This window comes from Neomonachus schauinslandi, chromosome 14 (genome assembly GCF_002201575.2).
Source record: "Neomonachus schauinslandi chromosome 14, ASM220157v2, whole genome shotgun sequence".
Taxonomy (NCBI): Eukaryota; Metazoa; Chordata; class Mammalia; order Carnivora; family Phocidae; genus Neomonachus; species Neomonachus schauinslandi.
Genome location: NC_058416.1, coordinates 26,696,691 through 26,768,340, shown reverse-complemented (window position 1 = coordinate 26,768,340; position 71,650 = coordinate 26,696,691). Strand labels below are relative to the sequence as shown.

The 71,650-nt window shown below is 42.7% G+C and overlaps 2 protein-coding genes and 1 pseudogene across 2 annotated transcripts in view; 1 reads left to right on the top strand and 2 right to left on the bottom strand.

Moving 5' to 3' along the window:
* Positions 1-1,511: 1,511 nt before the first annotated feature.
* Positions 1,512-3,132, bottom strand: LOC110576975 (annotated as a pseudogene).
* Positions 3,133-15,863: 12,731 nt separating this feature from the next.
* KATNAL2 (katanin catalytic subunit A1 like 2) lies at positions 15,864-51,528 on the top strand. The gene is made up of 14 exons (XM_021686343.1): positions 15,864-16,030; positions 17,362-17,404; positions 20,451-20,568; positions 21,698-21,796; positions 23,846-23,944; positions 24,153-24,230; positions 27,704-27,802; positions 29,873-29,936; positions 30,133-30,251; positions 35,313-35,404; positions 37,576-37,686; positions 49,665-49,827; positions 50,783-50,885; positions 51,389-51,528. Exons 1-14 carry the CDS (start codon positions 15,958-15,960, stop codon positions 51,526-51,528), a joined length of 1,401 nt encoding a protein of 466 aa, XP_021542018.1. The 5' UTR covers positions 15,864-15,957.
* Positions 51,529-57,958: 6,430 nt separating this feature from the next.
* The window catches only part of HDHD2 (haloacid dehalogenase like hydrolase domain containing 2), a 35,090-nt gene continuing 21,398 nt past the window's right edge, over positions 57,959-71,650 (bottom strand). The window contains exons 5-7 of the mRNA XM_044920926.1: positions 65,472-65,688; positions 63,178-63,241; positions 57,959-59,140 (exon numbers count right to left, since the gene is read on the bottom strand). Of these exons, the coding sequence (XP_044776861.1) occupies positions 59,037-59,140; positions 63,178-63,241; positions 65,472-65,688 (385 nt within the window). The 3' untranslated portion in view covers positions 57,959-59,036. The remainder of the gene's footprint in view (positions 59,141-63,177; positions 63,242-65,471; positions 65,689-71,650) is intronic.

Below are 71,650 nucleotides of genomic sequence, written 5' to 3'. Positions count from 1 at the left end.
GAGAACTTGCTGGAGCAAGGGAGTCAGGTATCATCACTTGCGTTTGGCAGAGAAAGGCAGGCAAGGGAATGGGAAAGCTTGACAGTAAAAAAAAGGAAGGCTTCAGGTATTTTCTGACTGGAGGTTGTTGACTCGGGACTGCTGGAGGCAGGCTAACTAGAAGCAGGGTACCTTATGTGACTGATTTGGAGAGCATATTTGGCTTTCTTTGCTTGGGCCTCATTTGGAAGCTGGGGGCAAAAATCGGGAGGCTGGTAGTTGTTGACCAAATCCTGACCATTCTGGGCCAATTACTACAGAGGCTGTGATTTCGATTCCTGGACTGCTCGCTGTAGAGTTTGTGGTTTGGTTTTCTGGGATGGTTGTTGCAGAGGTTGTGGTTTGGCTTCCTGAGCTTATGTGGGTCTGACCACTATCCATTGATATATTCAGTCTCTCATCCTAAAACTGATACGGCTGTTCCAAAGAATATATACTATATTCAACATTTTGCCTAGTAACTTCAGTAAAAGTCGTATCAATTTATACGACTACTAGTAATGCATGGTAATTTGCTCCAACACAGCAGGCTGTTCTTTTGAACTTTATTCATCTAATAGGTAAAAATTTGCATCACATTATGTCTTTGATTTGCATTTTTATAAGATTGAGCATCTTTTTATACATTTAAGACTCATTTGTGTTTCCTTTTTAGTGGACTATCTTTTCCTATGTTTTGCCCATTTTTATAGTAAATTGTTGGTCCTTTTTTCCTGTTGATTTGTGGGTACTTATTATACATAAAGGAATTTGGCCTTTTGAACATTAATAAAATTGTAAATATCTTTCCTGGACTGTTTTCCTTTGACCTTGTTTTTGATTTCTATAATTTTTATGTAGCTAAATTTATCAGTCTTTTTCATTAATGGTTTCTAGGGTTTGTGTCCAAGAAGGCCTTATTTACTCTGAGATTAAAACAAAAACCAGGGGCGCCTGGGTGGCTCAGTCGTTGAGCGTCTGCCTTCGGCTCAGGTCATGATCTCGGGGTCCTGGGATCAAGTCCCACATCGGGCTCCCTGCTTGGTGGGAGGCCTGCTTCTCCCTCTCCCACTCCCCCTGCTTGTGTTCCCTCTCTCGCTGTGTCTCTCTCTGTCAAATAAATAAATAAAATCTTTAAAAAAAAAAAAATAAATAAAACCAAACCATGCCAAGTAGTTTTATTTCTTTAAGTACAATCTGGGGATACTATTTATTATTTAAAAGGTATCTTATTGTTTACTGAGAGGAGACTTGACAAAAGTATAATCAATCTTTTTTTAATTTTATTTATTTTTAAGATTTTTATTTTTTGACAGAGAGACACAGTGAGAGAGGGAGCACAAGCAGGGGGAGTGGAAGAGGGAGAAGCAGGCTTCCCACGGAGAAGGGAGACCAACGCGGGGCTCGATCCCAGGACCCTGGGATCATGACCTGAGCTGAAGGGAGACACTTAACGACTGAGCCACCCAGGCACCCCAAAAGTATAATCAATCTTAAAATGCTCTGTGAAACCGAGGCTTCCCATCTTCAGCATTCTGAAGTATTCTCCAGGCTGGGAAGCCGTGGCACAGAGGCTCACAGGTGCAACATTTGAAAAGTCCAGGAGCCAGAGTCCAAAAGTTTCCACAAAGCAAAAGATTCTGGTCTCCTTCAGAAGTCCCATCCCCTAACCCCCACGGCCTGTGTTTTCCTCCCCCCAAATTCCATGTCCAGGGCAAGTCCTCAGTTAACTGTTGAGAGAATCTCTTCCTGAAATCGTTCATTGTCTTGGCCATCATTGGGGCAGTTTGCTGGGCGGGTGTCCTGCTGCTGACCACCACGCCCCCTGTGGGCCCCGCTGGGGCTCAGGTGGTCAGAGCCTGGCTTCTCCGAGAAGAGGTTCAGACTGTTGCTCTGGCTGCTTCCTGGGGCAGGGTGGGGGCGGTGGGGGGGCATGGTGCTGGCTTGATCCGCTGCTCCTCCTTATTTCAAACTTCTCCTGCTTCCTTTGAATATCAGAAGGGGGCTGGGCCACACAGCTGAAAAGGGTCAGCTTTGCCTGCCAGCCTTTGGGCTTATTGACAGGTGCAGATCCAATATTTGTTGTCAGTACTCCATAGCTGCGGCTCTCGGGCATCCCAAAGCCGCACGTACGGCTCCCACCATACCCCATGCTCTTCTGGACTTTCTTTCTTAACGTTTTGGTGACAATGAATTTTCCATAATTTATGTTTCTTCCACTAGTACATGATTGTATATTTATGCGATATAGCTGATTGCCATAAAATCTCCAAAATGGATGGGATTAAGAACAGAATGCGTGACTCCTCCCACCTCCAAGATTGATGTTGTTTTTAAGTACCTGGATGCACGGTTTTCACAGGGTCATCATTTTGTGCAGATAGGCACCCTTGGAACCAGAAAACATCTGCATCTTCAAATTCATTCTGCACCCAGGAAATCCAGCGGCTTCCTCTTCCTGGGGAACCAGTGCTTCTTGCTTTGGTTGGAAGGAGGACATCAACTCAAAGGCAGAAGTGGTCAGTAATTGGCCTGTCCTCTGGGTAATGGAAGGTCTGGCGACACTGGTAATGCATCAGTGGGGACCTCTTTCAGCTTGGCTAAAGGGGCTCCGGACGGCCGCAGCTTCTCTGACTTGCTTTTGTTCACCTTAGGTAACCTCTCGCCCGAGTCCAAGTTTTCACTAGTGCTTTTAGAATCATTTTTAAGTCGCTTTTCTCCAAGTGCAGTAGCTGAAGTTTTCACGGTCATTTCCTTTTCCCTTTTTCTTCTGGGGCTAGTCATAGTATGCCTCCCAAGGCATGGTGGCTGCTTCCAATTCATCATGCAGATCAGCCTCCTCAATGTCAGGGAGGGAGTCCACTGACTTTCTATCCAAATTAGAAGTTTTTATTTTCCCTTCCTGAGTCCTTGAGTTGTTAGAACTTTCTCTTTCACCTTGGGCAACAGACCTCTTGCCCACTTTCCTACATCTAAGCTGTCTAGACTTGGCTTGTTTTTGCCTGATTTGGTTTTCTGGGAGGCTTGTGCTTTTGCTTTTAAGGCATCTGATGCAACCACCCACGGAGGTGAAAACTTAGGGATGCAGTGGCCCTCTTCCTTCTTCCTTGACATCCTCACTGAGGCCGTATCTTTGTGTTGTCTCAGGACAGAGGCCTTGGGCTTTCCTCTCTGGAGAAGACCTGGTGTGATATCTGGCTGATCAAAGCCTTGGACTTCTCACGTCCCTTGGTACCCACTAGGAGTTTGTCCCTTTAGGAAGATTGGTGCCCCTTGCTTTGACTCACAGCCCTTTCCCCTTGGGGCCACCCAGGTGTCCTTCTTGCCTGAGGCCCCTTCTGTCCTGAGAGGCAGCAGAGTGGCCTTCTCCAGGCCTCTGGCATGCAACGTGGGCCTGTGGGGCATCTGTGCCTGTCCCCAGACAGCTCCTGGGGAGTAACCAGAAGATTCCTGCTCTGAGGACTAAACTGTAGCAAGTCTGTGGTTCTTCCTTGTCTCCTCTCACGACTGTGGGACACTGGGTGGGGCCTGTCAAGCTTGGAGGCTTTCCTGTGTTTTTTTTCTGTCTGTGCTCAGGGCAGTCCCATCGGCTGCTGGATGCTTTGCAGGGGTGTGGGTAGTCTCCCTCCATTGCAGCCTCCTGAAGAGCGGTTCCAGGGCGCTTTGGGGAATCCTCTTCTCCAAGTAGGGCTCAGCGTCTGATCCACAGGAGTCAACTTCTTCCCCTGGGCCACGGCCCCGGCAGGGCTGCGGATGTGCTGGTGTTGGTGCAGGCGAGGGACTGTCCTGACCCTCGGGTCTCCGCGAGCATGGCTAGAGACCGGCCGGGCGGATGGGCTCTTCATATCTTGCCGCAGCTTCTTCGGGGGGAGGCTGGTGGGCAGGCACACCCGCAGCTCCCGCACAGCTGGGTGCCCCGACTTCGCTGCCATCGCCGAGCCAGGCTTGCGTCGCGCCTCTGGCTGCGTGCGGGCCTGGCCCGGACTGGTGCTCCCAGCGGGAGCTAGGTCTGCAGTCTGGGTGCGCCCGACTCCCTGGCTTCTGCTCCTCGGGGTGCGGAGCCACTGCAGCTGCAGCCCACGACGGAAGGAAGCCCCCTCACCAGATCCTGGCCTCAGAAGTAGCCCACCCACCCTCCCCTTGGGGGCTGTGACCCGCGCGCGCCCCAATGAAATGAACTCCTGTGGGTGGTCCCTGGGCTGCCCCGCCCGCTCCGGCCCTGAGAATTAGCAGGAACCAATCAGCAGTGACCACCCTAGCACCCTGCGCCTGCTGTTGACCGTCTTAATTTTAACCTCAACTTAACCCAACAAAACGAGTTCTATTTCCCCCATTTTGTGGATGAGGAAACTGAGGCTTAGGGAGATCAAATTAACTTGCATGTGGTCACATCACAGAAAGAGGTGAAGCTGGAATCCGAATCTAAGTAGCTTAGGTCTAGGGTGAGCGCTCACCTCTGAATAGGTGGAGGAATTGAAGCCTGAAGACAGGAAGGATTAGTCTAAAGTCGAACAGTTTAGTCCCGTGAGGACGGTAATAGTCCCTACATTTGGCTTGCCTCCAAAGCAATGGATGACACAGGCATCAAATAAATTCTTGAAGGAATGAATAGCCATTTGTTGTGACCACCTGAACATCCACAGTAGGGCCTGAGTCAAATCAGCCTAAGCACCCCCTTCCAACCCAATTATCCTTGAAGGCACTTACCCTTCTCTTAGAAGGACTACATTTTATTATTACTATTATTACCACTAAAAGTAATCACTTAATAGTCTTAAGATGGCAGCGTTAATTACAGCTCCTTTGATTAGATCAGAACTGATTAGGTCCTAGTCAGATCTCCAGGAATGCATCTGGCCAGAACTCTTGCTCCAATCAAGAAAGTTCCATGGTCGCTCTTCGTTTATTTTTTTATATTTAAATTTTTTAATCTGTTGAAGAATTCTGGAGGTATACATTGTGAGGTATTATTATCAACTTTTCCCTCAATTCTTCCCAGTTGTCTTAACATTATTTACATAGTTTGTTTATATAGATGCCTGTATTTCCCCTCATTATTCTAGGTTTTAAAGATATCTCAAGTCTTAGAATTTATTAGATTTAAGAATTCTTGGCAGTTATTGTTTTTGCTATTCTCAGTAGCATCAACTGGCAGTTCTAATATCACATGAACGCTTCCATAATCACAAATCAAGTTTAAAGAAATGATAGGTAACAAAGAGAATAAATAAAATAAAAACAGCACATTCCCACAACCCGGATACACTAAGGTGTTAACCAAAGGTGAGTATATGGATAGGCACTCTTCCAAATCCTTTTCTATGTGTGTATATACAGATATGTGCACACACACACATGCTTTATCAAAATGAAATCATATTAAGTAGTGTTCTTTAACCAGCTAGTCCTCTAACCTGCATTATGCATTGTATCTGGTTGTTGGATCCCTCGGGTCTCTTTGAATCAGCACAACTTCCCTCACCCCCTACCTTCTCTATTGTTATTTTATTTTTAACAACACCGACTTGTTCAAGTTCAAGAAACCACGAGAATTGTTCTCTAGAACATCTCCCCTTCCCGATTTGTCTGGTTGCTTCCTTGAGGTCTCATCTGCAGCTCCATCTCTGGTGAATGAGAAGCTGGTTCTAAAGGTTTGATGGATTTCAGTTAAATCCTTTATTTACCTCATAGGCGATACTGAGAACTTCACATTGTATACATCAGGAGACTGATAGTGCCTGTGACGGCAGTCTGATCTCCCTATCGTGCCGCTCTGTGGTAAACAGAAAGTAGCCTGTCAGCATGAGCTTTTGAAAAAAACACAAATACCATAATTTCATAACCTAGTTCAGGGTTGAATAACAATGGGGTGGTATGGAACATCTCCTTTCAGTAGACTTTATACTTCTCTGAAATCCCAAATTCCATAACCAGTTCATACTCAGGATTAACAACAAATGCCTCCTCTCATGGAACACTGTTCTGGAGCATAGCTGATCAGTTCTGACTACATATTAGATACGATAAAGGCCTTTCCTGGATCTGTAGACACCTTTTTGGTAGTTCTAGTGCTTTGTCAAGTTGTACAGCATTTGAAACTTAGGAAGTTTCCTGGTAGAAACAGGAGGTAATCAGGAAACAAATGAAAAACAAATTAGAACCTATGGGTATATATTCAAGCTTTTAAGTGAATATTAGATGCAGGGACTGTAAAATAGAACTATAATAAAAACATCTGAAAGAAGAAGTGTGTCCTTTTTTAACTGTTTGTTTTGAGATGGAAAGCTTAATGCAAAATTTGGATCTTATTACAGAAATTGAAACGAGCTCATGCAAATTAATCTCCATTGCACCCGTAAAAAAGAAATTAAAAGCACTAATGTTGCATGTGGTATATATACAGTAACATTTCCTAAATAACTTCTGGGTCTAAAACTAGGGATGATATTCAATGCTTCCTTTTCCTCAGGCTACAGTATCATAGGATTCAATTTTGAATCTGATAATGGAGGCATTTTTGTTGCACAATTGCTCACAAAGGAAATGAAGGAAGAAGAAAACAGCCAGATCACTGAAGCAGAGACAAATGAGATACCGCAGTTAGATGTTCACTTCTGGACCTCCTTTCTTGGGTAGACAGAAATTAATTGAGCATCTAATTGTGTCCATTTCAGGGGCACACCATCTTTTACAGTTTAAATTGACCATGTGTTGGTGGCCCATTCTTAGTTTTTTAATTCAGAAGACAACTTCCTATGCTAATCTAGATTGACATGAGTATAAAGATGTTACATATCTGGTAAACTTTACACTCTTAATTAACAAATTCATGAGACCACATTCTGTGTTTCAAGTAATAGCACATCTTAAATATTTAGCATTAGATATTTGAATAGTATTTTCTTATATCTTTTTTTCTATTCTTACTAAATTCTGAATTCCCATCAAACTCATTTCAAATAAAAAGTTGAAGTATTATTTCAAGGCCTGGAGCTTCCAAGTACAAGCTGTTTTGCCGTGTGCTTAGTAAGAAAGCCCTTTTTGAAGCATCTTCATTACCAAACAGAATTCTAAGTCACTGAACCAAAGGGTGTCCCTCAATCCCCATTGTCTGCCATACACATTAGGACTATTTGCCAAACTTGGTGATTCCAGCCAAAAACCCCTAGATATACTCTTGACTGGAGTTGGGACAGCTACCATTTTCCAGGAATGTAATCAAACCCCTAGACAAGCTATTCTTTGAAGAATATGGTCAACATTGCCCAGATCAGCCTAGGATCCAGAGGTGCCACCATCCTAAGAATGAGAGCTTTGCCTTCCTATTCATCCTGCTCTACTCTGAGTTCCCCAGGTCAGTGGTTCACTGTTTAGGTGGCACTCCAAGGATTCTAACAGGAGTCTGAGGGAGGTAATTCTGACAGACCCTCCAGCTTAAGTTTAGTTGGGGTGGCTGTGAGACCCAAGCTGCTAGCTATGGATGGCAGACAATAAAACTCCTAGGTTTCTCTGCATCTGTGCATGCGAAGTGAGGTGAGGTGGGGTCTGGGGTCACGGGAGTGGGACGTGTGGTGTGGAGGAGGTGCCTTTGTATGGATCTTTCCCTTCCAGTGAATGAGAACACTGCCCTGTACCCCATACCCCCCCAAGGCTGGAGCAGAGAACCTGGATGTCAGAGGTGGTAGATGTAATCCCTTGGCCTAGAAATTTTCTGATCTGTGAACAGTTGAACCCAAGCTGAAGTTTTGTTTGCTTCTTACTTACCAACATTACATTTAAACAATTCAAAAGTATATGGATTGACCCTTAAATTGCTGTGCCCCCAGCCCCTTCCTCTACCCAGAGGTAATTACATACCTGGGTTTTTATTCCTTACTTTTTCTAAGAGTGAAAGATTGTGGCTGTGTATTTCTGTGACTTTTCACTTTACAACAGGTCTTAGAATTAGGTAGATCTACATATGCTGGAATAGAAATTTTTTTTTTTAAGATTTTATTTATTTGACATAGAGAGACACAGCAAGAGAGGGAACACAAGCAGGGGGAGTGGGAGAGAGAGAAGCAGGATCCCCGCTGAGCAGGGAGCCCGATGTGGGGCTCGATCCCAGGACCCTGGGATCATGACCCGAGCCGAAGGCAGTCGCTTAACGACTGAGCCACCCAGGCGCCCCTGGAATAGAAAGATTTTTTAAGACATATTATTAAGTGAGGGGAAAAAGCAAGATGCCCAACAGTATAAACAAAATTATTCCATTTTTGTAAATTTTTAAAAAGTTGCACATATGTATGTTGATATATTCATAATTCCTTTCTGAACCATTACATGAGAAATTAAAAATAGTGGATACATTAAGAGAGAATCTTGTCTTTTTAAACTGTTTGTACTATTTGAAGTTTTCCTTTGTTAAATTTAATTCAAGCTTGTATTTTAAACTTTCTTTCCCTGAGTAACACAGTTTTTGGGGTGGGCAGTGAGTGGGTGGAGAGAAGATGCGATGTCTTCAGAATCTTTCCTCATCAGGGTATAAAGACCCGCCTCATTCTTCTGTCTCGTGCATTGCATTCCACCATGAGCTCGTGCCGTGACTTATTTAACCACTAATGGACATTAATAGCCTGTTTCTATTTTTTTGCGAATACAAATAATGCTGTATTAAACATCCTTGAACATTAATCATCGTGCATACATGGACTATTTCTATAATATAGTATAACTGATCTTCTATAGTGTAAATTGCTGGGAGTGGAATTGCTGGGTCAACGAGTATGTGCATTTTTCATTTTGATAGATTTTGCCAATTTGCTCTATAAAAGGGTTGTACTAGTTTACATTTCCACAAGTCATGTCTGAGTACATGTTCTTTCATACCTTGCCAAGCCTGGGTATTATCTGGATAACATTATTAAGATTCTGCATTTAAAGAAATTGGAGATTCTTACTGAAAGAAGCTTAGTTTTGTCCAATGAACTGAAGAAATATTAACAACACTTAAGATGGTTTCTTCAACTTTTATGTGCATGGACAATGATGACAAAACCAAAAAAAAAAAAAAAAAAAAAAAAGGGACATGAAAGCCTTCTGGATGGTTTTGCATTTTCTTTTCTTCCCCGTAGTCCCCGGAGTCTCACCTGGACTCCCGCAGACTGAGCTGCTCGTTACAGCCGAGTCATCAAGCACATAAAGGAGTGCCGGAGGCAGCCCAGCCCACAGTGGGACCAGGCTCTGCCATCAGGCTGGTGAGCAGGCTCTCACGGGGGTGTGGGCGATAAGCAGCTCTTTCTCCCCACCATTTACATTTTGAAGCACTCCAAAATGTTGCACGAAATGATTTCCATTTTCAGTCAGACCATTTGTTTTATATATCAGGGTAAAAAATTACTCAAATTATTTACATTCATTTTAGCCTTTTTTTCTCTACCTCTCCCCATTTGTTCTTGGCATTTTAAAACAGCCTTATTTGAGATATAATTAATATACCATGCAACTCACCCGAAGTATATTTACAGAGAGATACAACCATCACCACTGTAACTTCAGAACATTTTCACTACCCCAAAAAGAAATTGTGCCCCTTAACTATTACCTATCCTCATTCCTCCTCTGCCCTCCCATCCCCTTTTCTTTTCTTCTTTTTTCTTTATTTTTTAGTGAGCTCTATGCCTAATGTGAGGCTTGAACTCATGACCCCGAGATTAAGAGTTGCATGCTCCACCCACTGAACCAGCCAGGTGCCCCCCCCCATCCCCTTTTAAAAACCTCTCTCCCGGGGCGCCTGGGAGGCTCAGTCAGTTAAGCATCTGCTTTCAGCTCAGGTCATGATCCCAGGGTCCTTGGATGGAGCCCTGCCTGCCGGTCCCCCTGCTTGTGCTCTCTCTCTCTCTCTCTGACATATAAATAAATAAAAAATCTGTAAAAAACAAACAAACAAACCAAAAACAAAACCCCAAAACAACAAATATCTCTCCCAAGATCTTTTTCTGTTCCCCTAATAAGTTTTCTGGCTCTACCCAGACTCATCTTCAGGAAATTCAGAGCTATCAGCCAAACCCAGTGCAGTGTGTGCGGTCCTGGGGAGCACAAGCAAAACACTCCTTAGCTAATTTTTCTCAGCATCCTACTCATAAGAGAACTTGTGCATCTGTGCCTGTTTAGATTAGGAAGAAGTGCATGCTTCCAGTGTGAAGGATGGAGAGACTCTGAAATACATGAACAAAGCAACTCACAGCTGTTGAGCACCCACCAATCACTGACCCTGCTATGGGCACAGCACCCCACAGTTTGCAAAACACTGTCCGGTTGGGAGTGGCACTAGTCAGTGTCCAGGGAAGTCCCTCTGAGAATGGACATGGCTCTCATGGCTCTTGTAAGGGACACCATTCATGTGTTACTGTGTGAGGTCAGCTAAGAAAGCCTGTCTGGTAGCCATAATTGTTTGATTTTAGCAAATTTGGCACACGGATTTTGGCAAGTTAAAATAGCAGCTTCTCTCTAATCTGTGGTTAATGTGCAGGGGTGGGAGTGGAATTGATGAGGAGGGGGTGAATGCAGGGGAGGAAATGATGAGGGGAAGAGCACTGGATTCTGATCTCAACTCTGCAGGCTTCTGAGCAAATTCCTCATTTATCTGGATCTTGGGTTCCTGAGACTCAATGATCTCCCAGTACCTTCTAGACTCTTAAAATTCTGAATCAAAACCCCAAGCGTGAACTTGAGAATTTGTATATTTAGAAGCATAGCCTATCACTTTTATTACTGCTTATTTAACAGGTGGTTATATTTTTATTTTGCAAACTTGCTTTGGACTGAGTTTTGTGATGACTGTCATCTTTATTATGAGCATAATTTGGAACTAACCTGGATTTCATGAAGCGCTTCTCCTCCTAATACACTAGATGGCACCAGAGGCAAGGCAAATCAAATTCCCCCAAAAAAGGCGGGGGAGGGAGGGTAGGTTTTGACTACCAAAGTCAAAGTTATTAAATATGGTAAATTCAAAAGGTTTCAGTCTTTATAAGAATCGTTGTGTCAACATCTTCAGAAAGATGAGCAAACACTGCCAGTGTTAAACATCTTAATATCAGGATAGTCTTTCATTTTGTATAGCAGCTTTCAAACTGTGACTGTGACCAACTGTAAGATATCTTAGATTGGGACCCAACACATACACACATGCTAAAGCAACCGAAGTTCCACAGAGCAATCCTAAGCTTTCTTCCCTGTCACGAATTCTGAGACAATTCTCTTGCATTGAAGGGAAGCCTTGGGGGCATCGGCGGGGGGGGGGGGAGAGGGGAAATGACACATTATCTGATGTATTTGATGGTGAGGAAAGTGATGAGGGGCCTTTAGAGGTGTGTTGGTGTTTCAAAATGAGCAATAGGTATACAGAAAAGTAACCAAGCTAAAAAAAATGAGGCAATTGTTCATTCCAAGAAAAATAATGTACAGAAATGGAAAAGTACTTTCTGGTTCAGCAGTGAACATTGTTTACATGGTTACAATAATAGAACGACCGAATACTGGTATCACTGTAAGGGGAGGGGAGGGTGAAAAGTTGGATGGCAGCTTAGTTCTCATCTACCTTAACAGGATGTGACTAGTGAATGCCTAATATTCACGTATCATGGAACACTGATATATTTAGAAACGTGGAGGTAAATATCAGAAGAAACAGCTAAAGTACCTAAGGTTGTTGCGTCTAGGGAGTGGGTGGGGGTGGGGTAGAGGAGTGGGGTAGAGACTATTGTTTTTCTTTAAAAATGTATAGTGCTATTATTCAGCCTTAAAAAAGGAAAAAAGATTGGACACATACTACAACATGGATGAACCTTGATGACATTGTGCCGAGTGAAATTAGCTAGACACCGAAGGTCAAATACTGAATGAGTCCACTTCCATGAGGGACCTAGTAGAGGCCAATTCAGAGAGATGGGAAGTAAAATGGGGGTCGCCAGGGCTTGGGGGGTGGGGGGAGGGCATTATTGCTTAATGAATACAGAGTTTTAGTTGGGAGAGAGAAAAAAGCTCTGAGGACGGATGGTGGTGGTGGTGGCACAAGAGTATAAATGTGCTTAATGCCACTCAACTATACATATAAACCGCTGAAATGCTACATTTTATCTCATGTACGTTTCAGCACGCCAAAAAAGCAATGTAAGAAGAAAAATAATTTATGGTGCTGTTTGAATTTTAAATAGCTGTCCGCCCACTTTAATTTCAGTACATTAATTTTTAGAAAGCTTTGGATGAATGAAAAGTTTTCGTATGTGTCATGAGCGTGAGTGTTTGCACATAGATTTTATGATACGATTTGGGCCACTCAGGGGCCTTTTTTGCTTTTATCCAGTTCTTACCTGTATTCTTCTTAAAGATGTTAGGTAAGCTATTCTCAAGTCAGGGAGGTATTACTGAAAGTAGGTAATTTATGAATACATTTCAGGGGCATCTGAGATACCAGGTAACTAAATGTAGCACATGAACACTGAATAAATGTACAGATGCATCCAGTTTGAATAAGGACATTATTACGCAGGAATTTCCCTTTTCTGGCCTCTGTTACTCTCAGTGGATATTCTGGATGTTTGGCTGTGTAGTCACCTGCTGAATGGCTTACTGGAATTCGTCACCACATCTGTTTTGGGACTAGGTGGGACTCTCGAGTGAAGCGAAGATGTCGTAGCAGGTGAATACCTGTGATGTCAGAGCTGATTTCTAGCTCATGAGTTTCTCTTTACCATCGCTTTCCTTAACCTGGCCCAAATAGGAGTGTATATATCCGCTTCTTTGCAGTTAGGAGCAATAAAATGCCAATTAGCTTGGCCGTAAGAAGTTGACTAGCAAAGCGCAATTCTAATTTAAATCACCGTACCTTCAGTTTACAATTGAGAAGACAGCTCTAAGAAGAAGACAATGGAAAATAACTTTATATATCCTTAGAGACGTCAAACTGCCTTCCAGCCTTTAAGTCATGCTTCTTGGTTTTGACAGGTTACATTTCCCTTCAACAGTTTATTGCTATAAAAAGAGTGTTCTATCTCATTGTCATCCCATTTAAATTTTCCTTTTTGTTCACAGTGTGAGATGAGGACAGAAGCACGACGAAAAAATCTTCTTGTTTTGATTTTGCATTACTTAACACAAGAAGGGTATGTTACATTACAAATATTTACAGAGATGATTCCTCTCTTTCTCTGACCCCCACTTTTCCAGATACACACTTACCAAAATAGTTCATAGAATTTATTTTTTAGAGCAGTTTTCTATTTATAGAAAAACTGAGCAGAAAGTATAGAGACCTCCCATCTATTGGGAATCCCCCCGCCCCAGCCAGTCTCCCCTATTATTAACATCTTACATTGGCATGGAACACTTGTCACAACTGGAGAACCAATCTTGATACGTTCTTGTTAGCTGACATCCATAGTTTCCATCAGGGTTTACTCTTGGGCTGTATAATTCCGTGAGCTTTGACAAATGCATAATGTATCCAGCGTTGTAGTATCATATCCAATAGCTTCGCCCTAAAAATCCCTTGTGCTCTGCCTATCCCTGCCCCCATGTTCAGCAACCCAGACACATACTTTTATTGCCTCATTTACATAGATATTATTCCCATTACGCATTTGAAAACTTTAACAAAGCTACCCAGGTCCTGAGATACCTTCCCTTTCCCGTTCGGGTTTCAGGCCTATCAAATGAGATTCCTGGGGTCCCACTGCTGGGTATCTACACAGAAATAATGCTCTTATTCCTCAATTCTCCTTCCCTCAAAATAAAGGTATCGCATTTACCTGATGACCTGTGCTTGACTCTCTTTTCTGGGTAATGCCATCGATAACTGGCAGGGGAGGAAATTGTGAAGCATTTGAATTTGGCCACCTACCTGATTCAGAAGCGTGCAAGCCCTTACAATGAAGGCTGCCAGTGTTCTGGGTTTTGTGAGGAAGAGAGCTCATCCACTATTTACTTTCAAGTTTCTTTTCTTTCCAAGTTTCAGCCAGGAAGAAAATATTCGGGTTTCAGGCTTAGGGCTTGAACTTTCAAGTTAAAGCAGCAGGTCTCAACTGGGGTGATTTTACCCCTTGGAGGACATTTGGCAATGTCAGGAGATGTTTCTGACTGTTACAATGGCACCTAGTGGGGAGAGGGCAGGGATGCTGCTAAACATCCTTCAGTTCACGGGACAGCAACCCACAACAGAGTTATCCAGCCCCAAATATCAACCGTGCCAAGACACTGTATCAGGAGGAACTCTGAAAACAAAAAGACAAACAAAGAAAAGTCAGCATAGTTTATCCCTTCTCCTACAGGGCTTACTGTGTATTTACAAAGCATGCATTTCCCCTTTCTGCCCCAAGATGGCCCCTTGCATCTCGAATTAATGAAAATTCTACTAGAGTTGATCATTTTCCTGAGACCCGCTGGTTAAAGTACTTATGAGTGGATCCTCAAGATGAAAAGTAAACTGTCAGAAAAGTAGACCTACCTTTAACAAAATACTAAGAATTTATCCTCACAAAGAGGATAAATTATAGTGGATTGGAATAAACAAAAAGCTTTGTAGAGAAGGTGATGTGAGCTGGTCTTGAAAGATGTATAGAATACGGATAGACAGACATGATGGACGAGGATATTCTAGGCAGGCGCGGAGAGAAAAAAAGGAAAGAGAAGAAAGAAAGAAAGAAAGAGAAGAAAGAAAGAAAGAAAGAGAAAGAAAGAAAGGGCACGACCTAAGTGGAACAATTAGGTAAACAGAAAGACCAGAGGTTGACTATCAATTGACACTTACAATGTCTTTAAAATTAGCAAGGTCACTGGAAATAATCATGGCAACCTCCTTTAAGAAAGTTCAAGTTTCCAACTGCCCTGAATCTGGGGCAGGGAAGAGAGCATAATAAAGTTTTCTCCTACTTTCCCAGATTAGAATCAAACAGCAAGAACTCTGTCCTGCAGCAGGAATTCTTAATCTGAGGTCCTTGGATGAAATTGTATGCTAACTTGTGCATATTTGCACACTTTTCAGGAGAGAGTCGTTGGTTTCAATAAGAAGTCAAGAGTTAAGATTAAGACCTGCAAAGTCTTTCCACTTTCAGAGGATTGTGAGACAAAGCATTTGTTTTTATTGCTAAGACCACTTAAGTTGGACAGCCCTCCAACTGAACAGGTTAAAAATCTTTCCCTGGGGAAGATGGTGCTTACACCCACAGTCAGCTGCTAGGGTCATGTGTGACTGAAGAAAAAACTACCAGAAGTAATACATCCAAGCCGATGATGTCTTCTTATACCTCATTTCCCTCAGTGATATTGATCAACATAGATTTGGAATTTCCTTCAGAACTCATGACCTACCCTTTTCAGCTGCAGCAAAATCATGGTGAATCTTGCTTGCCTCTTGCGGTTGAATTTGGGTTTATCAATTGCCCGATGTTATCTAAAACGATTGCTGGTGAATAAAGAGGTAATCAAGTTGGGCAAATCTTTAAGCTAAAAATGAGTAAAGGTAAAGCACAAGACATTTTCTTAGTTGATTTACTTATTTGACTTTTAAGCACTTCCAAAAACATTTTGAACCATGATGACATCAGTAGAGTAAGTACGTAGCTTCCCGAGGCAACTGTTTTGAAAAACACTATGTGCATATCCTCACAGTATGTGGGGCTCCTTACTCTATAGGCAAACCTCATGTATTCTAACTGTTATCTAATGTACTACTTAATATGAGCTTACTATTTGTATTGAACATCTTTAGACTTGTCATGCCTCTTTGCCGTTATTCATTTTACCCAGAGTTAATTCTTTTTTTCTTCCGTTTTTTTTTTTTTTTCTTTCCTTCGTGAAATGGCCAGATATATTGATGCAGCCAATGCTTTGGAGCAAGAAACTAAACTGGGGTTACGACGCTTTGAAGTTTGTGACAACATTGATCTTGAAACTATTTTGATGGAATATGAGAGCTATTATTTTGTGAAATTTCAGAAATACCCCAAAATTGTCAAAAAGGCACCAGACACAGGTACATGGCTATTTTCTAGAAATAAGGTTTTCTCTCATCTTTAAGATTAGTGTTTCTTCCTCATTGTATTCCCAGATAGATGCTACCGCCAGCCTCTACTGAAAGAATAGACTGGAAAGACTGTGTAGCCTCTATTAGGTCCTGTACAGACAATGTAAACGTGATTGTCTGGGCAGTGATGTCCCTATAGCCATGTTGGTATTTGTTCAAGGAATGTATGTTTTAGGACAAGGAAAGCAAGACCCCAGTGTATCACAGTTATTTTTTAGAAGACCAACATTACTTTCATTTCTTTAGAGATGGAAAGAGCTGTCGGAAGAGGATAAATGACAGAAGACTTTTTGTTGTTGTTGTTAGGAAGACCTATTATCTATCTTGAAAATAACATGAAAATGAGTATTGGTGAAGCTAATAGCTCATGTATAGATAATGAAATGCTTTTGAAAGCCATCAATCCAGATAATGATCAATATAATGCAAAGACCCAGTATAGGTTAGCAGTCAAGGAGGCTGGCTGGAGGAAAGGTCTAAAGTGAAGGCCCTATGTTTTGTAGTAACACTGACTTAGACGTCTGTAAGTGGGGGAAGTAATTATAAACCAAGGGAGATCATTGTCCTGTTTACAAGGCACTTGTTAAGCCACAGACTTTAACATTTCATGTGGGGACCCGGAAACCAAGAGGAATGTCAATTAAAAATAGCTGGGGCGAATCTCCTAGCTGGAAGGGATATTTTATCTGAGCTCCTTTCCAATGCAACGTTCAGAGCTCCAAGTCCTTGGCTGGTTGTTGGATCTGGGTTTTGGCAGAGAAAGCACTGACGCCTAACCACTGGGCCACCAGGACTATCACTGACACGATCTAATTTCTAGATTGCTGGTTCTGATCTAACTTGGAACCATAGTCTCCTGGGATATTGGACACAATGTGTTTATTTTAAGGTAAACTGGCAGAGTACTGATAAATGTTCATGCAATCGCCCTGGTGTCCCAGAGATCACAAAGCAAAATGGCAAGTTGATGAAAACTTGAAATGGTTCCTGTCACCTGGCCCACACTGACGCCACCACCAGGTTCATGGTTTCCAACACGTTTCATAGCTGAGGGCTTTGGGGTCCTCCTCTGTGTGGAAATGCTCGGGAAACACGGGCTTCTTTCTCTTTGCTGGTAGTTTCACTTCTTTCTACATGAGAATAGCTTAAAGCTCGTGGATTCCACAAGGCTGTAGCACAAATTTTAAGAACAATGTGAAAGGACAAACATACCTGACAAATCACTTTCTCTTAAAAAATTAAATTCTTTCCCTTTCCTCCCAATATTTGTTTTGCCACAGCGGAAAATAATTTACCACCAAGAAGTGGAGGGAAGACCAGAAGGTAAAATGAATGGTAATTCATCTTGACCAACCCAACTCTAGGAGTTTGTGGGATCCCTTTCCTGAAGATTCTCCATCTCAACTCCATGTTTGTCTACCAGGAATTGCAGACTATGATCATGTGACCTTGGTGGGCCCAACCATGGGTTTTCCTCATGTTACAGATGTCCAGGATATGGGTCACTGTCTGTTGGTTCTCCTGGTTTTATCACAAATAACTGCATTCACTGGTGCCCTTTCGAGGCTCTGTGCTATGAAGAGTACAGACCTTAGAGATGAAAAGGTCCAGGTTCAATTCCTGGCTCTGCTACTCACCAGCTTGGAGCAAGTTTCTGACACAAAGTGAGGTCCCCACATGTAGGGAGCACCCACACATGCTTCATGATAATATTCTTAATAATGCTCTACCTGAGGCTAACTTTGCTTTGTGCTATTCTTTGGGAACAGTTTTATTGTTTTGACTAAAGTGTTATCCTTTTATTTATAGTTTCCATACAGCTAGTCAGACTCTGACAATGAATGATAACTACTTTTGAACAGAAACAGTGAGGAGCATTTTAAGAGGCCAGCTTCGGCATGCATTTGGATTCTGATTATTTTTCAGCCGCATGCTCATACCTGGAACTTCCCCAGCATTCTCTACCTGGCAGAATGTTCCATGAGTGAATGTCTTCTGAGCACTTTGCTTCTCTTTAGGGATGGAGCTTGGCAGCTTGGGTGTCTTCAGCTCCTCTCTGAGTAAATGTTTGTACGTGGCAAGCATAGAGGTCAGACAGCAAATGGTTGGAGTTAAGAAGGATAATTAGGAAATTAATGAACAGTGTTTGTTTATAATATTATAATTGAAGATAGCTATTGAAATGAGAGGTTGTGTCATGAGACTTGCTATTAACAAATGAAAGTACCTTCTCCTAATTTGGGCATCTCACACCAGAGAGCAAGCTCCCAGGTTACAGATTTGCAGATGACCCAGTGGAGGAATGGTTATTTAATGTGATGGATAACAGAATTAGGATGCCAAAAAATCTTGACAATTTGGAAGATGGGCTCGAAATAACAAGATGAAATTTAACAAAATAAGGTGTAAGCTTTAACTAAAGATTAAGACAAATAGCTCCCTCATTACAAAATCAGAGACCCAGAAATTTGAGTTAACAACAGATGCAGTGGGAACTCAACAACGTGATGTGATTGCCAATGTGGGTCTCGGGCCACAATGATAGAAATACAGTATCCACAAAATAGGAGGTGACTCTATTGTGGTCAGAAGACAGTGGACAAAGGAAAAATGACGAGGATGAGGATGAATCTGGGAGCCAGGTAACCTTAAAAATGATTGGAGCAGCTGGTGATGTTTAGCTTGAAGAATGGAAGACTTGGGGAGGAGGTGCCCCTAGAACAACATGGTACCAGACTTCACTCTTTAAAGAAGGCTGAGCTTTCTTTGTAGAATTCCATAGGGCATACCTGGGAGTGGCAACTAGAGTTACAGCGGGGTGAATTTGGTTCCATATTGGGAAGAATTTTACAATCATTAGAGCTGATGGGAAATGAATTGTACTGCTTTGCACTTTAAGCACTTGTCTTTGATAGTGTTAAGGCAAATCTGTGAATCACTCTCCTCTAAAGGGAAATCAAAGAGGGGAAGCAGACTCCCAGTTCCCTGCCAGCTCCGCAATGATGTTAGGCAAGTTTAACTATATATATATGACCTCACTTCATTTAAATCAATGCTATTCATAAGAGTTTGCACTTGTAAAATGTTTGGTATTCATTTCATAGATATTTCATTTTTGTGCCAGCAAAAGGCCTGAGGGACAGGCATTTTTATTCCTAATTTACAGGTGAAAAACAAATGCTGTCTACCTCTTATGACACTCACTCCAGTGGGTCAACACTGGGGTCACTGTGTATGGACATTGGTGGTGTTATTGGTGTGGGTGGTCTTGCTGGCCACACACCTATGTGTTTATATTAGACACAAACAACTTTTTCTTTCCCACAAAGAAATGGAGAAATAGCTGCTCTCTGAGACCCAGTAGAACATGGGAGAAATGCTTCCAGTGAAACTCTCGCAAACACATCTCACATGTAAGGACAAAGGAACTGAGAAAACCAAACAGCTTCTGATGTGGGAGTTCATGCTGTGCCCCTCAAGCAGTCCTGCTTCTCTCTAATGTTATCTCCTATCTAACAATATTCCAATCCTGAATTTTTAGGTCTCATGGACAGGACCTTGTGAACAAATTTATTTTACTTTTGCACTGATGTATATAACATATATAACATATATATGCAGTCAAACACATATATACACATATATATGCAGTCAAACACATATATACACATATATATGCAGTCAAACACATATATACTCTTGTAAGTGCCACCACCCCAGCAACCCCCCAGCAGGCTCCCTTCGCAGCCAATACTCCCCATGGCCACCAGAGGTAGCCACTATCTGACTTCCAGCCCATCAATTTCTTTTGCTTTAAGTGAACAATATTTGGTGAACATTTGTTTTGCAAATATGAAGATCTGTGACAAAAGAGATGAGGTAAGGTTTGCTTCCCTTCCACAAGTCCCCTCTAGGTACACCCAGCACACTGGATCAAAACCACTGGCAAATCCCTAGGCTTTCTCCTTCATCCCCACAACCTGTCGCCTGGTCTGCATACTGTTCTTTAAGGAAGATGAGAAGAAACGTTGGAGAAATGCTCGCAAAGCCATGTGTTCTTGAGAATACAAAGCTATGTGCAGAAGGGCTGGAGACAGGTGGCATGAGGGAAAATGAAGAGGAGGTCAGGGGCCTCCGAGGGGAGGTGGATCCTCTAGCCTAGTCTTGGAGGAACCCAAGGGGTAGACTGGATCAAGTCAGAGCCAAGATGGATGGGGTGGGAGGGCAGTGAAGATGGAAGGGCCCAACTGTGGTACGTCTGCCTATCTTTCTAGAACTCTTTCTTTAAAATGTGCGACACAAGTTGTTTAGTTACCTCAAATTAAGTGGTTAGAATAATTCCCTCCAAGGTCTTTGTTCCCTCCCCTAGGGTGATGAGCGACAGTTGTCAAAATCTTCCCAAGATCAGTCAGCAGAGGCCACGGTCCAGAACCACAGTGGGGAAGTCAGGGGATGTCAAATCCCTCCATAAGGAGCATCCTAAACAGGTCTGGACAGCTTTGCTTGGCATTGGTAAAATTGCAGGTGGCTGAGAAATAGCTCCAAGAAAAAAGTCACATTTATTTATTTAAGGACAATGTTTTTAAAATGCTGTGTGATTTTGTTAAATTGTAGATTTTCTTCTGGATTAAAACCACAGGCAAATCTCTAGTCTTCCTAATGTTTTTTAATTTGAGTGGGAGGTCTCCTTCCTCCCCCTAGCCTTTCCTCTGGTCAGAGTGCTGGGTGACAGGCTTTGAGGGGTTAGCCCTGGGCCCAGTCAAAGCAGGGGGCCTGGTTGCTACAATGCTCAGTCATCCCATTTGTGGTAACTGTAGGTGGCAAGCCTTCCTGTCCCAAAGCACATCCCCGGGCTCCTTAGATTAGGCCAGGGATAGTCTCAGGAATGACTGGGTTTCTCCAAAGCACACATGGTTGGTCCCCACTCCGGACCTCCACACTGGACAATCTTGGGGATAGGGTGGACAGCAAGAGGAGAGAGCCCAGCAGGTGGGTGAGATCAATGGCTCCTGACTCAGGGGATCCATACCTAGAACCTCCCTGGGTTGGGACAAACATACCAGGTTTCAGAGGAAAGAGAACCAATTGAGATTGGGAAAAGGAATGGGAAGACTGGATGTCAGAGATGCCCAGTGGGAGAGAAAGGAGTAATCATGAAACTCAATTGTCAGAAGGAATCTCGCACTCTCAAAGAGGTTGTATACCTCTGGCCAGTGTAGTCTGACTCAGGTGGAAGGGAGGTGAAGGTGGGGCAAGAGAATTCCACAGGTGGCTGGTTGACTACTGACTCTGCTCCATCTCCAAACTCAGCCACTCCCAGCATCAAACACCTCTGGTCACAGGAGAAAAGCCAGAGTGGGTTTGGGCTGAGGCACCGTGGTTTCCTCCACTGGAAAAGCTCCTTGGAGCCCATGGCTTCCAGCAACAGCTCTTCCCACATGGCGCAGGCAGCCAGCGAACTCATCTTGTTGGGACTGCACAGAAGTGGCACATGGGGTTCCCATCTACTGAACTGATATCCAGCGTGTGATTTGGGACGATGGAATTGGCAGTTTCTACCGGGCTCTGGAACTTGCTTTCCATGGCTGACTTCCCACTGGCTTCCTCTTTCTTCAGGAGGCTGTCACTAATTCTCACGCGGAGAGTGCTGACTTTGGCTTGAGTGTATCAGGAATCAACAAAGGCAGTGGAGAAGAAAACGTCCGCCCACAAAAAGTAAGTGGAATTCATGAACCTAGCACCAAAAGGAGAAATCCCTTTTCTTTCTAAAAATGAAAATTAAAAAATGTTACTGTTGTCAAATAGAAAAGCTAATATAGAATGGTCAGAGCCTGGCTATGAGGTGGGCTGAGAAGAACACTGGGTGAGGATTAGAGCCCTGCGGTTCTGGTCTGAATCTCCTTTCTGGATGAATGGTCTTGAAGGAACTCCCCATCTCTAAGAAGCTCAGTCTCCCTATTTGTAAACTCAGGGGTTTGGAAGAGATGGCTTTTAACGTCACTGTCGGCTTAAACATCCTGTGATTGAAACGGTAAATGCTGGTGTTCTGCGTTATTGAAGGCGTTACGGCGGTGTACTCATCCTTCTCCTCCTCCCTGCCTGTGGTGGTTGACCAGTGGGGGCACCTTGTCTCCCTGGGGCTGTGGCTCTAGGCTTAACTGTCATTTCACGTGAACCATGAAACCTCAGTTCAAATAGGGTGGATCTTGTCCCTAATAGATATCTCTACCCCTTTCATAATGAACCTCGTGTCTTGATTCATAAATAAGAGCTGCTCAAATAGAAAAGACTGATTGGGTAGATGTAGGCAAAAAGCAGGTTAACACATGTCCTTTGGAGATGCGAAGAAGCAGTATCAACATCAACAGGTTTCTCTTGATTATAACTTCAGGGGCTGTATTTCTTGTAAGAGCCACCTCTCTTTCTTTGGGCAAGTTCTCAGACTACGGGACTTCAGATTTACCTCCGGCCGGCTCTTCTTGGGTAAACGAGACTCTGGCTGTGTGTGCTTGGAGGGGAAGCTGGGAGCCTCTCCCTGGAAATGAAGGGAGCTCTCATTGGCCTTAACTGGCTCCTTGGGAGGGCCTCAATTATACAGGTGATCGCTGGAGATGATGCATTCAGATCAGTGCCTCCCTCGGAGAAATACTTCCCAGTTCACCTCTGCCAATTTCATTGTGTTTTCAGCCACTTTGGCCTAGTAATTTTGTGGCCCTAGTTTCTCCCGTGAACATCTCACGCTGATATGAATAGTTGTCTCTGATCAGGTCACAAGGAAGGGACTATTTAACTCAGCACTTAACCTTTGAAGGAGTCTGGTTATAAGTTCTCTTTCCAGCAGAAGTGTCCTCAGGGTTAAAATGTAGATGGTTTTCTTCCTAGCACTACCAATGTTCGTAAACCGAACAAGGGTATATGGCCAGGGGCCCATCTCCAAAATGGGTCTATCAATGCCATGTTAGGGCCCCTAGCTTCGGGGTTCCTGAGCCCCCCTACAAATTTAGTAGGCATGGTGTTCTTAAAGGCACTAGTCAGATTGCCTAGGTTCAAAACCCTGCTCAGACTTTCCCAGCTGTGTGACCTTGGGAAAGTTGTTCAATCTTGCCAAGCCTCATTTCTCTTATCTAGAAAATGGAAATAATCAGTGTGTGCTTTAAATATCATGGGCGGAGAGTGTTAGCACAGTGCCCGGCATATAACATGCACTCAGTAAGTGCTGGCGACTGCTGACATTATTCGTTTTCTGCACGCACCCTTCCTTTTTCCTTCTGCCTGTGGGGAAGTCAACGGGGAGCTGGGAGGAGTATGGGAGACAGATATCTGGGTTTGAATCCTGGCCTTAAGCCACTTGTTAGATGGGACTCTACTGAGTGGAGAACGTACATGATAGTAAGCGGGAGCTATCGTTACTCTTACGCCAACGAGTTCTTCCTGTGTGGGGGATGTTTCCCAGGACCAGACAACGTAGGGGAGGCAGACCTGTAAGCAAGCAGAGGGCGTGGTGTCAGAAAAATGCTTGTGAATTTTCATTCAAACCAACTTCATTCTGAAGAGTTTATTTGCAACTTAATTTTTTTTTTCTAGAGTGCCCAACTTGAAGAAATCGTCTCGTTTATGATTAGTGCAGGTTCTTTTTAAAGCCTCACATTACGTTTGCCCTACATACCAGGATACATAAATGTGACTTGATTGACTGAAGCTGAGCAATTAGGGATAGTCTTCCCCCATGTTTTAATGGTGGAAATAACCATTACTCCCTTTCAGGGCCAAATCATTGACTTCCGAGGGCTGCTAACAGATGCCATCAAAGGAGCAACCAGCGAACTTGGCCTGAACAGCTTTGACTGTAACCCCGACCCCTCAGTAAGTGGCTAAGATGTGACATTCATCTTGCAAACTACTAACATCTAGACGAACTTCAGAAATATAATTTTGAGTCCAGAGAAACCTTGAGATCAAATCGAAGGTCACAGCAATCTGCCACCACTTATGTCACCGAGATCCACGCCCCGTTTTGCTTTCTAAATTATGAGCAATATTGTAACGTAAAGCTTTCTGTTCCTATCGTCAGGAACGATTGTTGAAACCTCTGAGTGCATTTATTGGCATGAATAGTGAGATGCGAGAATTGGCAGCTGTGGTGAGCCGGGTAAGATCTGATATTCAATTCACAAATTTACGGAGGTGGATTGGGGCTCCTGGAACATTGTGGGCTGCTTCTTTTATTAATAACAATAAATATGATCATTTATTTATAAAGTGCCCCCACTTGCAAAGGCACTCATATTGTTTAGAGGCACAATAATGCATGATAAATAAATTATAGAATCATAAAATTACAATACAAAAAGCCCACCATCTCACTACAGAGGCCAAGAAAACCAAAAGGGAAAAAGACTTAGAAGGGAAGGGACAGGTGAAAGGTTTTAGAGCAGAGCCAAGAGTTAAGGAAAGAAAGCCTCTTAGAGAAGGAAAGAGCATGCCTGTGTCTTGTTTAAACAGTCAAAGTCTAGAAACAGAGATGTTGGGAGTATGATGACTTCATAATTGGAAATTTCCATGAAAAACAAGATTAGCAGGAAAGAGCTTATCATCTGGACTACTGATTTTTAAGCTTACCCTCCAGAATTTATTTAATTTCTTCTTTTTTTAGAAAATTTAAATTCAATTAGCCAACATATAGTACATCATTACTTTTAGATGTAGAGTTCAGCAATTCATCAGTTGCATATAACACCCAGTGCTCATCACATCACGCGCTCTCCTTACTGCCCGTCACCATTATCCCATCCCCCCACCCACCTCCCTACCCTCCAGAATTTAAAAACAGTGAAGTGTCATGGTTAAGACTGGAATCAGCTCTGGGATCAGTTGAGCTGGATTTGATTTCTACATCCTTCTCTTTCTAGCCATGTGACTTTGAGCAAGTTCCTTGGAAACAGAATAGATTCCTGAGTTATAGGGTACTTATCTGATATCCAGCAATCTCATATTTAATGAAAGACTGAAACCCAAGCAGACTCAGAGAGATGTTTAATATGCTCCAAAAAATGCACAGATATTCTGCAGTAATTAAGGGTTCCCTAGCTCTGGCTGTTCAGTTCAGCCGCTGTTACTGCCCCTATTAGGTATCAAGCATGTGCTGGGGGCTAGAAACACAAAGATGAACGAATCAGACACAGTCCTTGCCTATAAAAGTCTTTCATCCCATGGGTAAGGTGCACTTGGAGAACATAAAGGAGGGGTATTTTGTGCCAAAGGGTAGGGAAAGCATTAGGAAAGAAGATACACAAGAAACAGGCACACGAAAATGCACAAGAGGAAGGGTGGAGGGTTCTGGACCAAACAACATACCTGGAAATTATACAGCTTTGAGCTGAATGAGCCACAAGGAGTGGTGGGGAAGGGGGCTGCAGAGAGAGGCCAAGTAAGGAGCACAGTGAGCACTAGCCCAGGGCTGGAAGTGGCCTGTAGGACATGGGAAATCTGAAAGGTGTCCATTGGGAGAATGGGATACTCAAATGTGCTTTTAGTCTGTCCTAATGACAATGTGGTGGCTGGATATCAAAGAAATGGAGATGAGGAGACCAGCTCCCAAGTTATTACTAGTGAGAGAGGATGAGGTCTGAGCCAGGCTGTGGTAATTAGGATGCAAAGGAGAGCAGAGAAAAAAAAATTTTAATGCCCTTAAAAATCAATAGTCTCGTTACTGTTTCTGCAAAAAGACAACATGACTAGTGATGACAGAGTTACAGAGTAGAAGTGGCCTGAAATGATTCCACCCAGCATCTTTTCTACAATACCATGGGAAGTAGTCATCCAGTCTCTGCTTGAATGCTTACAGTGATGGGGAGATCACCACCTCATGACTGATAACTTTTGTTGCTATAAGGAGGAACTTCCTATTGGGAAATTAAACACTGCTCTGTGGAACTCAATGTCAGCTCTAGACGAGGGCAAGAAATACTGCTCTGATCTATGGATGCTTTGAATTCCAGGGTAGATGAATCCCCACTCTGTGCCAAGCTTTTCCTAAGAAAGTGTGGTAATAAGTATGTGAGTGGGTGGTGGGCTATCCTGCAGATCCACAATCTAAATACGGGGCGTTCTCCCAAGATTTTGGAAGACGGAGTCCTTTCTCTGTCGCTGTATCAGTGGATCATGCCTATGACGCACCACCAAAATCACTCGTATGAATATTTTCACTAATAAAAGTGGTCAGTCATGGTGGAGGGGTTGTGGGAGGATGGGGGACAGGGATGGGGATATAACATCTCACCAGCATTGAAAAAACATATTTTTAAAAAAATTTTTTAAATTTTATTTATTCATTTTATTTTTAAAGATTTTATTTATTTATTTGACAGAGAGAGAGACAGCGGGAGAGGGAACACAAACAGGGGGAGTGGGAGAGGGAGAAGCAGGCTTCCTGCTGAGCAGGAAAAGAGAAAGCCACCCGATGTGGGGCTCCATCCCAGGACCCTGGGATCAAGACCTGCGCCGAAGGCAGACGCTTAACGACTGAGCCACCCAGGCGCTCCCAAAAACATATTTTTATATTTTGAACGATGTGTATGTATTATTTAAAAATTAGATAAATATAGGGGAACCTGGGTGGCTTAATCAGCTAAGTGTCCAACTCTCGGTTTTGGCTCAGGTCATGATCTCAGGGTCATGAGATTGAGCCCTGCGGTGAGCTCCGCACTCAGCCGGGAGTCTGCTTGAAGATTCTCTCTCTCTGCCCCTCCTTCCATTCAGGTGCACACACACTCTCTCTCAAATAAACAAATAGATCTTTAAAAAAATTAAATGACTATAAAAATAGTTACCAGATTGTTCTGTAGTCACTCAGAATGACTTTTAAAAGGAAGCTTTTTCTGATGTAACACTAGATACTCAGTATGCTTGGAACTGCCCCTACTGAGAAAGGCCCTGAGCGGCTGTTCTGAGGCGTCCTGTGGAATTGAAGTGTGGAAACTGTGAATTAGTTATCAGTAAAAGCTACCTTAATTGATTGCCCCAGATGGCTGCTACAGGCCTCCACTAGGAGAGGGCAAACCGCGCTTTTGCTTGCTTGTTAGCTTCCTTGAATTCTGTAGAAGCAATTGCTCCTGATGGAAAGTAGGGAGAGATCACTAGGGAAAAAGAGAAATTGGTTTCAGAGGAGCATTATCTCTTTTAGGCCACAAATTAAGAAAGCGTTTGCGAGATCAAGGAGCAAGCGAGGCCAGGCCCTGGCTGGGAACTCTGTTTTGCAGTAAAAGCCAATGTAATTTGAAGGCATATTCTGTAGCTTCTTTGATTACAGTCATAAATCAGCATGGTTTGCTATTGACTGAAGACAGGTATAGTCCATCGTTAGGAGATTTTGTTTCCTCTTAAAAGTACCATATTATCTCATCAATCTCTTCTTCAGGGAAAATCACGGAATATGTTCATGGCATCCATTTGGTGAACTAGCCCATAATTACAATGCGTATATATACATATATCTAATATGGGGAGTTTTTATCACCAGCACTTTATGTCCTATTGTAAGTCAAGTGGTCTGCTGCTCCTGTGTTTATTACAGCTGTGGAGGAAAACATTAGTTTTAACAAAATGATCAAATGTGCATTGCAGGACATTTATCTCCATAATCCAAACATAAAGTGGAATGACATTATTGGACTCGATGCAGCCAAGCAGTTAGTCAAAGAAGCTGTTGTGTACCCTATCAGGGTAAGGATGGGAAGCCTCTTGGGGGTTGTTCCTGTTCATTATCCATTGGACAAACTGTATGTCATGCACCCATCAGGAAGAGAAGGGCAGGCTGTTCTGTCATCGAGTTAACTTTTTGCCTTTGTCACAATATTTGGTTAAACACCGGAGTGCCAAGGCCCTGTCGATTGCAGGCAATTTGAAATCATGTTACATATTGGTTCAAGGCAGGTCTGTTCAAGTGATCATTTAAGATCTAAGACTCTAATGTAGATGATTTGTCAGTTACTATAGATTGGTTCAAATTAGCCTGCCTCCCTAAAAATATACTTATTATAGTAGAAAGGCCTCCTCTAAGAGAGGGCCTCTCACTTTATTTCTATAGATCTTACCCCCCCCCCCAATACCCCCATCATCTGAGGTTCTGCTTTTGACTTTTTGTGAAGACTAGACAGCCCCTTCCAGGGCACTGGCCAGTAAAGCCATCATGTTATGCTTACTGCTTTTTCCTGACAAGTCTCTGTGCAGAGCGTTTCATGAAACAGGAAGGAAAATAGGAAAACCAGACGTTCCATGTCGGGTTTATGACTGTGGTGACGAGAAGGTCTGTGTACCACATAGCTTTGGCTGTGTAACAGACCACCCCAAAACGTTGTGCCTTAAAACAACAATCACTTATTTGTGTGCAGTTGTGGCGGTAGGCAGTCTGGGCTAGGCTCAGTGGGGCCAGCTCATCTCTTTTCCACCTGGTACTGGCTGGGCTTACTCACATGTCTGGGGCACCAGCCAGCCTGGCTGGGAAAGCTGCGATAGACGGGACAACTGAGACTTGTCCACGTGCCTCTCATCCTCCAGCAGGCAGGCCCAGTCTTGTTCCTGTGGCGACACACACTGCCCAGACAGAAGTGAGAAAGGGCAGGTCTCAATCCAACAGCATTTTTCATGTCTCCTCTTATAGTCCTTATATTTTCAAGTCTCTTCTTATATTTGCTAATGTCTCAGTGGCCAAGATCACAAGGCCAAGTCCAGATTCAAGTGGTGGAGAAATATACTCTACTGAGAGGCAGAAATATACTCTGCCCCTCGGTGGAAGGAGCTGCAGATAATTTGTGACCATTTTCTGTGACCTCTCAAAGTCAAGATAACACATTGATTGTACTGAATAGTCTATTGATTCTTACCACTGAGCCCACGCAGCCCCTGATTTTTGGTTGCTTCTATTCTAATGAGACAAAAATCAATAAATTTGGATGGTTTCCCCCACTTTCTTCCTGTGTTCAGACATGGGGGTAAGGAATATACTGGCATTCAGAATTAGTAGAAGTTTATTCACCCTTTCCTCTAAGCAGCTCTACAGTACAAGTCTCCTGGGAAAGGACAGACCATCTCATTGAAACTCTGGATATGTTAACTCCGTGGTGTTATAAGCTTTGTATGTTATGGCATCAGCATCAGCAAGAAACCAGTAGCTGGTTACAATTTTACTATTGTTTTTCCTTCTCCCGTGTTCTCCATCAACTCTCCCTACCCTCCAGACTGTCTGAATTTGAACTAATGAGAGAGAATCACTGAAGTCCACGCATGCCCTGTTTGGAGTCCTTGTCTCATAATGCATCCAGCACTGAATGTTCCCAACTTCTAAATCAGGCTTTGCCATAGCTTTGTGCTTTATTAATATACACCTTTGTTGTTGGTTTTAGTGTTTATCTTAAAGGGTATTCCTGGTTCACAACATTCAAAAGATTGCCCTGTACATAGAACTCCGGGGGAAATGATGTTATGTATGTAGGAAATAACTACCGGAGCGGGAAAGTACCTGGATATGCCTTTCTTTTCCTTAAAAAAAAACAAAAAAACAAAAAACTGCTCTTTTAAAAAGCCACAAAAATTAAGCCAGGCATGGCTATTAAGTGGGAAAGTAAAACTGGGGTAAATAATGATGTAAACAGAAGCAGCCAGCCTTAAGAAAAGGAAGACTTGACTCTCTGAGTTGTGCCGTGTTTCACTCCAGCTTCCTTCATTCGTCTGTGCTAACCGTGTGCAGGCTGATGTAGTGATGCCAAACCTCATCTTTGTTCCTTGTTTCCACAGTACCCACAGCTGTTTACAGGAATCCTTTCTCCCTGGAAAGGACTGCTGCTGTATGGCCCTCCAGGTAAAGGAATCTTTCTGTTTTGGTCTTGATATCAAGTGTGTGCCGAGGATGAGTTGCCCTATCTGTCCTCATCTGGGCCGGAGGCTGATGAGCGCTGGGTAACCACCTCCTTTTTCACTTGTGAGACTGACTTCTATCTGCGAGCAGAGGGATGGAGCTCAGGTGTCACTCATGTTTTATCCCCATGTGTCTCTAGGTACAGGAAAGACTTTACTAGCCAAAGCTGTGGCCACGGAATGCAAAACCACCTTCTTTAACATTTCTGCATCTACCATTGTCAGCAAATGGAGAGGGGATTCCGAAAAACTTGTTCGGGTAGGAATTCTTGATTTTGCCTTTTTTAGAATAAGCTCCAGGAGAATACGATGGTACAAAATGATGTTAGAGCTTATTTGTTTTTAAGTGATTTATATGTTAGAATTTACCCTGGATTTTGATTACCGAAAGCCCAGGAGATGGGTTGACTATTATATGTGGATATTAATCCTGTCCCCATCAGCAAAACATGATCTCCTTTCCTTCAGGAATGTGACCAACAGTCCTTTTTTGATTCCTGTAGCTTAGGAACAGAAGCTGGGACAAAGGTTGTTTATGAAGTGGAATATTTTTTTCTTCATTCAAGAAGCATTTATTATTAAGCATGTGCAGTATATTCAGTTAACATTTATTGAGAAGCTACTACCATATGCTAGTCCCTACACTAGATACTCTCAGAAAGAATCAAGAAATTGAAAACAATTATTTTTTCAGATGCCCTGAGCAACTTTCCTCCACAGTGCCCCATAGCTTTACAGTTTTTTCTGCTCCTTAGGAGAGAAATATAAAATATATTTTATGTAAAATATAATATGAAATTTTACGTTATAAAATTTTACTATACTTTCCAGTCACCTTAAGAGAACATCTGTTTATGATTTACACCTCAGTGTAAGGTGGGCCCTTCTCAGAAGTCCTGTTAAATAGTTGAATTCTGTAGAATGACTGGTAAGAAATCAATACTAAGTCAATGTAAATACCATGTATTTTCTGAAAAGAAATTACTCTAAAACATTAGGCTTAAGTTACATTCCCTTGGATGACTCATTCTCAAAATATTATGGCTTACTTGGAAGTCAATATTTTTATAGGATTGATTTACTTAAAATGACCTATTATTTATTACTTTGATACTTTTCTCAAGTTACTTCGAATGTGTAAGTTTTTATAAATTCTTATCACCCCTTCAAGATTGTAATTTGTGGAAACCCATGTTGACATCTGTTTCTTTGTTTTTTGAGTCTACCTTAGTATCAGGTCTAAAGGTGGGGTTGGATCTTACCTGTTCCTAAATTTGTGGGTTCTTTTTTTTTTCTTGAAGATTGTATTTATTTATTTGAGAGAGAGAGAGTGAGAGAGAGAGCACATAAGAGGGGGGAGGGTCAGAGGGAGAAGCAGACTCCCCGCTGAGCAGGGAGCCCAATGCGGGACTCGATCCCAGGACTCGAGGATCATGACCTGAGCCGAAGGCAGTCGCTTAACCAACTGAGCCACCGAGGTGCCCCAAATTTGTGGGTTCTATGTGATACTAGTTAGTTTGATTTCAGTTAGCTAAAATCCAACTAACTATAAAATCTTCATCAGCCTGAAGACTTTTTTTAACATTCCATTTCTATGTGCTGAGGAACAATAAAACTTTTACGAGATGCCCCCAGAATCCGTTTAGATTCATCTCCTGTCACGAAAAGTGGTGTTTACAACTGTGAGCACAAAACACTGCAAGATGCTCAAAGAAAGACTACATTATATTCCCTGGACAGGACTTCCCTAAACAGAAGAATAAATTCAAATATTTTATGAATATTCTTTTTTCTCAAAGATTTTATTCATTTATTTCAGAGAAAGAGAGCACATGCACATGTGCAAGTATGAGCAGTGGGAAAGGCAGAGTGAGAAGCAGACTCCCCACTGAGCAGGGAGCCTAATGCAGGACTCTGTCCCAGGATCCTGGGATCATGACCTGAGCCGAAGGCAGATGCTCAACCGACTGAGCCACCCAGGTGCCCCTTTTATGAATATTCTCAATGAATATTGAAACTACTAAAAGAATTGTCTTGTTTAATGTTGGATAGCCAGAAAAGTCATTTAACAAGGACTCTCCATTCTGTGTGAACATTTTATTTAACTAAAGTTTTCCTTTGCTTCAGTATTATTTTGTTAGAATTCTAAGGGTGAGGAAATGATTCCTCCCCCAATTTCTCCCCTTCCTTTCCCAAATATTTTAAAAAAATAACTAGCGTTGGGGTGCCTGGGTGGCTCAGTCAGTTAAGTGGCCGACTCTTGATCTCGGCTCAGGTCATAATCTCGGCTCAGGTCATGATCTCAGGGTCCTGGGATCAAGCCCCACATCAGGCTCTACTCTCAGCAGGGAGTCTGCTTGAGGATTCTCTCTCTCCCTCTCCCCTTCCTCCCGCTCACACTCCCTCTCTTTCTCTCTCTAAAATAAATAAACAAATCTTTTTTTTTTTTAAAGATTTTATTTATTTATTTGACAGAGAGAGGCACAGCGAGAGAGGGAACACAAGCAGGGGGAGTGGGAGAGGGAGGAGCAGGCTTCCCGCTGAGCAGGGAGCCCAATGTGGGGCTCGATCCCAGGACCCTGAGATCATGACCTGAGCCGAAGGCAGACGCTTAACGACTGAGCCACCCAGGCACCCCGATAAACAAATCTTAAAAAAAAAACAAAACCTAGTACTTTTGGAAAAAAAAAAAAAGATACAAAAGGGAATATAGACCCTTGAGCCCTCTCCCTACTACAGTTTGCTAGAGCAGCCTTTCAGGACATTTATCTATATCTATACTAATATCAGCAACTTCCATCTATATCTCCCTTCCTTATTAAATACAAGTCGGAACATATGACACATAACCTTGTATACCTTTTGGTTTTTTTCCACACTCAACAATAAAACTTGGCTGTTGTTCCACACTATTATAGACAGAACAGTTCTTTTATAAGTCTGCAAGGCATTTCATTGCCTGAGTATACCAAAATGTAATTAACCTGTCTTTTCTTAGTGGACATTTAGGTTGTTTCTAGTCTCTTGCTATCATGAACAAAGCTACAGTAAACAATCTTACTATATACGTGTCCTTGCATACATAGTCGTGTAGGACAATTTCTTTGAAGTAGAGTTGCTAGGTCAGAGAGAATGAAAAATCACTGATTGCCAAATTACCTGACAACAGCGTTGCACCAGCTTACACACCCATCAATGACATGCACTGCTCGTTTGCTTCCCCAACCCTGGCCAACACTTGCAGTACTTAAATTTAAAAATCTTTGCCAATCTGATAGTGAAAGTAATATTTCAGTGCTCAAATATGCATTTATTTAATTCTGAATGAACTTGAGCATCTTTTTATAGGTTTAGAAGATATTTGTATTTTCTTTTTTTCTGCGAAATGCATTTTTGGTTTTGGATATTTAAAAAAATAATTCAACAGGAAAATAGATAACCTCTGCTAACTTTAAAGGATCTCATCTTCTATCCTTTCAGAAATTATTTTCTGAGCTCTTGGAAAGATCCTTACCTGGAAAATCTTGGTCATGCTGTCAAGATCTTTACTATGAAGTTTTCAGATAAAGAGAGCCCTTCAGGACCTTCCTCTAAATTAGAGACACTTTCCTACCATTTGTTTCTCTTTCTATTCCAATTAAAGAGTTATTTATAGGGAACCCTTGGGTTATGTTCCTCCCTCCCCTCCTAATGTTCTTGCCTCCTAGGAATTGATGCTATTGAATAGTTGAGTGGTCTCTTTAGCAAATGCACACACCTGTTGGTGCTTACATCTTTCAACACCCTCCCCCTGTCCCCCAACCAGATGATTTAACTTCCTCCAAATACTTTTGAAAATTTTAGACTAATGCTTCCAGAGCACTTACCCGGAATTCTATATATTCTCTGGCACTGGAAAGAGCAGTGGCGTGGTCATTATGGAGACATAGGCTCCAGATGTGGTTCTCCTTCCAACTGGATGTTTGGTCTTGTAGAGCCTCTTGGTCTCTCTGCACCTTAGGGAGCACCTTAAAAACATGTGTGGTTCTATTAAAGAGTTCTGATATTCCACTTTTCATTGGAAAGATTGCTGCTGTTGTAATCATCCTTAATATCAGTTATATTTGGGCTTTTTTTTGTGATAAGGAAAACAAGCTACTGGCTTCTAATGAGAGGGTCTCTATTGTGTCTAAAAGGCATTTGTGATGTGTGTCCCAGCATTGATACTGTTCTCTCAGTTCATTAGGCTGAGCCAGTTGTCTCGGCTGAATGAAATAGGATTCTGTGAAGGGAAAATACTTGAGGATGAGCATGGATGTACCATACGTGCACGCAGTGGTGAAGGTGAGGAATTTCCCACTCAGTGACAGGGAGACCTATAAGGGATAACCTGCCACTACTCATGAAAACCGCAATCTGGCCTTTTCTGGGCTCTTCTCCTCTTATTTGTTCTGTGATGCTTTGCTAGTGCTAAGTGACATGGAGAATAAATCCCCTATGTCTATTAAAGAACCTCCATTCTTTTCTAAATCTCTACTGCTTTCTCCGATCAACCAGTGAAGAATTATATATGGTGCTCAAGAGATCAGTTTCAAGGTTAAAAAAAAGAAAGGTTTAGTTTTTTATACTCTTTTCATCACCACCACATCTCCCTTTAGAGCTCTTTATTTTGTTTTTATATGTCTGTTCTTTTGCTGGCTGCTTTCCTGTTCTTGTTCAGTCTATAATATTTTATTTTGGAATGAAACATTTTATTCAATTGGGAATTGCCTTCGAGTACCTGAGCCTACCAAACAACAATGCTTGGAGTGGAATGGGGGCCCCAAGGAGTAATATGGGGAGTAGAAAGGGGCAAAATTCTTCAGCCTTGTTACCCATGACTGGAACTGTATCCTCTCCCTACAATCCTTCCTTCTAAGAATAACCTTCATGGTCCCTAAAGGTTAAGGGAAAATCATCAAATGAGTTTAAACATTCCAAGGCTCTTGTGTCCATATGGAACATATGATTGGCAGGGAGTCTCAGGGGCTAACTAACTGACTAGAAGCTCAGGAATTGAGTTGTATCTTAAGCTCTCCCATTTATGATTAGTAACCTTGAGCTCACCACTAACTCTCTCTGTCTCTAATTTTATCAAGTGATAAGTGGAAACAATTGGACCATCCATGGGGTTTTGTTAAGGAGAAATAATTGCAATGATTATAAAGTTATTGTGAAAGAACAGAGTGCAGCATAAATGCTTAATATTACAGCCATCCTAAGCTTTTAATCTCTAGGAGCATCAGGGAACTTGAACTTAAGTATATGAATTTGAATATGTGGTTGCTTTTCTCCCACCCAGGTGTTATTTGAACTTGCCCGCTATCACGCCCCCTCCACCATCTTCCTGGACGAGCTGGAGTCAGTGATGAGTCAGAGAGGCACAGCTCCTGGGTAACAGACAGGGGTTTTTTTTTTCTTTTTTGGTCATCACTTCTCTCCTCTTGTAAGTGTGTTTGATGGTCGGAAGCCCATCGACATTTACCAGCAGAATGAGCCTATTAATAAGCCCACAAATTTTCTGCAGACACATGGAAAGGTCTTTAAATTAGATCCTGTTAACTGAATAGCTGATTTAAGTAGTTTTTATAACCGGAGGAAATGTCATCCTCCCTTCCCCCTTCCCCCACAGAGTGGTTTTCAGGCCTGAAGATCACCCAGCCCCATGATCCCAGGCTGCCATAACGGTCTTGCTGGCTCAAAATAGCTGTTGTGACCACGTCCTCTGGAGCCAGAGGGGCTGCCTGCAGGGAATGGGGCTGCAAAGGCCAAGTCCCGAGAGGCAGCCCTCGACAAGGTGTGTGAGGCCAGGGAAGCCACCACTTCTCCGTGACATCAGGTTGTGGCTCAGCCTGATTTTAAATATGTCACATATGTCATCTCTAAAGATTAAGTGTCCACTAATGTCCCCAGCAGGAAAGAACACATCTCAGACTGCAGTGAGCCTTCTGTGTGTGTGTGTGTGTGTGTGTGTGTTTTAAGAAAGTCTTTCTGTCTTAGTCAGAAGTATTCTTCTTTGAAACTTTTTACTAAACCTGGCTTGGAAGAACACGTCTCTGGGCAATCTCAACAAAGCTGCATTTATTAATGGCCTCTAATGGTCCATTATCAAGGAAGAACTAGTAGTAATAAGAGGCAAATATTTAGCTTCTTGGATGTATAACTACAATATAATTTATGAAATTTTACTTATTGAAAATCATTTTCCTAATGGCAAAGCAACCATTAAGATGCACCCAAGAGGCATGGCATTGGTAGCATTGACTTAAATGGGAAAATTGCCATGGCTTTAATGGGTGCTAGTCAGCCCCAGGCTGGGACACCCTGTCTTTCTATTCAGGACCTGATGGGAGCAGACCAGTGCACAGGCACCCGGCTGGGCACCCATCACGCAGATCACCCTGGTGCTCACCCCATCTGCGAAGACCCGGCCCACCTGGCTGCCTTACCATAGTGATCTGCGCACTTGGGCTTCATTCGCTCTGTCCATCTCCACTCCCAGGCTTCCCCACAGCTTGGAATGTGCTAATTTGGGAACTTCATCAACTATCCTTGGGTGGGCTCCCAAACGTCAGCTTCCTTGTCTGGAACTTGGGCCCTAAAAGTAGAGTCTTCAAAGGGTCAGGGAATAACGGCAGGTGCTCTGAAGACTTCGTGGGTCATATGATGTTAAGAGAAAAATTATGAGTAAATGCTAAATAAATATACAACTCTACTGTGAGACTCTCCTTTCTCTTAAGAAAGGTAGTTTGATTGTGAGTGGCACAGTTCTTGAAAAAACACATACCTAATCGATGCTGCCACCATACACACGCAGAGATGAAAGGCTGAATGTTGTGCGGTCCGAGAAATGCATTTTTTGTCCTTTTACTTCAATCTATACAAGTCAAGAGGAAGGAGAACCTGCTGAATGTAGTCAGTATTTAGAGCCAATTTAGATTGTTAGGTCCTGTAGTGAGATCCTTCTTGTTGGGAGGGTCTTTGGCCGTGGTGGAGGTGTTGGCTCAGAAGGTGAATTTGCACAGAAGACAGCCTCAATCTGCTGTGTAAGGAAAGCATACTTTCCATGTCATTATCTTGGTTATTAGAAGAGAATGAAATAGATTCATTGTAGTAGCTCATCTCTCTTCTTCAATAGATTATATCCACAAATTATACCAAAAGAAATACTGTGTATAAGAGTACTTTTATGCCCGCTACAGAAATGAAAGGATTCTTCTCAATGACACTGTTTTCACCAAGGGCAGATAGTCCTGCAGGTAGACACAGCCTGGCTGCATTAAGTCCATCAGGGCTGTCTACTTTTCAGCTGTTTTCTAGTTCACTGCCAGCCTTTGGTTTTCTTTTCAATATGGTCATTATGTTCATTTACTTCCTTTCCCTCACCCTCTATGTGAAGATGGTACCAAACTGCTTGTTTCCTCCAACTCTAGTACAAGTGGCTCCTTAGAATGAGGCAGGGAACATGTTCTACAGGCACCGAGTCATTGATGTGAATGCAACTCTTGTCCTGGGAGCACAGGCTCCACGTCTTGGGAGACTCTCACCTCTGTGTTTCTCTGTAGGGGAGAGCATGAAGGAAGCCTTCGAATGAAGACAGAGTTACTGGTGCAAATGGATGGGCTGGCTCGCTCAGAAGATCTCGTGTTTGTCTTAGCAGCCTCTAACCTGCCATGGTAAGAGATCTTGTTACAGTTTGAACACATTTTTAAAAAAGATTTATTTATTTGAGAGCAAATGCCCTAGAGGGGCAGAGAAAGATGGAAAGAGAGAATCTCAAGCGGACTCCCTGCTGAGCGCAGAGCCCTCTGTGGGGCTTTATCCCATAACCCAGAGATCATGACCTGAGCCAAAATAGAGTCTAATGCTTAACTGACTGAGCTATCCAGGTGCCCCTTGAATACATTTTCATGAGCCACTGAGTACGGATGAAGACACTGTGTTGACCATTTTGGGCAAAGGCTCATTGTTTGGTTCCAGCCCTGGGGGATTAATCGGAAGTCTTTCCTGGTCAAGTCCTCAGTCCTTGCTATCTGTACCATGAAAGAATCTGCCTTAATAGAAGGAACATAGGCCAGGCCTACCACTAACAATATTTAAAATGGACATTTTGGGGCACCTGGGTGGCTCAGTTGGTTAAGTGTCTGACTTCAGCTCAGGTCATGATCTCAGCGTCCTGGGATTGAGCCCCATGTTGAGCCCCACCTCAGGCTCCATGTTCAGAGGGGAGTCTGTTTCTCCCTCTCCCCCTGCCCCTCTCCCTGCTTGTGTTCTCTTTCCTTCTCTCTCTCTCAAATAACTAAATAAAATCTTTCGAAAAATAAAATGGACATTTGGAGTTTCAAGTCAAATTATTTACTATATTTGAGCAAGGCTTTGGCAGAGAACTATAAAATGCCAAAGTGTTCAGGCAGGATTCAAGGAATATTCCAGAAATAATATGTTTATACTTTAACAGTATTAAAATCAAACTTTTTTTTAAATTAGGAGGAAAATCTTTAATGTTGCATAGTAAATAGGAAGGTAAATAATCTCTAATTGGGAATATAATCTACTCTCAGAGTCTTTTATTTAAATTGTATCCCAGAGTGGTTTAAGAACAATTCTAGAAGTGGAATTGGGAAATAAGAGAGGTTGATTAGGGAAAAACAATATCTATTTGGAGAGTATATTTAAAAAAATAATTATAGTCCCTTTATAGTTCCAAGAATATTTTCACATACATTATTTCTTTTGAGCTGCAGGTAAGACAGGAGACAGATAAGGGAGTGCTGTTTTTCCCATTCACAGACAGGGAACAAGGACAAGGAAGGTCAATCCACCCAAAGTCAATAGCAAATCTGCAACAGAGCTGGGACTTGTCACACTCTCCCCCGACTCTCCCCCCTACCCCAACCATTTCTGTTTCCACATGCAAAGACAAAAGAGAAACTCTTCTGTTGTTTCTCTTGCTGGTCATCTAGGCTCCCAAAGAAGTCACTGAAAAGAGATGGTTATGTTCACATGTAATCTGTTATTTTAAATATATTCCTAATTTCAACCTGGTTCCACCTCCCCTTAAATTTGTAAGACTTCACTAATGTGTAAGGTGATCAGCATTTATGTGTTCATGATAGAGGTATTTATATACAAATATTAAAGTGACGTCCAAGCAGAGAACTGTCATTTAAATGTGACTGTGAAATCCCTCAGAGAAAGAATCTCCATTGCTTCATCCATTTGAAATAGGGTTGATCATATGCACTTTACTCCTGTCCCAGGTGATGTGGGAGTCAGCTGGAGAGGGTCTGTGCATGGCTCTGGGAACGTCTGTGCACCCTGGGGGGACCGACACATTTTCTACAGGAACAGAAAACCTTCTACTCCCAGTGAACACCTAGGACTTTGTTGAGGAAGTTACTGTGCTGCCACAATTTCCCCTAGGTGATCAGTTTTTGGTAAACCCCAAATAAAATGATCAGAGAAGAAAAAAAAACGCAATCAATCAAATATTAAAGCTTAGAAGTCTTTTCCAAAAGAACTGCCCCTCATCATGGTAAATGACAAATATGCACATGCTTTTGAGCTCTGCCTGCATCATTACAACGTACCGTGGAACAAATATGTTCTTTCTGACCCATCCTTGAGCAGTGCTGGGCTCTAGAAAAACTTCTTATTATGAAAAATTCCAAACAGACACTGAAGAAGAGGAAAAAGCACCCACCATTTCCCAGTTTCAGTAACTAACATCTTGCCCAACTGATTTATTGATTTTTAAAGATTTTATTAATTTGAGAGAGAGAGCGCGCACAGAGGGAAAGGGAAAAGCAGGCTCCCCACTGACCAGGGAGCCCGACATGGGGTTTGATCCCAGGATCCTGAAATCATGACCTGAGCCGAGGGCAGACGCTTAGCCGACTGAGCCACCCAGGTGGCCCTTGCCCAATTGATTTAATCTATTCCTGCCCCCTCCCTCGTTTTGCTGCAGGACCTTAAAGTATATCCCAGATTGTCTTGTCCCTATCGTCATGTCACCTCTCACAATATACCTCAGTATACATCTTTAAAAAAAAGGACATTTTCTTCCATTACTGTACAATGCCATTACCACCCCCAACAAGATTAACAGTAATTCCTCCATATCATCTAATACCCAATTTACATTCAGATTTCCCAGACTGCTGCTCCAAGATGTCTTTGTACAATTAATTTACTGAACTGGTATCCAAACAAGGTTTGAATTTTGTAATTGGTTTTTTCCTTAAGTCTCCTTTAATCTAGAACATACCTCCTCTCCCTTTTTTCCCACTTGCCATTGACTTGATTGTCAGGGAGACTGTCTTGTAATACATCTAAACTGTCTGGATTGCGCTCATTGTATCCTTTAGTGGGAAAAATAATATTTAGAGATTGCAATCTTACAGGGGTGCTCCTTGCTAACTGGGTTCTCATTGCTTCTTGGCCTTTTAATTGGGCAGAACTAGGGAAATACATAGTTTTAAAAAGAAGCAAATAATGACTTCATACTAGTATTTCCCATCCAAATTTAAGATTACAAGAGCTTTAAATTCTTTGATTATATTTGTACCTTTTCTCTAACTGTGAAAATCTTAGTTCTTAACATTAATATAATTAATAATCACTTAATCCTAATATGTAGATATATTTTGTATTTGTGTATGGAAGAGTTTCTCAGTAATAATACCAATACTCTCATGACAGCAATATTTTGATGAGGAAGATGGTACACACCTGGCCTGAGATGGAAGTGCTAATTCAGGATTTCTTAACCTTAGCACTACTGACATTTTGGGCCAGATAATGCTTTGTGGGGGCTGTCCTGGGCACTGTATGGTGCTGAATAGCATCCCTGGCCTTGCCTCACTGGATACCAGTAGCACAATCCTCCATTGTAACAACCAAAATTTGCTTTCAGACATTGCCAAATGTTCCCTGCGGGTGGCGGGGGGAGAAGGGGGTAAAATCATCCCCAGTTGAGACTCACTGAACAGAAGTAAGTGACAGACATTGTATAGAAACAAACTGTCACATGCCCCACAGATGAACTCTCAAGGGTTTTTTTTTAAAACCCCCCAAATAATTGAATTTGGTTAACTTACACAAAAGGTGGCATATTATATAAATTGTTCTGTATCTTGATTTTTTTTAACAACATATTCTGAGCAGAAAGTTTTTACTCCCTTTATAGCTGTGTATGTTCCATTTTGTGCATATGATAATCTATCCCAATCACCTGATGATGGGCATTTGGGTTATTCCTACTCTTGCTATTATGAATAATGTTATAATGAATAATGGTGCACATATATCACTTTGTGTATTTGCCAGTGTATCTTTGGGATAGGTTTCTGGAAATAGAACTGCTGGGTCAAAGGGTTAATGGGCATGAAATTATAGTAGAGATTGCCAAATTTCCCTCCATAGAGGTTGTACATTTTGTATTCCCACTAGTGTCCTGCTTTCATTACTTAACTTTATAAGGAGAACGTTTCCAAAGTCATTAAATAATCCTTGAAAATTGGATTTTGTAATGGCTGTCCAAAATTCCCACATGTGAATATGCCACAATTTAGTTAATCATTCCTTTCCTGTTGAACATATATGATGCTCCCAACTTTTCTCTATTATAAATAACACTGAAATGAACTTCCTTGAATAAAAATCTTTGACCAAAATTCCGGTTTTTTTCTTGAGGACAGACTTCCGGAAGTAGGATTACTGTATAAAAAGGACGTGGATGGTTTTTAAGCCCCTGGCTATATACTGCTCAAGTCCATCTATGAGGAGATACTGTGTTCTTATTGAGGCTATTGGAACAGACCTTTCTCCTGGCTTCAGTGTCTTACATGAGGGAACAAAATTATCTGATTAAAGCAGACAGTCCTTCTGGGGGAAATAACTAAATCATACCAAACTATATAAAAACCCAATCTTAAAATCCCCAAAGAGATTCTTCATGGTTGGTTAGTGGTAGTTCTCACCTACAGCTTCTTTCAGGGCACGAGGCTATCATTTACTACTTGTTAACTTACCATCTTCCCTGAGGGGGAGTCCATTCTGTCTCAAAGGGTTGGTCAGTTTTCCCTTCTCAGCAGTGAGATGGTGTGCAGCCTCTCTACCAAGGAGCACCTTCCCTCATCTATAGCATCACAGAGACGACTGGAAGGAAGCAAGAAGTAACAGTGTGGCTGTGTCATTTAATGTGTAAATAAGCAATGAGGAGAATAACAAATGTTGCATTTGTAATATTATCATTAAAATAACAGCCATGTAAGAAATGTTTAGTGAGCACAATTAGGGCTAATTTGACCCACCTCAATTGTTAAGTATGCACAAACTCACGCCTAAGAGTCCAGAGGGAAACAAAATACTGAACAGGGCCATTAAGGCAAATGCCATCTTTAGATGTCTATTGAATTTGATGGTAGTTTGTACAAATAAGGTGTGAAAATTTTATGTGTGGAGCATGAGGAAACTCATCTCTTATTAACTATTGCAGAAGGGCTAGAAAGTTCACTATCCTTCTTAAAAATCAAACACTAAGTATGACCAAACTTTGGATTAAAAACAAACAAATCCCAATCCTAACATTCAGAAGGAAGCATAAGATCCAAAAGATTATTGCCCTGGGAACGTGCAAGAACTTACCTATGTAAACTGACTTCTTCCTGTACGAGCTGTCTCCTCTCTGGTGTGGTATTTCTATAAAACTGTGTGCATGGGATTGAAGAGCTCAGCACACATAACCCCAGTTTTTTCCACAATCTCTCTGTACATTTCCTGGGCTCCGGGGAAAAGCCTCATGCCTTGGCTATCATCACCCTCTAGATCAACATTTATCTGAGAATGGTCTGCCATAGGTCAGTAAGGATTATCCAAAAGATAGAATCTAGTGACCTAATAAGTTCAAGAGATACTGAATTAAAGACAGTTCAACTGGTTTCCCCCCATGACAGGACTCCTCAGTGCCTTCAAGATATTATTATGTGAAGCTAAGAGAAAGAGGTACTTTCCATACTTATTTGACCCCAGAATCCTTTCCTCAAGGAGCATTTCACAAGACCAGCGTTCCATTTGAGAATGCTTTGGGAAACAGTGGTTTGCATGAACTCACTCTGATCTGATGATTGCCTCTTTTTCACTGCAATTGCATTCAGTCATGCTTGCAGGCTTTTTATTGTTCACTGTATTTTTGTGCTTACACAAAAAATACAGTGGTCAAACTGTTTTGCTAGAAATTGCTTCTGTCCATACATAATGTCACTATCCCATGCAACAATATTGAGTCCATGATCCTCCACATGAGGTTGATGGGTGATTCTAACACAACCAGGAAAGAAGGGTGTGGTGCAGGACTGGGTATGTGCAGTGGGGAAGGCACAGGACTGGCTGAGCAGGAGGTTGTTAGTAGTAACCTTGCCCTTGTCCCGTTCACATCTTACTCCATTTGCTTGGTTCCGTCACACATAAATCTCTTTCAACCTGGCCCTACTGTGGCATTATTCTTGCTTCTTAATGGTGCAGGTTGACTTGTGAACTGTAATTTTAAAACCAAATTTTACAAATTATGAAATATAACTGTTTTATGGGAAATTTGAGAGCTAGAAAAAAGTACTCATTATTTCACCACTCGGACACAGGTATTAGCCTCTTTGTATAAACCTTCTGGCGAAAATGGGTTAATTATCATTTGTTGCCTGGGTACCTTTCCATGGTAATTTTTTTTCCCCCCAAAGAAGGAATAGTTTTACTGTTTCGGCTATGTAGAAAAGTAATACATGTTCATTAAAAATATAGTATATGCGGGGCGCCTGGGTGGCTCAGTCATTAAGCGTCTGCCTTCGGCTCGGGTCATGATCCCAGGGTCCTGGGATCGAGCCCCGCATCGGGCTCCCTGCTCTGCGGGAAGCCTGCTTCTCCCTCTCCCACTCCCTCTGCTTGTGTTCCTTCTCTCGCTGTGTCTCTCTGTCAAATAAATAAATAAAATCTTAAAAAAAAAATAAAAATAAAAATATAGTATATGCTTTGGTGTTGCTTGAAAGTTAACAGTCCCCTGTAACTGTACCCTGGCAAATATAAATCTTCCCAGAGTCTTGTGTGTGTGCAGCTTAGACACACACACACAGACACACACACACACACGATAAAAAATGTGATCATCCTATGGATGCATATTATTTTCTTATATGGCCTGTTTTTGTTTTTTTTCTTTCACTTCATATATTGTGGACAAGTTTGAAAATCTACTTGAAAATTATATAGAATTCCACTGTATGGATAGGCCATAATTTATTTGATTTTCCTTTTCTTTTTTCTTGAGGGTTTTAATATAGCATCAGCCCGGTGGATCATGCTCCTCCCACCACGGCTCAGCTTCTAGCTCAGCCCCACAGGTACTCTTAGGTGGGAAGCGGTTTTTTTCTTTAGTGTTTGGCTGGAGTAGGGCAGGTATTATCAAAAAGGTTTTCATAGTCCTTCGGATGAAGAGAATGGGCTTTTGCCTGTGCATGTTAGCAGTTTTGGGGCCTATGCGTCTCCAGTACCCCACTGGGGATATATGAGAAGCAAAAAGAAAACCCAGAGAAGCCACCGTCACATCATCCCTTGAGTCCCGAAGTGCCTAACCTGTCCTCCTCCTTCTTTCCACCCTTCAGTGTTTCCTGGTATTCGTTCGCTGTATTATGTCCAGAGATTTTAATTCTAAGAGGGTGGGCTATTCCATCTTGGCCAAAAGTGAAAGTCTCTTCTCTTCTCTTTGATTCCCTTTTTATCTATTATACATCCTTTTTTTTAAGATTTTATTTATTTATTCATGAGAGACAGAGAGAGAGGCAGAGGGAGAAGCAGGCTCCCAAGGAGCAGGGAGCCCAATGCGGAACTCGATCCCAGAACCCTGGGATCATGACCTGAGCTGAAGGCAGCCGCTTAACCATCTGAGCCACCCAGGCGCCCTATCTATTATACATCTTAAACACAATGATTTTATACTCCAGGTCAGTGGAGTCTGTTAGTTTCTCCTGCTTTCATTCATGGTGGTTTGTTATAGGTCTTGTAATTTTAGATGGTGAGCTTCCATTTAATGAAGGGGACTCCATCTGTGAGTCTTGCATGTGCCCTTCCAGAGAAAATTTATATTTGACTGTGTCAAGCTTTAGACCACTTTCAGCTAATCCTCAGCTTAAGGTTTCTCTGATCATGCCAATGAGAGTAGGTCTGTAGTGCTGAATCACAAAGGAAGACTTTTTCCTACCCTAAAGTGCAAGACAGACAGATTTTCTGTTCCTTCCCTGGTAGTGGGCGTATTTTTCTAACCCATCCTTTCAAAGAGGATGTGCCCTCTGGTTGTTTTATGTAATGGGCCTTGACTCCACCTCCCATCTTGAATGGGCCCAAGGCCTTCTATGCTATCCCACATGTAAACTTTCAGATCCAAACCTTTTTGTAACTATGAAGCAAACACCCCAAGTCAGCCACAGCTTCAACTTCAACAGCTCAGTGTTGCTTCCTCTTCATTTTTAGTCCTCAAGAATTTTGGCCCTGCTTCTTTGTGGGCTCATTATTGTGTATTCAGAAAGTGTTTCCTATAATTCATCGTTTTTAAAGGGGCTTTATAACAAGAGATTTCTGGGTATCTAGAAGCCCAGAGGCTCGGGTGCAAGGCCTCGGGGCCCAGGCAACTGTCTGGGAGGCCAGTGAGCACAGGGCCAGCAGCCCGGGCCTGAGGCCTTGTGAGGCTCTGCTGTGTCTCACATCACCCTTGCTGGTTGCTTTTGCCTTTCGAGGTGATGAAGGTACCAGAGAAACAAAATAAAGGAGACATGAGAATGGAATAACTAGTCAAATATCAAAGTGTAAGAGCCAAAGGGAGTATTTTCTGGTTGCCACACATTAAATTTTTTCATATAACTCTATTGGCATAAAGAATAATTCCTGGGTACATTCCATTTGTCCTTTGTTTCCTCCCTTGTATGATTATATTATTATTGCTGTCATTAAAAGTGCATCCATCAGACCTGGCTGTCAGAGAGTTGCATTTACTTTGTGCCCACAAGCAGTTTTGAGGTAAAGCTCTTGCTTTAGGGCATTAGTTGATCAATACAGACATCTATAGTGAGCTATTGTTTCCCACCCCCTGCATGACTCCATTTTCCTAAGGCATTCTGGGGATCTGGTCTCCTTTCAATAAGAAGTCCCTCCAGGTGGGATGGGGAGACAGAGGAGAAGGTACCCCTGCAAAAGAACGTTCCTTCTGCAGTCCCCTGCCTTTGCAGGAGGGGCAGCTGGTCCAAGGAAAGGCCTTGAAAGAAATATGGCAACTGCTTGTCACCCCCAGCTCTGCAATTTCCTTCAGGGTAGTCTTTGTTCCCTTCCTGGGTTTTAGTCCGATCTCAAGTCCCATTTTCATCTTTGATGTTTACGGGACCAACATATCTACAGTCCAAGGTGAAAACCTCCCTAGGATTGCCTCTAGTTACTCATAAGGAGGGAGTCTGTCTCATTAAATTCTGTATTTTGAAGACTTAGCAGTGACAACACACTTGGCAAGTGGTCAGTATCGCTGAACTGAATTCCTAAAATGTGAGTTTAATGGTTTCTCCTCTATTCAATTATCCCTCCCTCCCTGCCTTTCCTTTCCCATCTTCTCCCCCCATTCAGCCACAACTCTCTGCTGTCTGAATCCGCTCTGGATTCATTTAGACATACCATATTATATCGATTTCATCTTCTTGGAGCCATGTCTGCCAGAACCTTCTTGCCAACACCAAACTGACCTGATGATCCTCTGCACCCGTAGATAAGGAGACCCTGGGAGCTCACCTCATCATCCTGGAGATGTCCTTTCTTTTCTGTTTCTTGAATCCCATGAAGCCCTTTGGTTTGGTTTATGCTCTCCCTTTGGTCTTTTAGTACTTTCCCGATAAAGGGTGCATGGGAGGTAAACACTTGTAGGCTTTGTGTGTTGAACATATCTTAATTCTGTCCCCTTAGTTGTTTGATCAAGATACAGACTTCTACATTGGAAATTATTTTTCCTCAGAAGTTTGAAGGCATTGCTCTATTTTCTCTTACTATCTTACATTGCTGATGAGAAGTCTTATTACTGATCCTTTGTCTGTAACCTGTTTTTTCTCTCTGGAAGCTTTTACAGATCCTCTTTGTTCTTGGCGTCCTGAAATTTCATCATGATAGGAGTCGGTTACTGTGAGTAAAGTAGAGCTTTCCCTCATTAACTGGGGGTTACTGTGACAGTTACTGTGCTGGCATCAGACCCGTACCAGAAGCATAGGCTCTGGGCTCTCGCTTTTTGGGTTCAAATCCACTGCCACCATTCTCTAGCTTTCTGACCTCGAACAACCTACTCAAACTTTGTGCCTCAGTTTCCTCACCTTAAAATGGATAAAAAAACAGTACCTACCTTGTAGGGTTGTTGTGAGAATTAAGTGAGTTAATATCTGTAAAATGCTAAAGCCAGTGCCTGCCACTTAGAACTACTATTTAAGCAACAGTTTTTATTAATATTTCAAATACCAAAAAAAAATATTTTCCTAGAGTTTCGCAAGATTTCCTTGACCCTGTGCCTTGAATGGAAATGTTGGCCTTGAGAGGGTGAATGGCCACACAGAGGGAGAGGGCCTGAGTCTCTGACGTGAAATGAAATTTCAACAGGGCAAGGCTGATAAAGAACAAAGCGAATGCAAAAAAAGCAACAGGTGATTGTTATTGCTGGTGAAGCACTCCCAGACTATGGATTCTCAGCTCAGGACTAGAGGAATAACAGGTAAAGAAAAGACAGAATCTTTAAAGAAATCTAGTCACCCCAAGCTAGGATTCACATATGCTCCCTGAAAGGGTGTTTTCATTTTTCAATGTAAAAGGGAATATCAGGACAGAGATTCAGAATGAGAGTAAGAAGAACGGGAAGATGCGCTAGAAATTCTGTGTCTTTATGAATGAGAAATATCTGGTGGTGATGCTTTCGTTGTTACTCTTTATGGTTAAGCCAGACCAACACACAGGCATCGCCTAATTTCTATACGAGGAAATCAAATAGATGTTTCCCTCCCTTCTAGGAACCTGAAATTTGAACATATAAAGAGTTCACAAACTCACGCTCAAAATGATCTATTAACAGGCATGGTAATTCAAAGTAACCAAAGAGCCCCAGTTAATGAGGGAAAGCTCTACTTTACCGAATACTGCCAAATAATACGTTTGGAATGAAAAAAAAAATGTTTAAATCACTATTTTGCACCACTCTTATGAAATAACCAATTTAAAGATCATTAACAGATGCTAAAACCACTAGTTGAAAGGGGATGGGACAAGGCGTATTTACACAGTGCCAAAGTATTGTACATAGAATACTTACTACTTGTGAAGAGATGTTTACTTTACAATGGGGTGATCTGTGGTCACCAGATGATCCCAGTAATTAGACACCACATCAGTAATAGTGGGATACACCAACATGTGGATCCCAATGTAATGAATATGAAAACATAAAATCATCTATGAAATATACTTGCCAAAAGTCATTACCCTGATTCTAATTAAGCTTTTAGATCTAAATTCCATCTTCGAGGACAGGACACAGAGGAACCAGTTATATGATACCACGAGGAAAACATCAGGAGAGTCAGAATGTGTCTTATCTTGGTCAAGGCAAAGTCTAAAGAAAGGGCAAGGAGACTGGTCTAGATTATAAGAGATTTAAGAGATATAACCATATGTAATGCATGATTCTTGATTGGATTTGGGTTGGAAAAGATATTTCAGGGATCACTGGAGAGATCTGAATATGGAATGAGCATTAGACATATTATACAATCAGTGTTAATTCTGCTGGGTGTCATAAAGTATTGAAGCTATGTAAGAAAATGTCCTTATTGGGGGAATTACATGCTAAAGCATTTAGGGGTGGGGTTTCATGATGTAATTTACTTTGAAATAATTTGGCTGGATAAATACATATGAAGCAGATAATGACGAAATGTTGACTGCTGTTGAATCAAGATGGAAGGTTTATGGATACCCATTGATTCCACTTTTCTATCTGTTTGGAAATTTTATATTAGGAAGTTCAAGGAACTGGCTTGCAGATGCAAAATTGAGTAAACCTGGCCTGACAGTGTTTTAGGAGGGGCAGGCATGCGGGTCTCAAAGGGCCACATTTGCACTGGGCTCCCTGGAAGGAGCTTTTTGCTCTTTTGAATTCAAGCAGAGCATGGCGTGACACAGTCATTCGCTCCAGAATGTATGAGAGTTTGGGAAGAATTAATGTACTTCCCAGAGTGCCCAAGTTATTGTCAGGAATAATAACTCACTGGCAGCATCAGACTGAATAATTCATGGTACGACTACAATGGGAATATTCACGTGTGGTTGTTGTTAGTTGATTTCTCCCCCCCAAATTAAGTCACCTAAAATTATCTCCTTTACATGAGGTATTTTGGGGATGTGTTTTCTTTTTTTAACCAAGTCTTTCTCCCAAACAACACGAGGTAATTGTCCTATTCGCTCACGTACAGATGTAGAATAAAGTCAAAATGCAGAATTGCTTCCTACAATGCTAAATCGTTCTTAAAATATAGTTGTTGCTTCAGAAGTGAGTTGGCCGCTCTCACCAGTTCCTCTGTTTCCCCCACGATCCCAGGGAGCTGGACTGTGCCATGTTACGTCGTCTGGAGAAAAGGATTCTGGTTGGTCTCCCCAGCCGGGAGGCCAGGCAAGCCATGATCCGCCACTGGCTGCCCCCTGTGAGCAAAAGCAGAGCTCTGGAGCTGCGCACGCAGCTGGAGTACAGCATGCTGAGCCAGGTAAGCCACCCTCGAGGGAGCACCTGCAGGCCAAGCAGCCGCCACACCAATCTTCTGGGCAGGGTCCTCTCGGGAGCTGTTTTGGGGGCATATTCCTTGAGCCACTTAGAAAAGACCCGAGCTGCCCCAGCAATGCGATGCGCCTCTTCCTCATGAGAGGGTGAGCTCTTTGTCCCTCAGAAACATTCACACGGGCAGAGACAGCGCAATGTAGTGGCCAATAGCATAGGGTTTCGACCCAGAGCACCCCGTGTCAAATCCGGGTCCTGCCCCTGATCAGCTGTGTGGCCTCAGGGAAACCCCCGACTCTCTAAGCCTGTGTCTTCATCTGCAAAACGGGTAACTGATATGCCACAATGGATTACCATGATGATCAAGTTTTTACAAATGGAAAGGGGGGTCCATGCCTGCTACCCTCACTGTCACTGGTGTCACTCCCTCCTGAGTGGACACTTGAACATGTTCTCTGTTCATCTGAATGATGAACATCTCAGTGATGTTCCCTGAGGTTCCGCAAAGGCAGGAATGATCTTATTCACAAGAACAAAAGTGTCTACCAAATTTGATCACCCTTGGATTTGGGCACAAGGGCCCCATTAGGCTACCATGGGTGGTCTAGTCCTTCACCAGCAACTTCCAGCATGTGTCTGGATGGTGTTAGGAAGGTGTTTACTGCCCAGCTTCTCAGGTTATCCAAACACATAAGCAACCCCTCTCCCTCCCAAGCATTACAGATCTGGGAATCTTTGTGTAATGTTCGTGAGGGACAGACACAGATTCTAAACAGGGGCTCTTTTTAAATTTATTTACATTCATTAGCCAACATATAGTTCATCATTAGTTTTTGACGTAGTGGTCAGTGCTTCATTAGTTGCGCACTGCGTCTTGCCTGTAAGAACGTGATCACCACCAGCACTCTGCCTGCTGACCAACGGCTGGTCTGCGGCTGTTTCAGGAGACTGAAGGCTACTCAGGCTCAGACATTAAGCTCGTCTGCAGGGAAGCAGCCATGCGGCCTATGAGGAAGATCTTCAGTGCCCTTGAAAATCACCAGTCAGGTATGGTGGGAGTCACAGCGACTCTGGGAGAGAAATTTGTTTAAAAACCCAACTTTCACCAGCAGATGGAGCCTTGCTCCTGTTCTTGGTGGCTCTTTGCACTTGCAAATGTTCTTTGGTCAAATTGTCCTCCATGTACTCATTTCTCCTCTGGTGTTTTGTTTTGGATCAACTTTGCCCCAGATGATAAACTCCTTAGGGCTTGGGCTTTTATTTCTTTGGCACGCTGTGATGTTGGGCTGGATCCATTTGGGGCACTATATAACTCTTAAACACTACTTTGATAATGATACATTTAAGTCATATTTTTTATCTGGGCTTCAGGGGCTGGGATGCACATTAAAGAATTTCTTCCCCAGCTCTCTTTAGTCTTGCCTTTTGCTGCATTAACCATTTAGAATGCTGCATTATGCATTGTCTTGAAAAAAGGTCTATTAGCCTTTCAAGAGCACAGATCATCATAAGGTCAATTATTGTGCTGTTACTGCTGTGTTTTTATCTAGAGAGCAGCAACTTACCTGGAATCCAGCTGGATACAGTGACCACTGCCGACTTCTTAGATGTGCTAGCTCACACCAAGCCTTCAGCAAAGAATCTGACTCAGAGATACTCAGCCTGGCAAAGTGAGTTCGAGTCTGTATGAAATCACATCTACCCTGACCTGGCCACAGAGACAACCACGGAGGCCTTCCGATTTATTAGTTTAAGCAGGAGAAGAACATGATGATTGGGAGAGAAAAGAGAAAAATTATCTTTGAAGACTGAGTTCGTTTGAATAACTGTACTATTTTGGAAATAAGAGATATTTTTGTTAATTTTTCCTGATTGATGCCCGCAAAATACTGAAGATGTCAATTACAGGTGTATATGCTCCTAGTCACACAACAGAGACTTTTCTCACACTTAGACTCCATACAATTTGATGAACAGTTTCTTACGGTGTTCCTGTTTGTGAATTGGTGTTTTCATTTTGAAGAAAAAGATGTAGTTTGGGAAGCTGTGTTGGAATGCACAGTGGCTCCGAGTGGGGGGCCCATTAGAAGCGAAGCGTGACAGACCATCCAACCAGCTGATGGGCTTGAGGGTTGGTTAAGAATAGGCGCGGGGAAGGACACGCAGTGTTTCTTCTGACAACATCCTGAGTGTCATCAGCTCTTCCTAACTCTGACCCCAACCAGTTTTCTCAGCAGCAAAGCCCTAGCAGACTAGCTCCCCCGCACCGTGACGCCCCCCCCCCCCCCGCCGCCCCCTGCCCTGCCCCAGCCCCCGGGTTCGCTGCTCCACCTCAGGGGAGGAGCATCTGGAGTCTCAAGCTAGCAGCACACAGCCACCAGCCTCCAGCCTGAGCTTCCAGTCTGAGTTCTGGCTCCCAGTAACATCTTTGGACGGTTCACATCCCGTGTGCTCTGCCGTCTTCCCACAGCTCCTCGGTGGATCCAAAGCTTAGGATGGGGAACCTGAGATTCAGAACAGTCATCCTGGGTCTTCCCTACCCTTAGGCTCCCCCACATCTCCTTATGGGGTTGGTAACAGTTGGAAGCATCTCCCTCAGAAACTCATGATCTGAGCCATCTATCTTAAACCCCGGAAAAATGCCGCTAAGTGATGCCACCACCCCTCTTCCCAGCCAGAACTTACCTGTGGTCGTCCCCCCTTCTTCCCTTCCTCACCTCATTTTCTTCATCCCAGCAAGGCACACTCCTCCTCCGAAGAAAAACTTGCAGGAAAAGGAACATTTTGGATAGCTAAATATTCCAAAGGATTACCCTAATTTTAAACAAAAACAAAGCATTTTGGGGAGGGTACTGATTATTTTGAGTATATCCTCAAATGCCTTTTAAAATGCCACTTCATGGGCAATGTAGTCAAACTGGAAATATACCACATATAATGAATTAAAAATGAACAGAAAGACATTTCATCTTAGTATATACTAAACTTAAGCTTCTTCATGATCATGAAGGTCTTACACTATCCAACACTAGCTCTACCCTAGATGTAGAAATCTCTAAATGGTCTTAGACATTTGCTTCTCGTGTTTTGGGATCATTTTCTCTTTTCTTTCTCTCTCTTCCTTCCTTCCTTCTCTTTTAAGATTTTATTTGTCAGAGAGAGAGAGACAGAGGGCAAGCACAAGCAGGAGGAGCAGGAGGCAGCAGGAGAAGCAGGCTCCCTGCTGAGCAGGGAGCCCGATGCGGGACTCGATCCCAGGACCCTGGGATCATGACCTGAGCCGAAGGCAGACGTTTAACCGACTGAGCCACCCAGGTGTCCCAGGGTCATTTTCTTTGTCAGGCTGTCAGCGGACATTTCTTGCGGCTGTTAGTCCATTAGCTTGTGGCCACTACCATCCTTTCTGATTTCATAAAATCTCAAGTGGATGGAACCTCAACCGTTAATTTGTCGTGGTTGGAAAGTAGATATGTTTGTGTGTGTGTACTTAAAAGTGAACAGGGAAAGGGGCAGAGGAGACAGCCCCTGTGGACAGCATGCTTTTTGACAATGTTTGGCCCCTTTTAGCTTGCTGCTCTTTCCTTACTCCAGTCAGGGTAAGCGTGGTTTTGCCATCCCTCACAGCAAATACACACAACCCCACGCACAGCTGACTATGTACCTGACACACCTCCACATCCTTCCTCCATTTCTAAGAATCTCCAAGTTCATCTTTGTAATACTTCCATCTTATTCAGTCGCATATTCAATCCTCCTCTTTCCCTTGGGAAGTTTGTCTCCAAATAATTATGCAAGTATATTTGTAGGTCATGCTTTTATTTCAGTGACTTCTTTATCTGTTTTATACACTAATGACTTCTTGCTTTGGATGAAATGAAATGTAGCTCTTTCATCCCTCTGCCATATCCCCATCATCGCCAAATAGTTAAGACTTTAGGTTTACTCAATAATCGGTATTTCTATGGGAACGTATAATGTTCATGCAGAGCCACTAGTGAAATCAAAATTACATTTCCTTTATATGTTGGTTTTGTCTTTCCAGGAATTAATTAAGTGCCTTATTTTATCATTTGCTTAATTTTTGAAGTATCTCTTCTGATTTTTTGCAACACAGTCTCAGATCAGTCAGATACCTATCAGTATTGGTTTCCAAATGGCCAGCATCAGATAAACTGTCAATTCCATTCCCATACCCTCTGGTCCTGGTGTTTTAAGGGGAAAGGAACCAAGAACCCTTACAGAATAAGAACCCTTATAGAATAAGCAGAGATGTACCTAGTCTCCCCATTTGCAGTCCTGTAGCTCACCCTGGCTCACCACCACGCCCATTCTCCCCAAGGCCTTCACTTTCATGGCTCCTGGGGCTCCAACCATTTTGTTTAACAGCTTCAAACTAAATCTTTGCTTCTCAGTGCTACCTCACACCTCACCTCCTACCTAGTCTCCAAGACTTCAATCTTTGAGGTTCTATAGGATGAGTTTTGGTTGTCTTTCTTTGCACAGATTTTTGTTATCAACAACCTAACCACTTCCATCCTTCAAATTATTGTACCCTCTTGTCCACTGGTATCTCCTCTTGTGGGCTCTCCTTGTGAGTTTATACCTTTATTCCTTCACTTTGATTTTAGTGGGGCTCTGAGAGAGACCAACTAAGACACATGATTAGTTTACGTTTAGAGTCTGTATTATTTAAAAAGTAGATTAGAAGTATATCCAAGTTTATGGGGATATAGGAGCCTGGCCCATTGTTGGAGGAAAATTTAACTTCATCCAACATGTGGTATTTTCTCCTAAGGCAGAAGTCACAATGTCTGTAGGAACTTGGAACACAGTAACACATGGGTAAAGTAAGCTGGGTATAAGACAACGAAGAGGTGGGGCTGTGATGGAGGGTCAGACTACCTGAATGACCCAGCAGTGGTGCGGCTCCCACCGAACCTAGAAATTTGGACCCAACATTGCCCGATCTTCTAGTATTCCTAGGAAAACCTGTAGCAACTGATCTGCATTTGAGATCTCCTGATACCCAGATGTTGGCCACTAAGGTTAAGTATCTAGGTTAGAATTCATGGCTTGTCCCTACATTTCATTCAGGTCACCATCAGAAGCCTTCTCAGCCGGACTCTACTTATCTAAAATAACTCCCTCCCTCGTTTTCTTGTCCCTCACGGAGCCATATAGCTATTGTGTTAAGTAGTGTGTGTGTGTTTTATCGTCCGTTTACCCTACCCAAATGTTAGCCCCATGGCTGTGGAACTTTTGTCACTGCCACTGAATGAGTGCAACATTCTTTAAAATGAGCACTGTATCTGCTTCACAGGCTAGAAGCTGTGATTACTGTTCCAAAGCACTGAGTTCACTGCACACGACCTCTTCTCTGAGAGGACTTCTACAATACACCTTGAACTTGTCAGAGCCCTTCGGACTTTTCAGTATATTTTTATATGCTTTGATTTCCCAACTAGAAGATATGCATCTTAACAACTGGAGCTACACTCTGCTCTGTCTTCCTTTGTACTCTGCCCATGGCTGGCATTTAATAATTTGGTTTTCTCAGGCACATTAGCCAGTGAAACAAACAGGAGTTAAGAGATGTGTAGGACATGAAGGTAAGCACTGAAAAGAGTAAGGTATTCAAAATTGTTGAATTTTAACAGATACATAATTTAAATGATAAAATGATTTCTGGTGCTCTGGTGTCTTGTTCTGGTTGTCCCTCAGAGAAGCATGCTTTGGGGTAGTCGGCCTTGATGGCTGGCATGATAAAGTCAGCAAATGTCCTATGCATTTATGCCAAAGAAAAATGTCTGTGACTATGTCAAAGGGACCTGATAACGCAAACATGGCTTTACTCAAGCAGCTGCTAATACGAAAAGGGATTCTGCTGTTCGAAGCAGAGTGTTTTAATGAAACAGATTAGTGCAGTTTTAAAAATTCTTTACCAAAGGTGCCCAAGGCTTTCCGTTTCATACTACAGGAAACAGCACTGATCTCAAACCAAATAAACCACCTGTGCATGTGTGTTTTTGACTTGGTCCAGAATGGTACAGTAATTTCTGAATGTGGGGTTAAGAGTGAGGTGATGACACTATTCTTCCAAGGGAGTTTCTGACGTCCGTGGCTACAGGTGTTTGACGGCCCTGATCAGCTCCGACAGATGCAGAATGGCGTGTAGGAAGAACTACAGCAAAACGAGCCAATTCTGGAGGGAGGAGAGGGAAGTGGTGGGATAGCCATCTGTCTCCGCCACTGGACTGGTGCTTTGCCTTCCACACCCAGGACACACCTGCCTTACAGCAGATGCTCAGTACTCCTCTCCTGATAGTGGGTATTCTCTACTACCCTTTCCAGCCCCAGAATGGCACTTGGTCCCTTTCCTGGGCCTAGCAGAGGATTATAGTAAAACTGATGCAAACACTGTCCTCGAGGTCATACCACTGGAAAGCACTTTAAATGGGATGGCTAGAAAAACGAAGTCTTTTCGGGATTTTGGTTATTAAATCTCCTCCGTGAGGCCCAAGGCAGACCAACCGGCTATGCTGGGAATGTTTATCGTAACCTGGATCTAAAACCAGATTTTTATTTATCCTCATGAACCTCACTGTGGACAGGTCAGTTAACAAGCCCTATATGATGCTTGTTAAATAAGTAAAGCATGAAACAAAAATTTTAATGGCCCAATACGGCCAAACTAGAATGGAGGAAAGAAGCCATTTCTCTTGGCCAACGACCTGATGCTCATGTGGGCTTACCTATTCCCGTCACTCTGTTTGATTCCTGACCCATTAGTGATGTCTACCTCTTTGCTTTAGCTCTCACCTGTCTCTAAAGCATCAGATCCATTATTTCTGAGTGTCTAATGGGGCCTCCTCTATGGGCAACGAGTCTAAAATGAAACTTAATTTTCTCCTCCCTACTCATAGCTATACCTTCTGACATGAAACTCCTAAAATATTTACAGCTAGTTTGTACTGGTTCAGTAACCATCTGAGTAAGAACTATCTGTGTTGCAGGAGATACAAAAAAGAACGAGCCACAGTCCTGTCGGGGAGGGGGGGGGGGGGGAGAAGGGACATGTGAGGACCGAAGTATAATCTAACAAGTGCTAGGAAGGCACAGAGGAGGGAATGCCCCATTCCACCTGCAGTCAGGCGGACATCACAGAGGAGGGCCACAGGAGTATTAATAACATCTTGAGCATTCTCCCTAGCTCCTCCACTAGTAAGGGTCCTCAGGGCAAAATCCTTTTCTTATACACTCGATTATTTCCAAGCATGGCACTTAGCACGTAGCAACCAGCAAACACTCAATGGTGCTTGAGCCAAGGCATCACTGACCCAGGCGGCCAGGTAGCAGGCCCCAGTTGAATGGAGCGCATCCATCAGGCCCCAGGCAGTGTGTTCCATCCACACACTGAGCTGCTCCGTGCGCCTTTGTGTGTGGGCGTTTCAGTGTAGTAGAGTGTCTCCTTTTTTTAATCCTCAGGAAGACTTCCCCCATTGAACTGACTGTTGAGATTAATTCTATCAAGATTTATCAGATTATTCAGTGTGGACAGTGCTGCTACGTCTGCCTCATCATCAGCACCAAAAACACACAGCACTCAGCATTTGCCCGATTCTACTCTCAATAATTAATACGCTGGTCACGCATTTAACCCTCACGACAAGCCTACGTGGTGGGTGTTGCCACAGTCTCCATTTTACAGACAAGGAAAAGGGGGCGTGAGAGCCTAGGTGACTTGCTCAAGGGCCCAGAGCTAGTTAACTGCTGGCGAGGCCCCCAAACCTACGCTCTTGGCCATTCCACTCATGCTTCCGATCGGCGGCGGCCGTCCTATCACAGCTGTCCTTTGCACTCTAGGCTGTGTAAGTACTAAGTCAGGGCATCTGCAAAAACAAGAACAGAGTGATCACCAAACCACCAAAAGGAGACGGAGCTGCCATTTATTTAGCTTTGCTCCCTGCCATCCAAGACCAAGCTGATCTCTAAACAAGCATCAAAGCCCGAAGCTCATTAACATCAGCGTGTGCTTCAATAAGGTGAACACCACAATCATATACAATTACATGCTAATAATTCAATGCCCAAGAGCCCTGTAAAACAATTGCAAAGGCCCAGGATGATCACAGTATGCAAATGCACTAGGAAAATCATTACCTACTTAGGCCCCTTCATTTTGGTGGGTTTAACATCAGAAGAATAATCCATGCTACAAGACGAGACTTCATTTTACAGCTGTAGTAACCAAGTACATAAAAGCTTGAATCTGTCCCAGTAGCTTCTAAAAGATTTTTCCCATAGTGTCAGAGGCAAAAATAATGAAATCTTGCAAATGTACAGTTAATAGGACCCTGGTGGACACTAACTTCAAAAATGCATGGTGTATAAGACATTAAAGGCTTGATTTTAGTTTCTGCACTGTTGCTGTTAATAACAATGTCTAATTAAAACATCTGTAAAATACTGATAGTTTTAATTTTACATAAAATTTCCAAAACAACTGTTACACAGTATAATAGGTATCTGCAATGAATAGGTTATTAATGGAAGTATTATTTTAAATTAAAATCAGGTTCTAAATTTAAATTAGTCATCTCTGGCTAATGAAGAGAAAAAGAAGTCACCCATGCTGGGAATAATACAGTAGATAATCTAGTTTTCAACATCCGTTAAGGCAAATTCACTTGATCACCTGGGCTAAAGGACAATTTATTTTGCTGCTTCTGACTTGTACTCCACTTGGCACTTCCGATGGATTTCACAGTTGAACTCAATATTAAAACTACAGCCGAAATGCACTTCTCACCACATTATTTTATAATTTAAAAAACGCCATGCAATTTTATTCACAATCGGAACCCTCGCCCCTCCCAACGGACCAGTGAGGAGGCAGCGGAGCACACGATTCCCCGCAGGAGGTTCTCCCTCCCAGCCCTGCTGAACCTGATGACTATTTTTAAAGGAATGGCATAGAATCTCAGCTTTCCCTTTCTCTGGGTCTCATCTTTTACAAAATAAAACAAAAGGGATAAGCAAGGTGTAGTGGCTGGCTGCAATTCGATACCTTTCTCTCTAACTAATGCACAATAGAGGAGTGCTGGTCCGTGTCTAGCTATGCTGGCATGGAGACGGGGAGCGAGTCACTCTGGACAACGAAAAGCTGCATCTCCAGTTGCTTCTGAGTCACATCAGGGATCACAGGAGATGCTGCAGAATGTGGTCCACGGCATGAGGGAAGCTCTCGCAAGTTAAATAAGGAGGCGGATTAATTTTTTCTTCATCTGCTGCTCGGTATTTCCCTGAAATGAAAGTAGAGCCAGTGAAAAGGCTACTGCTAGAACACCACATTCATCACGTCCTGTGAGCACCGGGGCCACCACCGAACCACCGTGGCGAGTCCTGGAGAGTCGGTGGCTCCCCGTCTCCCAAAGCATCTCCCAGTGAAACTTTAGGCTGCAGTGAGGCAATTCAAAGCAATATCACAGCCAGCATTTTCCCAGGACTCTGGTCCTTCACAATGGACACAGGGCCCGGGGCACCTGGCCGCTAAGGCTTCCTTCAGATCTCCATGGCTGGGGAAATCATTTTCTTCCCCACCAGCCCTAAAGATAGGAATGGAGACTGAATCAATGCTTTTCAGTGGAAGCCAGGCACCACAGGGTGGAAGCCTGGTTAGCTCCTGAGGGCGTATGTCCTGCTGCCATGCAGGGACCCTGGGAGCGCCCAGGGGTGGGGGTGTGGAAAGCGACGCAGGCACACAGACCTGCGCCAAGCAGGACGGTCTGCTCAACAGGGCACCGCCCCAGTCTCCCCGGGCTCTGGAATGTGGGACCCACAACCGAACACCCCTGTACAGAGAGGAACCCTTCCACACAGTGGTCACAAGCCCCTTTTACAAATGTAAATCCACTAGGATGCCCTGTCCCTATTTAAACACCCTTGATGGGTCCCACTGCCCTTCAGAAAGAACCCAAATCCCTACTGCTGCCCTTTGTCATCTGGCCAGCATCCCTCCAACCTCAGCATATGTTACTTTCACAAGACTGCAGTCCTAGACGGGACCTGGCTCTTTGAGGACCTTCACACCTGCCATCCCTCTGCTGGCAACAGTCTTCTCAGCCCACTCACTACCCCCCGCACGCTTCGGGCCAAACTTCATATTCCCATCCCAGTTACATCTCCTTCCTCCCTGTTAGTCTCTCTCTCAGCACCCTGTTCTCTGCCTCCACATTTATAATGCATTGCCATTATATATTTATTCACTCCATGTCTGCCTTGCACCTAAGACTGTGAGTTCTCTGAGAGTAGGGACCGTGTCTGTTATTTTCCCCAATGTATTCATTCCCAGCACTGAATGTAACGACTAACACGTGGTGAGCATTCCACAATTTTTTCTTTAAGAATGAAAAGAAGGAAGAAAGGGAGGAAGGAAAGAAGGAAGGAGGGAGGGAGGAAGGATGGGCAGAACAGTGCTTCAGCCGAGGCCTTGGGGAACAAGGCCAAGTGCCCTGTGGCCACTCGGGCTACCTCTGCACTTCCCCCTTCTCTGTGCTCTCTCATCCCTTTTCTTGTCATCTCTGCCATTTATCCCTCTGCATTCTCCAACGCTCTCTGCCTGAATCCAGCTCCCGTAATAACAGACCCACCACTTCCTACAGTTTCCCGCCATTCTCCATAAACTATCTCTTTATGAGGCTTTGCCCAACAAACACAAAGCCTGAAAATCCCGTTCCATATCTCCGCACTGTGGCGGAGATGTTTCCTGCCTTGTCTTACTAACTGTGAATTCCTACAGGAGGGGGGCCAGCATCAAATGTACAAAGGTAGGGGCACCTGGGTGGCTCAGTCGTTGGGCGTCTGCCTTCAGCTCGGGTCATGATCCTGGGGTCCTGGGATCGAGCCCCACATCGGGGGCTCCCTGCTCCGCGGGAAGCCTGCTTCTCCCTCTCCCACTCCCCCTGTTTGTGTTCCCTCTCTCGCTGTGTCTCTCTCTGTCAAATAAATAAAATCTTAAAAAAAAAAAAATGTACAAAGGTAATGAGTATCTGCCTCACTCACCTTAGCATCCTCAAGGCACCTGTCCACAGTATGGGCCACACAGAAAACTCTGCTGCTAGTTTTTTCTCAAGCTTAAATTCCATGAAGTACAAACTCTTGCCATGTTTCTACTTGGCCTCATACAGAAGTCACTAACTACTGCTCTACCATACCACCTACTCCCTGGGGCCAGTGGCCTAAGGGCGCACACGTGAAAGTCAAGTTTCTTAGCCATGGGGTGCTGCTGCTGTCCGGCCCTGCAAGTGGGGGCTTCTACAAAGTCCACACTGACACAGTGGCTGAGAGATGTGCGATAGTTCCAGCACCTCAAATTGTGGCTGGTACACAGCAGGTGCTCACTGATGTGGGCTGAGTGAATGAAGCAGGCCACCGTCACTCACGCCTGCTTCACTCACTGTGGCAGTCTGTGCTTTCCCGGGTAGATAAATTCCTGGGAGAATACAGGAAGCCATTTTGAGACTATTCGATAGTATCTTTTCTAGGTGACTAACATGCTAAACAAATACATTCTGGGTAGGACTAGTCACAAATCTTTATTAACAAATCGTCGGGCAAATGCATACTGAGCTTCTACCATGTGCTACTCACTGAGAAACCAAACTGCTCAAGACCGTCCACAACAAGCACTTATTATGGGATAGATTAACAACTTTATGATCACTTTCAACACTGGGAAGCCTAGTACTTGTTCAAATGCAGGGAGTTCAAATTTATCAACAGAGCCAGCCATTTTCTGTGCTTTTAGAACAGTGGGCTTACTTGGGCTTGTTTCTGACCAAAGACGAACAGTACAAATGGGCCTTTCTCCCTGCACTGGACTCAGCTGCTTTACTGGTTATATGTTTTCAGTTTGGTCGTGTTATGCTGCTGGGTTCTCTAAGACCAACTGGATGGCTCTGTGACAGGTTGACCACAACCAACTGCCAGTCAGAAAAGGAGGGACAACCAACAGAAGCCAGTCCAGCGGGAGGGGAGAAGGGCCCATAAGACACTGGCATAGGGCGGTTTCCATACTTAGTGTAAATCCTTAATTATGTGAGCTAAAGAGAGAACATGTTCACAGGACTAATACACAAGAGGAGAAATAGTTATCTGGAGATTTCCTCAGTGACCAGAAAATAAAATAGTGAATGGCAGGAATTTGAAAATTAAGATACAGGGAGGGATCATGAGTGTGATGACTTTTCTGGACTTTTTCTTGATACTTCCTCTTTGTGCGCTTACATCAAAGGGCAGTAACGTTCTCAGGAGGATGCCGATCATTTTGACTGAGAAATGTGAACAAACACACTGTTCGTTCTGGAAAGACTGGAGTCACTATTTGCAAGGCTCCAACGATTCCCTCCAGAACCCTGGCATGGCCTGCACTGTTCATACAGGGCCTTGCCAAATACTTCGTATCCAATGGTAGCTCTAGCTACGCTTTCTTGTTTCTACTTTTAATTTCTAAAATTAAATTTTGTGCAACCACATTTTCTTGAATAAATGTCAGTCAGGAGTAAATGTACTTTTTCTAAAAAATTTCCATGTTGCAGCTCTTCTGAAACTTTGTTTAAATCTCCCTTTTTAGGAATAGCCTCTTAAATGGTTTCGCTAGCATTTTATGAACCCAGGCACATGCCCTTGCACGGCTAGTCATGCAGACTGAGGCCAGGACCCAGGACACTAATGGGTCCTCTGTAGTCATAATACCGTATCAGCTGAGTCCTCCCCAGTAAGTTCCTGTCTTCCTTAAATTTACTTTGAGGGACCACAAAGAATATACCTAATCTTGGAATAGGAAATAATTCCTAAAACAGTAAGTAAAGGATAAAAGTTTTTTGTGTGATTTTTAAAAAATGCAAGTGTTAACAGAAAGTATCAGATCACTTAGCCCACCAGTTCCTGAAGTAGACCAACTTTATCAGCTTATAGCTGGCACCAAAAAAAAGATACTTTTATAGAGCATCCCCACATCAGTCGTCTTTGGTCCATTCCAATGTGGTGATTTGTGTATCAAGAAATCATATAAATACTAATTGTCAACCAGCATGGTTATCTCTGGGTATGTTTTAAAATAACCTCTGAACTCTCTCTGATCTTTCTAGTTTTATGCAGCATGGGCCCTCCCACAATGTCTTTTGTTCCTCGAGATCCTGAGCCCATTTTATTTTTGCTTTGTGACAGAAAGAGAATTAAAGTGCCCAGTGGGCTTTGTCATTTCTGCAAAAACTGTTCTTTAAGGAACTGTGTATTTTACCATCCTGTTTTAGAGAAGGCTTATGCAGAAGATACATACCAGTTTTTACTAAGATACCCAGCATGCCGACATTCTGAGCCCCACCAACATCATCCCTGCAATCCTAGAAAAGCATAAAGAAAGCATTTAGTTCACTGTCTTCAGTTAGCTTGTCAACAAAACCCTACCAATTGACTGATTAGGCTGGCATGGCCAGCTGTGATAGCATTATTTTTTCTTAAAATACAAGAGGGGAAAAGGGGGTAAATCGACATGGAACCGTATGAGGAAGCATGTCATTTGGAAAGGGAGGTGTCGAAAAGTGGAAGGTGTACAACAGATTAGTAATTCTAGCGGTCAAGCACAAAGAGCACATCTACAGTTCGTTTTTTCCACATGTACACCTGTCTCAAACAGATCATGGGAAAAACCATTCTATTCATCTGGCAGCTCTGAAGGTGAATGATCCAACTGCAGACCGTGAATGGACTACATTCGGAAGACAGCTCTGCTGCTCTAACACACTATCCTTACTTTCCAGCCAGTTGTCCCTCAAAGGTGGAATCAAGCCAAATCAGAATACCAAGATTCTCTGAGATTCACTTCACACTTGGAGATAACAGATCAGTTAGAAAAGGTAGCTCCTTTTTCTAATTCTTACCCACAACAGAGATGAATATGCTTGGTTCACTGTGATGATAAACGCCAGGTAATAAAAATCCAAGGACTGGAAGGAATGAATATCAAGAAAATCAATCCTTGGGGCCCCTGGGTGGCTTGGTTGGTTAGCGTCCCACTCTTGATTTCGGTTCAGGTCACGATCTCAGGGTTGCGAGATCGAGCCCTGCATTGAACTCTCCGCTGGGTGTGGAGCCTGCTTAAGATTTTCTCTCTCCCTTTCCCTCTGCCCCTCCTCACCCCCCCAAAAAAGAAAGAAAATCAATCCTGTCATCTTATGTCTTTATAGGACTTCATAGACAGGACTCATTCAGACCATGCCTGAAGAAAAGTCTTTTCCTCAAAAATCATTAATATCATTCAACAACAGACCTTGGAAATGAGTTTTAGAATATCAGAATCTTCATTCAAGGTCTAACTTAAAACCTTCCATTTCATCTAAACTTGCCCTAGTGAAGCGGCAGAGATGGGGGAGAGGGAGAGAAGGAAGAAGGGAGGTGGGAAAAAGTGGACAAGGGAAGGGAGGGAAAACCCGTCGTCTCTGGGGTAACAAGCAACCCTCCACGCAGCTGAACACTGCCACCACGTGCCCTTCCTGCCTCCTACCCTGTCCTCATACCGGAAACTCCTGGGATAAAGAATTCTGACGTCCCCACTTCTTCAAACACGCATTTGCCTAGGAAAGTCAGCTAAAGGCTTGCCAAGAGGAAAAGATGTGACCGAAAAGATGGCTTCTCAAAGCAACACCAAGTTTAGTGATTGTCCTGTTTGGGTTCAGGTGAGTGAGGAAGGAAGCCGACAGGGAAATGAGGAACACCGAGCTCTATCTGCACCATCACAAGTGAGGCAAGCGAGGGATCCACAATTTGTTTTGAAGGAAGTCCGGAGCCTGAGTTCTACTTCCGGCTGGGCCACTCATTAGCTGTGGGAATTCAGGCATGGAGCTTTAGCTCTCTGGGCTCCAGCAATCCCAGTCTATCAAATGACGAGGTTTGAACCGGACAACCTCCATGGTCCCTTCCAGCCTAATGCGTTGACTTCAGATTGAAATATAATCCTTGCCGTCTCCTTGCCACAAGGCAGCGTGCTTTTTTCTAGCTCTTTTCCCCTCTCGGCACACATAGAAAATAACATTTTCCCAGGACACTGGGGGAAAATGGCAAGGTGCTCCCGGCCAGAGGTCACTGGCTAGAGCTTCCAATTGTCCAGGTCCAGCCCTACCACTCAGAGGGCCGAGGCAATCAATATCTGTAGCTATCTGTGGCACGCTGACTGGGAAGTTCTTCCATAAAGCATGTACTAGGAAAAAAAAATCAATAATGGCAGAATTCTGTCGGTATACGTTGTTCTCTGTATACGTAATATTCAAAAAACCTTAAATTTGTGTAGAGGTTTTCTTCACAAAGACATATACAGCACTTAATTGACTTGCATTTAGTGGTCTTTCGATTGTACACATATCTCACCACATTATGAACAATGTCAGAAGTGATCAAAATTTCAATTCTTTACAGGAGGATCACTAACCAGCTCTGGCAAGCCTGTTATAGGTACCCGCTTACTACCATCCGATATCTGCAGTAAGAGTCTGCCTGTGTTTCAAAGCAGTAACTCGAAGCTGGCTCTTGCCCGCATGACAGGTAAGCTCCAGGCATTTCCTGGGTTTTTCTACTTACATCTCCTATCATGACGGCCTCCTCAGGTTCATAGCCAGTGCCCCGCAATGCTTCCAAAAAGAACGTTTTCTCTGGTTTTCCCACGACTGTGGCTTTGGTGTCTGTGGCATACTCCAGAGCTGTCACGAATGGTCCGGGCCCCAGGGCGAGGCCGTCTTTCCTCTTGTAATACCTGGCTTTGTGGATTGCTATCAGAGGTGCCCCATCCAGGAGTAAGCTAGGGAGACAGAGAAAATGGAAACTGGCTAAAAGCAAGGCTTTTACAACTGGAAAAGAATGTCAGACTCACAAAGTGGTTTTATTCACACTCACGGAAACAAACAGTTTCTTATTAACTTTTAATGACTTGCTGTCTTCTAATGAATTCGCGAAGAACTGCTGGGAATTACACTCAGATATGCGAAAGAAAGGTGATAGATTATTAAATTTGGGATTGCTTCAACCTTTTACCTTTAGTGGTTTCAGACACTTTACCCAAATCACCAGGGAAAGAGAATGAAGAGAAGTAAAGCTAAATAAGACACTTGAGGGAAGAAGCTTAACTTAATGAGACAAGTTGTTTCAACCTTCCCTAATGGTAAGCAGGAGGCTCTGGAGCCTTTCACCGCACGACGCAACTGTGATGTGCTGCCATATTCGGCTAACTCCGGAAATACCTGGATTCCTCTTTTTCTACTCCAAAATGGAAGTTTCTTCCTAACTCAGCAGTTTAGAAGAGCACTCTACGAACACTTTCTCCTGTACCTTTACCTCTTTATTCCACCTCTAACTGCTTCAGGCCATCTTCCCTGAAGAACACGCCAACGAGGTTTAAGGGTCAGCCCAGGCTGTCAAGTCCCTTCCTTTGTCCCGATATAGGACACATGCCCTCAGACCAACCAGAAGGGCAAACAGAGTTTGAGAACCAAACTCTACATAAAGCTAAGGATCCTCATGAGTGACTCAGGCAAAACATACGAACACAAATCCAAACAACCACACCAGCTTCCTCATACTCACCTCCCAAGCCCCATCCCCAAACACCTGCCCTCCGTGCCAACAGCGCAGCCTGCGGTTACTTGGCAGAAACAGCCGCACGCGTGTTCTCATCTAACGGCATGCGGGACAGGACAGATTTCTTAAGCTGCTTTTAACCGATGTAATAAATGATCTCACCAGCTTAATTTACTTTAAGTCATCTCCTTAGTTAAAATATTTAGTATGTCCATCGAGGAGGAATTCATCACATCTTACCCTTCACAATTATGAGTAATTAAGCGCTTGACCATGAAACTGCTAAATTATTCTTGTCAGTGGGCACAGAAATGCCTTCCTGTGGGAGATGCAGAATTCAGACATTTATGATTAAATATTTTATTAAGTAAAAACCATACTGGACTATTACAGGGCCTTATTGTTAGTTATTACGAATTGCTCACAGCACAGGATAGATCCTTCAAATGTACTCACTCATATTCATACAAATTTACTTCTTGAAGCAGATCTTGAAATCCAACTGATAAAGCCACTATGCTGGCCTTAAGGAACCACTCCTGATAGCAGTGAAATAATAATGGGTGATTTATCTACCCCACCCCGTCACCCCGCCCCCAATCCCATTTATTTGCTACTCTACCACGGAACTGGAATTCTTTATGCAACAGACCTCAAAATTGCTTTCCACTTATATAGCTAAACTAAAAACTCATTTGATTCAGCCTTGTTAATATTTTATTATATACTAACTGGGGATAAGACTTATCAGCTTGATTGATGTGTGTACTTTAACTCCCAGGCAGTACTTCAGTGCCTTCCCTGGAAGGGCTAAAACTGTGGGTTCCTCCACATTTCCCTAAATGGGAACTGGTTCTACACTCGGTTGGAGAGGACAGGCATCTCTCAGGGAAGTGCTTCCTGCTCCTACCCTCCTTCTCTGTGTAACATGGGCTTTACTGAATCTTTGAAGAGCCAAAAGGCATATTCAGGATGGACTGAAAGGTAAATGTGTTCTAGGACACAGACGAAAAGATTTTTTATAGTTAAACATTTAAAAAATATCAAAAATAGACACCCCAATACCTGAAGTGTTTTTACACTTCCTAGACAGGGCAACAAAGGGTCGTTGCTTTTGTTACAACAAGGAATCCATCAGCAGGAAGTCTGACAATTTTCTGTCTATATCTAACTATAAAACCACTGAGGTTCAAGAAATAAGAGGGAAAAAAAAAGGCACAAAGAAGGCCTGATTCAAATATCTTTGCCTGTAAATCCCAGGTAGGCAAAGTAAAAAACCTGTACCAAGTCCTAACCAAGCAGGGCCATAATATGGAAATCCTAGGCAGAGCAGTGAGAGGAAAGCTAAGGGGATAACTTACATTCATGGCTACAAAACCGTGTTGCAAGGAACATCAGGTCCAACAATGCCCTGTCCTTGGCTAAAGAGATCATCCAGAGATGCTGGCCACAATCAATCGCCCCACCAAGGAGAGCTATAACCCAGAGAACATCTGAAAACCAATCTAGTCCTCTTCCAAATACTATCTTTCTAAATAACTTTTCTAGGAAAACAAACTTTTCATCATTTCCAAGGAAATGATACTTTCTATCATTCTATCTTTCTAAGTAACTTTTCTAGGAAAACAAACTTTTCATCATTTCCAAGAAAGATGGAGCATATGGAAATGAAATCACATGGCAGCTAAATAATTGTCAGACATCTCCCGTATGTCCAACATCAAACTAGAGAGTCCCTTTTTTCTACCCCCCCAAATAATCACCCCCACCCATCTTTCCCATCTTGATATATTCACCCAGGTCCTCAAACCAGACACCTAGTAGCCATCCTTGGCTTCTCCCTTTCACCCAGCCCCCTCACCCCTACTCATTAACATATCCAGTAATTTCCAATTCCAAAACAAAAATAATATCTCAAAACTGTCTTCCTCCCCTCCTGAACTTCTGCAAAGGTCTCCTAACCAGCCTTCCTGCTTTCTACTCTTGCTCCATTCGTCCAAGTCATTGTACAGGCAATAGTGGGAGTTTGAAAAGTACAGATGGGATCACATTCCTCCCCCACTCAGAAGCTCTCAACAACTTCTCACTGCCAATAGTATAAAACCCAAAGTTCTCACTGCAGCCTACATCTCCAGTTTTAAGTCACCTTCCCTATAGATGGTCGTGTGCCAGAGTCTCTTCCAACTTCTTAAAAACCACGTTGTTCTCTTGTGCTTCAGCCCACAACTCTTGACACAGCTCCCGATACTTTTCACATAGCTATCTTGTGCTCATTCATCAGGTCTCAGCGTCAATGTCAGCACAACAAAGAAGCATTTCCAACCTCCACATGTATATAGTAGACTTCCTCCTCACCTCTGATCTCTTCTCTCATCACCCTTTTTCCTTTGTATCACTTCCCATAGTTCATCATCCTTACTCAACTGTGATTGGTCTGTTTTCCTTGCTAGAATATAATTTTCACTATGCCCATCAGTTTTACTCATCACTGTATCTCTTACTTCCAAAACACAACAAAAAACCCCATGGCACTTCTCACTAAATGTTTACTGAACAAATTAATGGATGAAGCTCCATCTGTCTCAGTGTCCTGATATATGACACGAGGAGTGTTGCTTACCTTTCTGGGGAATAGAGAGGATATATGCAAACCTTTTCACAGTATCTGTCTGACGATAATGGCAATTATTCTTCTTCATAAATATAGGAAGTGTGGGATCTATGCTACTTAAAATAGGTAACAGCAAATCACTTCATATTTGTGGGCCTCGGTTTCTTATCAAATGGAAGAGGCTGAAACGGATCAGGGCTTTTCAATCTCAGCACAGCTAACATTTTGGACTGTAAAATGCATTGTTGTAGTGCCTGTCCCATATGCAGGAGGATGTTTAGCAGCACCCCTGGTCTCTCCCCACTCACTGGATGACAGTAGCGCCCTCTTCCCCAGTTGTGACAACCAAAAATGTCTCTAGACATTGCCAAATGTCCCCTGGGAAGCAAAAGTGTCCCTGGTTGAGAACGATTAAACTAGATGTTTGCCACAGCCTTGACACTCAATACATTTAAAACTAATACCAATCAACCTGAAAAACACAAATTATCAAAAGCTCAAATTAAAACAATAGTAAATCATGAAGTATATCAAAGGAAAATCTCATTAACAATGAACTGAAACCTTCAAAATATCTCCAATGTCGTACTGACACAGTAACTGTCTCATCAATAGCTGGCTATCTATTATCACCACCTTTTAGTACTGCAGTTGGGGTCCCAGATAGTATAATAAAGCAAGAGAAAGAAATGAAAATATAAAGATTGGCAGGGGAGAAGTAAAACTGTCATTATTTGTGGGTGACACAACTATCTATGTAGAAAATCTAATCCAAAAGACTCTACAAATAAATTATTAGAATTAGCAAGTAAATATAAGATCAGTAAATATGAGGTTAACACACAAAAACTCAATTATACTCCTATGTATTAGCAACACCACTTAAAAATGAAATTTAATGAAATACCATTTATAATAGCATCAAACAACACGAAATACAAAGATAAATATAACAAAAAGTCTAAGACCCATACTTTAAAAACCGCAAAACACTGCTTAAAGAGTGTAAAGATCAAACCTAAATAGTGGAGATATATTCCATTTTCATAGACTGGAAGAGACATCGTTGTTCAGATGTAAATTCTACTCCAATTCATAGACATACCAATCACACTCCCAGTGGGCTTTTCTTGTGAGAACTGACAAGTTGATTCCAAAATTTATCTGGAAACTCAAAAGATGTAGAATGGCCAAGACAATCTTAAAAAAAAGTTAAAGCTGAAGAATGTACATTACTGGATAGTAAGACTTATTATAAAGCTACAGCATGTGAGACAGTATGGAACAGCATAAATACAGATAAAGAATCTAGAAACAGAGGCTCGCATCTACAGTCACTTGATTTATGTCAAAAGCAGCAATTCTATAATAGAAAGAATGGGTCTTTGCAATAAATGTTGCTGAAAAACTGGGTATCTGTATAAAAAAAGAACTTTTATCTCACATAATTCACAAAAATTAATTCAAAATAGACTTTAGACCTATTTATCAAAGGTAGTATAATAAAGCTGGTAGAAAAAAAAAACCAGGAAAATATCTTCATGACTGTGGGGTAGGCAAAGATTTCTTAAGCAGAACAGAAGAAAATATTGACAAATTGGACTCCATCAAAATCAAGAACTTCACATTTTCATACTATTAGTATTCTCTATATTCTATAGAGTATTCTCCTACTATGAACAGAGGCGAACCACAGACGGGGATAAGACAGCTGCAATACATATATCCAACCAACGACTTATATATATAACAAATAAAGAGCTCCTACAGATCAATAAGAAAAATACAACCCAATCAGAAAAGGCAAAAGATTTGAATGGGCACATCACAAAAGTTGTCCAATGGCCAATAAGTATATAAAAACAACATTACTCATATGGGAAATACAAACTGAAACTCAGTAAGATACACTATACACACCAAATAGAATAGCTACAATTACACGGAATGGCAAGAAACTGGTCAGAATGGGGAGCAAGTGGAACTCTCACATGATATAGCCAGTGGGAAAGTACGACTTGGTACAATCACTTTGGAAAAACTGTTTGGCAATATTTACTAAATCTAAACAAGTACTTACCCTATTTACCCAGTAATTTCATTCCTAGGTACAGACCCGAGAGAAATGAGTGCATACGCTACCCAAAGACATGTAGAGGAATATTCGTAGCAGCTTTATTCATAACAGCCCAAACTGGAAACAATCTAAATGCCCATTAATAGTAGAATAAATAAATTGTGGATTGGACTACCGCACAACAGTGACAACAATAAAAAAAGAAGAAACAAAACAGAGACTGAGTACTGCTACATGCAACTTGAGTAATCTCAAAATCAGACAAATATGCTACAATTTTATGATTTCATTCACATGAAGATCAAGAACTGGCAATACTGACAGCAATCATAGTGGTGACCGTAAGGAAGGGGTTGTGTGGACTGGGATGGGGGCCTTCTGGAGTGCTGTAGATGTTCTGGCTCTTGATCAGAGTAGGGGTTATACAGGCATATCTACGTGTAAAATTTTACTGAGTCACAGACTAACAATTTGTATACTTTACTGTGCATGTTACAC

What these genes read in the sequence shown, in the direction of transcription:
- KATNAL2 (XM_021686343.1), top strand. Translation starts at nt 15,958, where the DNA reads ATGGAATATGAGAGCTATTATTTTGTGAAATTTCAGAAATACCCCAAA. An exon ending in GCAGCCTCTAACCTGCCATG is followed by an intron (nt 37,687 to 49,664) that starts GTAAGAGATCTT and finishes CCACGATCCCAG; the next exon opens with GGAGCTGGACTGTGCCATGT. An exon ending in AGTACAGCATGCTGAGCCAG is followed by an intron (nt 49,828 to 50,782) that starts GTAAGCCACCCT and finishes CGGCTGTTTCAG; the next exon opens with GAGACTGAAGGCTACTCAGG.